The 72,089-nt window shown below is 38.2% G+C and overlaps 1 protein-coding gene across 1 annotated transcript; it reads right to left on the bottom strand.

Annotated features, from left to right (window-relative positions):
* Window positions 1-13,574: 13,574 nt before the first annotated feature.
* Window positions 13,575-65,630, bottom strand: LOC307122946 (adhesion G protein-coupled receptor E3-like). Its single transcript, XM_079811289.1, has 14 exons — window positions 65,503-65,630; window positions 64,430-64,705; window positions 64,315-64,340; window positions 64,126-64,197; window positions 28,937-29,126; window positions 28,542-28,652; window positions 24,997-25,175; window positions 24,747-24,914; window positions 24,447-24,671; window positions 24,137-24,369; window positions 23,853-23,919; window positions 23,682-23,773; window positions 23,439-23,601; window positions 13,575-14,703 (listed from the first exon to the last, which is right to left on the bottom strand). Exons 1-14 carry the CDS (start codon window positions 65,525-65,527, stop codon window positions 14,611-14,613), a joined length of 1,920 nt encoding a protein of 639 aa, XP_079667415.1. The 5' UTR covers window positions 65,528-65,630; the 3' UTR covers window positions 13,575-14,610.
* Between the last annotated feature and the right edge of the window lie 6,459 nt (window positions 65,631-72,089).

The raw sequence follows: 72,089 nt of genomic DNA, 5'->3' as shown, positions 1-72,089 counted from the left end.
ATGCTTTTTGACGGTCACCACTGTTGAGATTCTCAAGCTGATTCTTGATGTCTGTGAAAAAGTTTATTTTATTATATCAGATTGAACGTTAAGAAAATCTTTGGATGAAGTTGAAAATGCTTGATTTTAACCCTTGGAATCATAAGGCTATAATCAATGATTCAGCTCAATTGATGACTCTAGCTCTGTCCCAAAGTGAAGGGTGCGCACTTTAAAGGCTGTGCACTTCGAAGTCCAGACCAGGCCACGCCTTCAAAGTGCATGAAGGGCGAACCGAGGGACAGGGTTGCCAGGTCTGTACAACAAAACCCCTCCAAATGCTAATCAAAAGTAGTGGAATCACGGCCAAAATGGGCCAGCATATGCCAAAATGCGGGGAGCGCCCAGTTCAAATATTGCTAAAGTAAAGACAACTTATACCTGTGGACTATAGGCTACATACAAAACAAACCACATCAACAGTAAATGCCTCCCAATTCCAGACTTGGCAACACTGAACCGAGCGTCGTTGAATGGGCTGTAGCAGGTGTGTGACAACTGACAGCGGACGTTCGTGCGGAGTTTTTAAAAAGAGAAATGGAGCAGAATTTATTTATTTATTTTTTGCTTTTTATGAGTTTTATTGGATTTTGACATGCTTCAAAGCCTGCGATGATGGGAGACCGGACCATAAGCACGTAAATCTGTATATGGTTAAATATTGAAACGTTAAGTTGCGACAATTGTTTATTTATTATGTTAAATGTAACTGTTACAATATATTTTAAACATTTATATATTTACGTCCAAGTCTTTATTTAAGTACTTATTTTTATTCAACTCACATCATCTCAGATGCAATTGTAGCTATACTTTTTATGACATGCCAGCCGTCGACCGATTCAGCCCCGCAAACCTGCGAACAGTGGAAATATGCGCTCATCCCAGAAGAAGATGATGTCCCGCTGGCACAGGCCAGGGTTTCTATTGTGCATTACCATCCCGGTCCAGCTCCACCAGTGTCTCCCGCTCAGCTCAATGAAAGTGTAGAAATGTTCTTCTGTTTCAGTTGTTCGTTTAAATTTCTGTTGTTTCTGATGTTTATTGTAGGCTATGAATAGTTGTAAAAAGTACTTTAAGTAATGTATAGACCAATTTATTTTCATTTCCACATTTTAATTTACATGACAAGAAAATATGTGCATGAACATATGAATTTCTACAAATTATAACTTGCATTACAAAAATAAACAGAATGTACAAAACAACCACTTCTCTTTTATTTAGCCTACACATTTCAAGTTAACGAAAATTAACAATAGACAGCAATTACTTGGTTTAATTTACAAATAACTTGCATAAAATAAAATAATAATAATATAGAGAAATTGTTCTGTACATCCCGGCCACGACTTTACATTCAGCCTTTGGAGGAGACTCTCGGTATAATGGACCGTCGTCAGTGAGCGACATTCATTTATTTATTTATTCATTTATTCATTCATTCATTCATTCATTCATTCATATAAAATACTTTATTTTGCAGTAAAGTCAGCAGTTTTCGTTTATTTGCATTAACTTAGGAGTCCATTTCCTTGGGTACAAAGCACCCCTCTGCTCTTTTCCAGGATGCTGGAATGATACCTTTTGTCCATATCCTTCGCAACAATTTCCATAACCTGCGGAGGAGCGTCGGGCATCTCTTGTATACTTTATAAGGTATACCACTTGGTCCTGGGGCAGATGCTGAACGAGCTTTCTGTACAATGTCCTGTATCGAGCTCTTCCTCTGGAGTTTCAGCAGTTCTGCTGATCTTTGGGTGTGCACCACAGTCTTGATACCTGAGGGCGTCACTGTGGCTCTCCTTAAGGAACTCCTCTACAACTTCCTTAGGGCTGGTCAATCTTCCAGATCTTGATTCCCCCAGCAGGGTTTTGGTAAACCTGTATGGGTCCTTAATGAACTGTGCCCGCTTGGCCTCCTTCTCCTTCCTCAGTTTCAGAGACCTTTCTGCCCTTCTCAGTCTGCAGAGTTGCCCTCGAAGTCCACTGGTTAGATCTTTTATGCCCTTTCTTTCTTCAGCACTTGCTGTTCTGAACTGCTTGTTGAGGGTCTTGATCTCCCTCCTCAATTGCAAGATCTCTCTTGTCCTCCTATTTGGCTGATTTTCCTGAGTTCCGCTGCTACCCTTTCTCTCTTCTGTGCCAAAGCGCTCTCTGGCCATGGTGATGATGATAGTTGGCATACTGTCGATTTTCTTCTCGGCTGATCCTGCTAAAGTGGCCTCAAGCACTCTGTCTAGGTCCCCATCTAGTTGGTTCCAATGTTGTTGTTTGCTTGGGGCCATCTCACTTTCTCTGTCATAGGTTGGGTGCCTGAGGTAGTATTAGGAGAGTCCCTCCTGTGACTTTGGGATGGAGCAGGTGCTGAGAGGTCTCCTGTGCTGTGGGGTGCTTCCTGACTGGAGTCCTCCTGCGTCTCACTTAGTGTCTCCACTATGCGCTGCATCTGCTTCTTCATAAATTAATGTACAGGTTTCCAGCCTGAGATCAAATCGCCGGCAGATCGGGCTGGATTTACCCAGTCTAGGGAGCACCACCCTTTTCATTGGAATTAATGCGCCCAATGAGAGATTTTTTTTTATTATTTTTAAAAAGGTGCTTACAATGGTGAGTGATAAAAACTTATTTTAGACTAGTTTCAATTGTATGTTGGAATACTGTGGTAAAGCTGTATTTTTATCTGATAGCACAAATGTCACAAAAGCCCCAAGCTGCTTCATTTCCTTCTAATCAAATTAACTTAAAACAACAACAATAACTCATTGTTCACTGCCGTAGCCTTCAGGAAACAGCCCGACAGAAACGCTCACCACAACCAGCTTCACATACTTTCAATGTTGTACTTGGGGATACCAATGAGATCAACCTCTGATTAAAAACAAACAGGCGGTCATGTGCTGTATTCATTTATTTACAATATTTATCTTTTTTATTATTAAAGTCCAATTCAATAATTCAATTTGCACAAAAGACAAACAAATGAAATGACTATTCACTATTGCTGGGTTTTGATCTCTTATTCAGTTAGCCTGAAGTGTTCAAACTACATCAATATAATTATAAGCACTAATAAATGTGAGATCACGGAAAGTAGGGACACAAGTTGGTTCTGGGCCATTTTGAGTTATTCACAGATTCTGAAAGTGTAGACTCCAAGCTTTCCAACGATGTGTCACACATGGAAATCTGATAATATTTGGAGAAGTTGTGGCCATTTGAAGGTAGGCACTCAAAGAACCTAAAAGTGGAGAAATCTGCCTCTAAAGATTCTGCAGTTCTAACCTCTCTCAGCTGCTGGGAGTGACAACAGGGCTCATTTACATCTCATTTACATAAGCCAAACCCCCTATAAAGCTCACCCCTAAAGCTGTAAAGGGGGAGCAAAAAGGTGAGGAATGTGCCATCATAGGAAAAAAAAAAAGTTTGCAAACAGGTAATATATAAATAAATGTCTCTTAGCATCAACCGATAAAACTGTATAGGAAACTCTTATGTACACTGAATAAAAATCATTTTATTCACAATGAATCAAAATTATTTTATATGCAGTGAAAGGTTTCACAGACTAGGAATAGGGATGGGCGATATGGCCTATAATTCATATTGCGATATACATTGCAGCCTCTTGCGATAACAATATAAATTATAATAAAACAATTTCAGAACAGGTTAAACAGACCCTGCTAAATGTACTTTTGAACGAAAGAAAGAAACAGTTCATGTAGCTTATGAAACCCCAAATTTAAAATTAGAATATTGTGAAAGGGTTTTCAAAAAGCTGTAAGCCATAATCATCAAAATTATAACAAATAAAGGCTTGAAATATCTCACTTAGCGTCATGCCATAGACAGTAAAAAGTGCAAAACAGTGCAGAAGGCACCAAATGTAGTTTTAGTTAGGCTACATAAAGTACACTAATAAAAATAAAAATGTATTATAAAAATATAAAATATATCAATCAATCAAAACAGAGCTGGCCCTCTTGACCACTTTTACTTGGTAATAGCAGCATAAGACAAAGGTCTTTGTGACACAGTCCAAATGATATCACATTCTCATCCTCTTCTGTGGACTCTTCTGTGTTGTGACCCTTGGCGCTGGGCATGTGATGTCTCTTGCCTCGTCAGCACAGAATGGCCTGATTTTTTCATACAGATAGGTCTGCCTGTCAATGTTCAGTACAGGTGGGGCCAGGACAGGAAGATCGTCAATAGGGGGTCCGTTGCGCAGTAGCTGATATTCGACAGGTTGTGCATCACAGTGAGTTTTTGCAAGCACCACACCTGGTCTCTTGGCGTCAAAGCTGTGACAGAATAAGCACATAAGACATTTTAAACATGGCAAAGTATTTTCTCATAAAAAAACTGTCATGTGTATGTTGTTGCTATGTTATATTGTATGTACACAATGTGAAAGTTTCAATAAGTACCTGAAGTGCTGATAACTCTTGATCTGTGGTAGTCTACGGAAGTGGCGAGTCAGATGCTGCTGCCAGTCAAAAGTCTGGACTAAAACTTTGCCCTCTGCCGTTCCAACAAGCTGTGGGATATTTAGGTGACTCACAGGAGAGCTGTTTTTCACAACCTGATGAACAAAAAAAAAGAAGAGAAAAAAAAAAAAATCTTCAGTTAAATGTTCCATTGAAGCAGAACAGAAAACAGCACTGAAGTCAAAGTACCTCAGTGATGTATGCCAAAGTGTCGACTCTTGTCTTCATGTAGGCTTGCTTGATGAGTCCAAAGCCACAGTCTGGGGAAAACTTGGTGTGGCCAGCAATAAGGAAGTGGATTTCAATTTGATCGTGAAGCTTGTGTCCAACCCGCCAGGCAAGGTACCAGAGCATGAATTTGTTCTTGTTCTGCCCACTGCAGTTGTCACAATGAAGGTCCACCTCTGTTTCTCCAACTCCAATGTTGCCGAAGAAATGATGCACAGTAAATTCCCCGTTGTTGAATTAACACCGCTCGGTGTTCATATGGGAACCACCAGCAGGTGTTAAAGTAACACTGAAGCAGTGTTAGAGTTAATAAGATACTTAAGTGATTGATTGAGTGATGATTGTTTGATTATTGAAGACACCTGATGATAATGAGCAGAATCACTGAAGGAAAGAGAAACACAAGAACTACAACTGACTTCAGCCTTAGATTAAATCAACTGAAGATAAAATAAGACATTCAATCTATCTTATTAAAACCAGATTGACTTTATTTCTGACATCTACAGAAGTTCTTATTGAGAATTAACAGAGGTTTAGAGGTTGGTTTTATTGAAAATCAGTGTTTCATTTAGTTGGGCAGTTTGACTCTTGCTTTCGATGTTAGTTTGTGGTCTTTGTAACAGTGTTTACTCAAACACATAATTTGTTGCAAAAGAAACCATGAACAGAAACAGTCTTGTGATTTATCTTTCAATAGCATAAAATAGAATGATATTTGAAACATAAAAAATAAATCTGGCCAATTGTTATTACTAGATATTTATCAGAAATCCTTTCTTGCCCAATATTGAAAATTCAGAAATTTGTTGTTTAAATACATTGTGAAGAAAACCACTTTATACGCACAGCCACACAAACATTAAGAATCAGTATATTAATCTCAATGACGGTGACATGCTTCATGCTGCAATGCATGCTGGGATATATAATCATCATAGTATAACCAGAGCCCGTCTACGGAGAGCCTGCCCACTCCCTATTAAGCCCTGTTGTACAGAATTTTGGTTGTAGTACCACCAGAGTTCCACTGGGGGCGATCGCCATGAGTGCAAAATGAATGGAAGTCAATGGGGCTTGACGGCTAAATTTGTCTCTTTCACCCGATTGCCGTTGAGAAATCTCAGAAATGATTGTAGATTTTGCAAGTTCAACATGGGTTTTAGGTCGAAAGTTGAATGAACGAGTACTTATGTCCTTTTGATTTCTTACAGGTTGAGTTGTTGTTGTCCATAACACGCTAGCATTCTGCTAATGAACGCTGATTGGTCAGTGAAGGACTGATTACGACCAGAGATCCCGCTTGATGGCATCGTGTCATCTGAAGCGGGACCAGAAACAAACAAAACAAAAACTCTTCTAGCACGTGTATTTACCTGTGTCAGCTGTGTTGTCGATGCCTCGAGAGAAAAGAAAGTGCAGAGCGCGAAAGCACCAGAGCGACTGAAGGATTGCCGTTAAGCAGTATCTCTGGTCGTACATGTGTATGACGTCATTGACACTTTAAAAGACTTTTTAAAGCAAATAAGTGACTCTAAAAAATCTAACACCCAGCAATGTGTAATTTATTTGCATTTCCTTTCGAATACAACATTCAAATTACTAGATAAAAAATTATATCCTGAGAAAAGTGGATTTTTATTGGTATAGCGCCATAGACCTCCATTCATTCTGCACTCGTCCTGTGAGCGCCCTCATATGGAATCAGAGAGGAACTGCAACCAGTTCAGAAGCCGGAAGTTCAGTGAGAGTGAAACTTCTCGCCATATTAGACATTCTCTGGTATAACACTCATGACTCCCAGCATGCATTGCAGCATGTCACCACTGTTGAGATTCATATGATGATTCTTGATGTCTGTGTGCGCAAACATTTTTTGTCCCCTAGATGTATCTAAAAATCTACATTTAAGATGACTGATCTGTGGCAGTAAAGCATTTATGGTGAAAATGTTTAGTAGAATTTTTTTCTACAAAAAAAAAACTTTTATTAACATTTCTTTTATCCACTTTTCTCAAAGATTAGTTTGATCAAAAAAAAAGATGATGATTACTATTTCACCTGATAATTTATGTTTATGGATTGCTTTGCAACAAAGTGTGTGTTACAGTTAGCTTTGTAGTATTTGTTAGTAATCTTCACATAAACCCATTATAAACAATGTCATATGTACATGTGGCTTTCCTACCTGTCAAACAGGTAGGACATATACAGAAAGTGAATAAAGTTATCAAACTGTCTGCACTGCATAAATAATAAATTAAATATAGAATAACTCCATAAATTAAAGCTATAATTTTCTGTTACCTTTGTTCTATGATTATCATTAATGAAAGACATCATTAGTAGCTGCTGTTCCTTTAACCCCTTAATTGTCATCATTTCCCAGCAAGCACTGCACTGTAGGCTCCACATGGGTTAGCCCAGATTAAATGAACACTGTTCAGTGTGCACACTACAGGCTATTAAGGGTAACACTGAATCAGTGTTGGAGTTAATGAGATAATTAAGTGATTAATGAGCATTATTGAAGACACCTGATGATAATAGGGATGTCCTGATCAGGGCCCGTTTTTATCAAGCTTCTCAAAGTGACATTTTAGTCTTATGCCAAGTTCAAACTGCCCGATTTTAGCCCCGATTTTGACTCGCCGACAGGTTTTGGGAAATCGACGACAAATGCCTGAAATCATAGGCAAATCGGTGCTTCTGCACGCGAGTGACAATCACGCAGTGTGAATGATCAAAGACGTGATCAGAGAGAATCGCAGATGAGTCGCCGACGCCCGCGAGATATTTGGCATGCTAAACATCTGGACCTGTCGGCGATTCAAACTCCTGCTGTGTGAACTGTTTTCTGACTGAAAAATACATCGGCGATGACCTACAGCCAATGTGAGAGTGAGATACAGGACAGCGGGAGGTTCGGGGAGGAGTTATAGACCATAATATTTGTATTTTAATAGATATATTGTAGTTATATCAAACAGAAACAAAGCACAAACATTTGCTTGATCAGCCGCAACAGCAGCACATTGCAATATTATTTATTTGGCCCAGATAGTCATGCAGTGTGAAAAGAACTGTGACCCGACGAGTTTGAAAATCGTACAGTCTGAACTAGGCTTTAAGTGCTGAGAATTCTTGAAATTTACTCCTACTTTGAAACTTAAGTATAAAAGCAAGTTATCAAATTTCTTAAAGCTAAGACTCACTCTTACTCTCCCAGTTTTTTAAGACAGCTCGAAAGGTCTCTCAAGTGGTTAGGAGTTGCCAGTAGGGGCTTGTGATGGCACTGAGGAGACAGAGACATGCGCAAATCTTTTTAGAAGAGGAAGAATGTTTTTGAAATGTTTGACAATGAGCAGTTAGTCAAACGGTATCGTTTGGACAGAGCAGGCATCATCGTTGTCAGTGCTGGATAATGTTGGGCTGAACTTGCCTTTTATAAAGTTTCCGCTGTTCGACTAATTCAGCAAGCAGTAACGCTTCTTCCTCCTGCCAGTTCGGTTTTCTTTTAGAATCCATAATGGCTGATTATATCCAAAAATCTAGGCTATTTATAGGCAGGTTAATTAACAGCACACCAGTTTAAAAAATGTAATTAAGACATGGTGGAAAACGTGTTTATCTTTAATTTCAAATGTGTATATTATAATGTATTCTCTTGAAAATTATTTATTGTCAAATGTGTGTTGAATGTATACTCCTCTTAATAATTTCACCATTCAATGTGAATTTATCTGAGAATATTCTTAAATAAGGACATCTATTCAGTGATTGGTTCATGCCTATGACATCATCCAAAATCCCGTTTGTGGCACAGCAAAGTATCGTAAATCAACTTTAAGACTGACACTTAAGATTTAGTCCTACACTTCACTTAAAGTATGATTGAGATGCTTGATAACTAACTTTTAAGCACAGATTTGAGCCAAGAATTTTTTTACTCTAAAGTCAATTCTTAGCAGTATTCTTGTGAGTAATTCTCAGATGCTTGATAAATACGGGCCCAGGTTTTTTTGCCCTCGAGTCCGAGTCCGAGTCATTTGATTTTGAGTATCTACCGATACCGAGTCCCGATCCGATACTTCTATAATATAAGTATATACTTCTATATGTTAGTGGGCAGTAGATTATTTGTCATACCTCCTCTCTCCTTTTTTCATCATTCTCTCATTTCTATAAGCCTCCTCATTTCCATCACTCTTTCTTTTTGTCTCCTTCTCTTGCTCTGTCTTTTCCCCTCCTACAGCTGAGCTCTGGCTGATAGTCTTTTCATTTTTTTAACATTTTATATATTAAAGGTCCCATGGCATGAAATTTCATTTTATGAGGTTTTTCAACATTAATATGAGTTCCCCTAGCCTGAATATTGTCCCCAAGTGGATAGAAATGTTGATCGGTGTAAAACCGAGTTGTGGCTGTCTCTCTCTGCCTTTGAGAAAATGACAGGCCCGACTAGCCAATCCTGAAGTCTCCTGGTTTGACGTCCAAGCAGGAACGGTTTCCTCCCTTTCCTCCGCCCAGAGAATCTGGCACGCCCATGCAAACGCTCGTCGAGAGATCATTGCATCATTGCTTGTGAACGAGTGAACGCTGGCAGTTTCTCAGTGTTTGGATGTACAAATGAAAACAGAAGTCTTTTTTCAGTTCCTTCTGATCTGTGATCAGTGATTTCTGATGTGTAGCTAATTATTTATTATTCGTGCACACAATGCGGCTTCTCTCTCTCCAGACAGAACGGTGTTTTCGTGTTTTATATCTTGTGAGTCAGTGTTTTTGTACGTCCTCGTCGCGTCTATCGGTTCTAAAATGTGCATACAGTCATGAGTTTCTGCTCAATATCAGCAGAGATAAACCTCACACACGCCGAAGCTCGGCCTTCAACATCCCCGACCCCCAGTACTGCATCTGGCCCACAGCGGAGGCACCAAACGCGGCGTGAGATTAAGCAGAAGGGGGGTAAGGGTGAGCATATCCGGGCTAGCCAGCCTAGCCCCACAATAAACTGGATTACATTCGATTACTGCTGTTGTGTCTTTGTTTGCGCTGTCTACTCAACGCGCGTCACTGACGCTTTTATTTTATTTTAAAAATAATGCTATTATCAACACTTACTTTTAACTCGTTCATCTCGACAGCTGTAATGGTACTTTGCATGTGTTACAAAGTTGGTAGAATAATGATGAAGAGACGGACTCGGTGTGACTGTTTATTCAGAACTCTCAGATACAAACACAATAAACTCGCGCTGACTGACAGCGCTCTCATAACTCAGTAGTTACTATAAATAACTTTGTTAGCAATCGCTGAGCTCAGTCTCTGATACATTAGTGATGTCCGGTTCGCGAACGATCTTTCTTTTGAACCAGTTCTTTTTAGTGAACCGAATCAGTTCACCAAATCGGACTGAATCGTTCTAAACGGTTCGCGTCTCCAGTCAGCGCTGATCCATAATTTACTAAAGTTACTAACTTTCTGACATGAGTGACAGTCCCTCCGACTAGAAATAGACTAATAACCTAAAGTATATGCTGTAACTAAAACAGAGTTCAGACATGCTGAGAACTGATGTGAAGTGAACTCAGGTCCATCCGTCTCCCTGGCAGCAGCTCGTGCCTGCTCGTGCCTCGTTAAACCACGCCCCCTCCGCTCATATAAAATGCAAAGATGTCAGCCAATCAAAACAGTGGGTGTTTTTACTGAAGTCTCACAGCAGACACGCCTCTTGAAGCAGGGCATTCAAGCCACAGGGCAAACAGCAGTATAGAAAAAATGCCTTTTATTTCTAAATTATGACATTTTATGATGTAAAAGTCATACTAACAATATAAGTACAGCTCAGGAAACATTATAAAATAATAGAAAAATGCCATGCCATGGGACCTTTAAAACAGCTGTCAAATATGAAATGTTTAGTTTGGCTACTTGCATCTCGCACTGTTTACTCGCGCAGCAGCTTCTGCGAATAAAGCCTGCATACTTTCATTTGATTCGTCATCTCAAATATTTTGATATTTGATATATAGCGTGATGGTGACAGACCGCAGGCAGGGCAGCTCAGACAAGAAGATATCCTTGCAGCATTAAAGTAGTGTTAATACTCTATTAGACAATTATTTCGCAACATTTATAACATTTAACACATATTAACACTTGCATATTGTTGCCCTTGACTGTTCTAGTTGCTTCTATTGCTCTCATTTGTAAGTCACTTTGGATAAAAGTGTCTACTAAATGACTAAATGTATTATGTACACCTCGGAAAAATACAGAGGTCCAGACCTCATAACGTTAGCTGGCTACGGCCATCGTGTAGGCAGCCTGGTTTACCTCAACACTTCAGTTTACATGGTCGGAGCTCTTCAGTCTTGTTCAGCTAGTTTCGCCACAGAGCCTTTACTGTACACATGATGTTGCGCTTGTATCAAATTCAAATGGATAAAGCCATTGCCTGGTGCTCGTAACTCGTTATCACTTCAGTAGAGCGGCAAAATCGCTGTACGAGTTGGTCAGTGCTGTGCGTGAGACGATCCAGCTGCTCTCACGCTTCGAGTCTGTTGGATGCGCTCGCAGTTTAATCAGGTAACGCCGTTTCTTCACCTGGCTTTTGATGCTTGTTCCCAATCCGATGCATTTGCAGCACTCGAGTAAACAACAGCGCTTAATATGTGGGGGCGTGGTGGGGTTTGGCGAGCGGCGCTCCAGGAAAAGTTTAGGTTCTCCCGATCGACTGTCAATCATTTTCTTGGCCAATCACGGGCCCCCTTCGTGCTCGGGCCCTGCTAGCCCTTATGTTAATCCAGCCCTGTACATATATACATCCGAGTCCTGATCAGCAGGTAACGTCCGATTTCGATCGAGTCTGAAACCACGTGATCGGGCCCGATTTCCGATCACCATAGGGATCTGGACATCCCTAGATGATAACAAGCAGAATCACTGAAGGACAGAGAAACACAAGAACTGACTTCAGCCACAGCCTTAGATGAAATCAACTAAAGATAAAAAGTCATTAAGGCCCGTCCACATGAAGACAGAGGTTTCCCTATCCAATCTTTTTTTTTTCTCGTTTCAAGAAATATCTGCGCACACACGAGAGCATGAAACAGCTCAAAACGATGTAGTACACATGCCAGGCCAGTATGTGGCGCTGTAATTCTGCCACAGAAATACATTAAAAACAGAGAAGAAGAGTTGTGTCTAGAAGGGGTACAGCAATGGTAGGAGGTGAGGCAACATCTCAAAATAAAATAACAATAAATAAATGTGTTACTTACCAGATGTGTTTTATTAACGCCTATACCTACCCCAACCCTAAACCTAAACCTACCCTTACAATAATGCAAATACAGTAATTAAAAGATGCAGTATTGATGTGCGCATGCCCAGTGCCCATAGTTTTATCCCTTCTAGTCTTCCCCGGGCAGGACGTGGTGTGATGACATCACCGTTTCACAAAATATACGGATTGGCTGTACACACGAAAACGTAAGAGTGCCGTTTTCAGATTTATTCACTCTGGGACCCGGTTTCAAAAAATATCAGTTTCATGCTCCCAAAACGCAGAACCGTGTGGACGAAACGCTGATACGGTACAAAATTTTAACGTATACAGCTAAACGTTTTTATACAGCCTCTATACTGTATACAGCCTCGTTTTTTCTGTGTGGACGAGGCCTAAATCTCTGAAGATCTCAGCAGAAGAGGATTAAACAACTCCACAAACAGCATTACCAGCTTCACTTATTACTTACTAGATTTACTTTATTTCTGTAAGACGACTACAGAAGCTCTTAACTAAAGCAAACACTGATCACCATTTTACTTTATGTGAAGGAAAACTATACCACCTGGTCATTTTTGTTTATGGCTTTCTTTGCAACAAATTATGTGCTTTGTTAACACTGTTACAAAAATAAACACAAGATTGCATAAAAAGCCAAGAGTCAAACTGCCCAACTAAAGGAAACACTGATCACCATAATGATGACAAGCATTTTTCAATAAAACATCAACACCTAAACCTCTGTTAATTCTCAATAAGAGCTAAGATGTCTGACAGAAATAAAGTCAATCTGGTTTGTAATAAGAGATATTTCATGTCTTTTCAGTTGATTTCATCTAAAGCTGTGGCTGAAGTCAGTTGTAGTTCTTGTGTTTCTCTTTCCTTCAGTGATTCTGCTCATTATCATCAGGTGTCTTCAATAATCAAACAATCATCACTCGATTAATCACTTAAGTATCTTATTAACTCTAACACTGCTTCAGTGTTACTTTAACACCTGCTGGTGGTTCCCATGTGAACACTGCTTTTTTTTGGTCTTTTGTGGAATGAGGAAAAAACATGTTAAAAAAACACTTATTACACTCTAAAAAATGCTGGGTTAAAAACAACCCAGCGATTGGGTTGTTTTAAGCAAACATTTAACCCAACCGCTGGGTTAAAATGACCCATTAACTGGGTTAAAACAACCCAATTTCTTGGGTTAACTTGGGTTGTTTTTAACCCAGCATTTTTTAGAGTGTATATCACAGTTTAGTAAGACATAACTTAGTAAGACATAAAAAGGCACAAGATGTAAGATTTTTGGATTAAATTATCCAAAAAACACTAGAACAATGTTATACATTTTGTTGACTTGGAAACATTTGGGATAATGTAAGTACAAGAATATTTAAATCCAGAGAAATTTAACCAGGACACGGACCATGTCAATGACATCATACCCACATTATCCTCGATTTCCATTTTTCTGATTTCTGATCTGTTTTATTTTGTAGAAACCATGGAAACGCCAAAGACGCTTTAATATATGATTTGTTTTATTAGACAGGTGAGAAACAGTTTGGATTCATTCATCGACAGAAAAATATACATTGTTATACAGCTCAACAAAGTTAGTCTTATTGTTTAAATCTCATTTTCTTGATTTACGGTGAGTACCATGTTTGCTATGCCTAATATGATCTCGCTACTGCAGTGTGAACAAGTGTCTCATAGCAGCCATCGAGTGAACGCAGAGTAGCATTATAACATTCATTTTAACCACACTCAAATGTATCAAATATGATAAACAGCGCTGCGTTCTCCCACATACACGACAGAAGAAGCTGAAGTGGCCGTCTGCGGCATAATAAAAGTGCTGCGAAATCCAGGCGTCATCAAGCTACAACCTTATTTTTTTAATAAGCAACCTCTAGCAGCAAAAAATTGCATATTGAGGGTTTAAAATAAAACCTTAATGAAAGCAAACATCTAGATTTTCAACACAAAAGTACAAGCCACATGACTACAGATTTTGAGATATCAGCTGATCATATACTTATCTTAATAGTTTACTTATAAAGGTTAATCCACTACACCTATAAAACCTGTGACCTTCCCTTCTGAAAACATATTTTGCCATATGAATATTTACATATTAAAATATATTTAAATATACTCTTCACCCTCCACCAAGAAAATTGTGTGGGTTTCAAAAAAGATGAAATACAGTTTATAAGTTCTACATCAATAGTATTTATAGCTTTAATCAAATCAAAAGACCTGTATCTGGGCTGAGACTATATTTAACATAAAAAAAACATTGATTATGTTGTGTATTTTACTATCATAACATCTGTTACAAAGCAGCAGGGAAGAAATGGCAATGATTGGCCATGGTAACAAATTAGCTATGGAAACAAACAAGGGAGTAGCAACAAGGGTAACCAGGACCTAAACACAGGAAGTGAACACAGAAAAAATGGAATAGAAACACTTCAACATAAAAGTCCTTAACCACGAGACTGGCTGGACTCATGACAACATCACCCTATATTAATGGCACATGAGCAGTACTTTTTATTTCATGGTTTGGTAGTCCTCAGTGTTGTTTGAGTCCACAGCAAAGACAGATCTGACAGATCTGAAGAACTTCCTGTACTGCTGTCTGATCTGAAGAAGAATGAGACGAGAGGAGCTGAGTTAGACTGGGTAAACCCAGCCTGATCTGCCGGCGATTTGATTTCGGCCTGCAGCTCAGGCATGAAAACCTGTACATTAATTTAGCCTGCTTCTGTTACACTTTTGCGGGAACCAATCACAGACTGGCTTATCCCCCTGGCGCGCTATTGGCGGGTTTAACATGATGATGGATAGAGAAGCGATGGGTTGTTGCCCTTTGAGCACGCCTCTTGTGGTCTGATTGGTTGAAGGATTATCCAATTACGCAAAGTAATTTGAATTATGCTCGTTGATCATGCCTCTTGTGCAGTAGAAAATGCATAGCAGACTCCCCAGACCAATGTTCAATCTTAAATTGAGCTTGGTCTGGTGATAGCCAGACAAGAGCTGAGTGACTTCATGACATCAATTTATTATTTTTTTACAGTAGTTTCAGAGGGTAAAGTTGAGCTAACTTAAAAAATAAGGCAACTCAACATTCAACATTCTCATTCAACTTTTTAAGTTAACTCAACTAATTTGCTTCAGTTAAATTCAACTTAAAAACTCTTGTTCATGAAATGAGTAGCAGATAATCTTTTGAATTTAAAAATTCTTGTCAAGGCAACTAAACAATGTTTATCAATGCAAGCAGCTACAACCTTGTTTTTCATCTCCATGTTTGATTTGTGTAGACATGAGACGTGTTGAGGTGTTGAGCTATATGTGCTTCTCACTGCAACTTTTGTGTCTGCCTGGGTGAAATGGGTAAACTGTGCCTCTAGTTTTAAGAGGCAAATTATGTTCATGTTGTGTAGTTAACTTTTAAAATCAAACATGGAGATGAAAAAACAAGGATTGCAGCTGCGTAAATTGTTAAATATTGTTTAGTTGCCTTGGCAATAAGTTTTAAGTTAAATAGATTACCTGCTACTGATTTCACGAACAAACGTTTTTAAGTTGACTTTAACTGGAGCAAATTTGTTAAGTTAAAAAGTTGAGTGTGATTCCCATGACCATGACCATAACTAGAACATGACCAATCGCGATGTTGCGGTCATAAAGGAGAGAGAGTCTCCTCTGCCACACCCCGATCTACCGTCCTTGAGAGAGATGTACTTTGGCTGGTGGCCAAGGTGACCTGAGGGTTGCAGTGTGGTATAAAGAACCCCGACAATCATTCCTCGGGCCACACACCCCCCTCTTGCGCAATGCGAGTGCGCGCAGTCGGTGCTGACTTCCCTTCGTCAACTCAAGGGCAAGAATGCGGTTCCACTGAAGTTATTTCAGAGGCTCCTGGGGCATATGGCATCCGTAGCCATGGTAATGCTGCTCGGATTGCTTCATATGACACTGCCTCAGCACTGGCCTCGCGATCGAGTTCTGAGATGGGCATGGCAACTAGGCACGCTCCGGGTCAAAGTGGCTCGGGCCTGCCGTCTTACCTTCAACCCATGCGAACCTCACTTTCCACGGGCCAGAGTTCCCTTAGAACGAGTTTTTCTTCTTTGGCCAATGGGCTCGGTGCCCGCGAACCTCTGACCGTAACTCATTTCAGCTTGTTTTTGATAGCGAGTTTTAGTAAAGTAAAATAACGTTACACCAAAATGGATCGTTTTTTGCTCCCTAAACGTCCACGTTCTGAGTCACATCCTGAAACGAGAAACGAGAAACGAGACTGTGAAGGTGCAGACACAACACTCGTCGTCACTGAGCCTCAGGAACAAGAAAATCCTGGGGATGAACTTGAAGACGGAGAATCGGCGCCGGCGGTTTCCATTGAGGATGCTAACGTTACGGTTTGTGCTGCAGGTCAGACTAGGGTTGCCACCCGTCCCGTAAGATACGGAATCATCCCGTATTTACAAGCAAAATGACGCGTCCTGTATCAAACTAATACGGGATGCAAATTGTCCCATATTTTACATAGGTCCACACATAGTTCAATTAACATACAGATTTTGCAGTGTGGAGAATACTGATAGCAAGTATAAAGAAATCAATTTCACAATAAGTAGTACAGGAGCTCATTTGTGCGTGATTGCATTTTAGCAGCTTTGTTGCCATAACGGTGGAGTCTCGAGAACATGCGCTGTGACGTGTGCCTGTAATCTTGCGGGTTTTTTTAAAAGCATGTCGAGCTTGCGTCGCGTCCACCATTTGAACGCAAGATCTCCAGATATAGAAATGAATATCAAAAAGGTATCAATGGGTCTGTCCAGTAACTTATGATGAACTTCAGGCCAACTGCACACTTTATGAGAAGCATTTCAGTGTCTCAGACTGACTGACTTAAAGCAACAGCAGTGACAGACCGGTCTATGTGACACACACCTCCGTGCTTCTAAAGGTATAGGCCTATAGTTTTTTTTTAATGGATAAAATATAATATAATATTCCATACATTATCAGAGCTTGGCAGACAGAATTATTAATTTTTTAGACAGGGTAATTAATAGATTATAGACTAATAAATGTTATTATTAATTTATAATTTAGCTAGGCTATATTAATCATACATAATAAATAATCCTGTCATATAAAGTTTATGACATTTAAAAAATATTTAGATAAAACTGGGACAAATAATTACATGATAATATAGCCATAATTTAAGTAAATTAATAAAAAAAATTACATTTTTGAAATTCAAAAAAGTGATTACTGGTTCAGAATGACTGCTTAAAGGGACAGTTCACCCAAAAATGAAAATTCTGTCATCATTTACTCACCCTCAAGTTGTTCCAAACATGTATACATTTCTTTGTCATGTTGAACACACAGAACGATTAATATGGAAGTCAATGGTTCCCCCAAAGCAGTCTGGTTACAAACTTTCTTCTAATTATCTTCTTTTGTGTTCAGCAGAACAAATAAACTCATACAGGTTTGGACATCATAAGGGAGTAAATGATGACAGAATTTTCATTTTGGGTGAAATATCCCTTTAAAGTGCACCAAATAGGCTCTAAAGAGTTCTTTAGAAATAAATTAATGGGTGTCCCTTATTTGGCCACACTAAAGGTGCCAACCCTAGGTCAGACTAGTGTGTTGGTAACTGGCTGTGATTTCGTGATCTGAGCATTTTAGGCCGAAGCGTGTCTGTTGCAGCTCCGTTGTATTCAGGGCTCGACTGTGACATAATTGTGTGAAATAATATTTTCAGAGGTTTACATTGGCAGGCTTATGTATGTTGTATCTATAGCCCTTGCATTGAATACTTAGGCCTATTATAATATAATATATATATATATATATATATATATATATATATATATATATATATATATATATATATATATATATATATATATATATATATATATATATATATATATATATATATATATATATATATATATATATATATATATATATATATATATGCCTATAGTTGCAGAACGAATATAGTTAATGCGGGTGTGTACGCATTAATTTATACCAGGGTGGTCCAATGCGACTCCATAATGCCATAATGACGCCGCAAAATTCAAAGCACCTTCTCTTAAGTGTTGAGCATCCCCATAGCACCTGCAACAGAAAATCTCTGGAGCTGCCACTGCTTGTGAATGTCTTACACATCATTCGTAGATCTTTCTTACCCGTTACAAATTTTCTCTATGTGTATACAAAGCATTTGCAACCCTTTCTGCGTCCCCTAATCTAAAGTTTAGACTATTCACCACTTGTGAATGTCTTACACATCATTCGTAGAGCTTTCTTACCCGTTACAAATTATCTGTATGTGTATAAAAGGCATTTACAACCCTTTCTGCATCCCCTGATTGCTACAACAAATGTAAGTTACATGTGAAAATTCAATTCTGCTATTCCTCACCTGTTGCAATAGAAATGTGTAAATAGGTAAATCATATGATTACTGTAAGCATTTAACTCCTGTTCGTCACATATTGACGCTTGGTCAGTTCCCAGCATAATTTTACATTTCTTTTCTTTTTTTATTTACGGTATTCAGACACGTCAGCTTTGACAGCATTGGCTGTCGTATGTCTCGTGGCCAATTGCGTCATTACGTCAGCTTTGATTGTAAAATGCCATTGGCTCTCGTGTGTCTTGTGACCAATTGCGTCATGCTAAAGAGTCATGTATCATTTGAATGGGAAATATGAACTGACCAAGTGTCAATATTAGGGATGCACCGATACCGATACCGGTATCTGGTATCGGCCTCGATACCACATTTTCGAAAGTACTCGTACTCGTTAAAAGTCCCCCGATACCGGGGACGATACCACGGTCTGAGAAATGTCTATGTTTGAACAGTGTGTAAGGGGTTAATCTCAGGCGCCGAGTGCCCGCCCCCAGGCCCCGGCTGCAGCTCAGAGCGGGGAGAAGGCAAGACGAGACGAGACATGTCAGCCGTGTGGAACTATTTCAAAGTGAATGAAGACGACAAAACAAAGGCGGACTGCAAATTGTGCTCCGCGAAATTGTCCAGAGGAGGCTCAAAAGGTAGCGACTGCTGACTGCTGATAATGCAGAAAAGCTACTTTTCTTAAAAAAAAACCTGCCACTCACTTTTTCTAAATAGGCTCCATTAAGTGAGTCATCATAGACTTGATGTTAATACCTACCTCAGTTGCACTGACTGCCACAGTTCTATGTTGGTGGATGTTGTTAGTTTATTCAAATATTGTGCACTAAATAGCAAAGATGTTTATTAATGCCCCTTGTGTTGTCCAAAGCAGCAGAGTTTACAACAAACTGAAAAAAATACTTGAGTTGCACTGTCACTGTTTAAATTTTTTTAAATAATTATTTATTCTGTAATATGTTGCATACAACATGCTTTTCATTTTAAATAAATGTTCTTAATTCCAAACTAGTCCCTTGTTTTTTTGTTAAATTATTTGACTAAAGCTGTTACCTGTAAATTTAAATCATGTTTTTTTTATTAAGTACTCGGTATCGGCGAGTACTGAAATGCAAGTACTCGTACTCGTACTCGTTTTCCAAAAAAGTGGTATCGGTGCATCCCTAGTCAATATGTGTAATCATCATTTACTTATGGTTTGATTATCATTTGTTCATGATTAACAATTGTTTATTGAGATAATGGCACGTTGACATTTCAGTGATTAATAGTCAAGTCAACTTTATTTATATAGCTATACTATAGTACTATAGTAACTTAATAACCATTTACTAAGGATCTGTTTGATTATTTTTTGATACGCTATTTTTGTTAGCATATTACTTAATAATCATTTATGATTGTCTAGTCATGATTTGAAAATGATTCATTTATCATTATCTAATAACTAATCATTTATAACTGAATCTACAAAACATAAAAAATGTAACATAATTTATTAAACATTTCTGAAATGCAGTCATATTTTGTAAATTATTAGTTCATCATTAACTAATCAATTGTAAATGACTTAAATCTAAATCTACAAAACATACGTAAAATAATTCACATTTCACTTATTAATCATTTATGAACGCATAGTCATGTTTCGTAAATTATTAGTTAATCATTTACTAATCACTTGTAAATTACTTGTAACGGAATTTACAAAACATACACTCACAGAAATATTTCACCCAAAATTTAAGATTTATGTAATTTTATTAAATGACAAATTCCCATTTATATTTTTTTCATATTTTTAACACAAATCTACCAAATAAACTTTACACAATTTATTTTCATTAGGATAATAAAACCTATTTATTTAAAATACATAAAGTTTATTGTATAAATTGCATAATAATTAAGAGAACTAAATCAGGATAATTAAAAAAGTTAAATAACATTTATTTGAATCATGTTAAATGTATATTCATGGCAGAGTTAGTTTTTATGCATTTACATCTATTTGATTTTATTTAAAAACTCATATTTTTAAAATCTATACATTAAAAGTAAATAAACTCTAAAAGATTTACTCAATTTTACAATTTATTTAATGCAATTAGTTAATAAATACTAACATTGTTTGAATAATAAGAGTTATAAAACAAACAAGATTCTGTTATTTAAAGTTTATGTGATTGGTTTTCATCAAAGTTATGAAAAAAAATCCATTTGGGAAACAGGAAACGACGTCACTTTCGCTTGACACAAGCCCTCGAGATATTGTGGGAATCCGTCACACACATCCCACTGAGCAAAGGCGTACGTTGAAAAGACGTCCACTGAGGAGCCAGAATGAAAGTTTTTATGACGTCTGTTTTTGACGTGTTCTGCACGTCCGATATAAACGCTCATGGAACCTCAAGGTTAAAAACTAGTTCAAATTATGGACATATTTTCCATTTGTAATTGCAAAGCAACTCACAGACAGTGTGTGTTTGTCCAGAAATCATGAAAATAAAATAAACTTAGCTCACACCTTTAGACACTTTAGACAATTTAGCATCTGTAATTCTCACATCTTTGGATCGTGAGAGAATCGTGGGATTCAATCCAGGATCTTCTTGCTGTGAGGAGACAGTGTTTCCCACTGAGACACTGGTGCTGCCCTTAATCACAGACATAAGACACACTTTGACTATTTCTGTCAGACGTCTACAGAAGCTCTTACTGAGAATTAACAGAGCTTTAGATGTTGATGTTTATGTTTCATTTGAAGTCACCATTGTGGTGGGAAGCGTTTGCTTTAGTTGGGCTCTTGGTCCCTGTACTTGAGTTAGCTTTTCTTTGGCTGCTGTAACTGTGTGTGAGAAACACAATAGTTATGGCTGAGAAAGCAAAGATAAAGTGACTTCAGGTGTTGTCAGCTTCTTGTTGATGACTAAATCATCAGAAGTCTAGAATCTGATGTTGTGCTTTTGAGTTTTGTGTTCTTGTTTGGCAAATAATAATTTGTTTATATACTACAACCTTGTGAATCTGCTGTATTGACACCAATAGCAATAAACAAATCACTCATATTGAAAGATGATAAAACAGCAGGTGCACATTGTTTTGAGAAAATATTTCTCATAGTCACACACAGACATCAAGATTTTGCATATGATTCACAACAACGGTGACAATCATAAAAAAAAAACTTCATGCTGCAATGCATGATGGGTAGCTTCAAAGTACAAAACTCAAAACTCATGCTTGATTGTCACCGTTGTTGTGAATCATATGCAAAATCTTGATGTCTGTGTGTGACTATGAGAAATATTTTCTCAAAACAATGTGCACCTGCTGTTTTATCATCTTTCAATATGAGTGATTTGTTTATTGCTATTGGTGTCAATACAGCAGATTCACAAGGTTGTAGTATATAAACAAATTATTATTTGCCAAACAAGAACACAAAACTCAAAAGCACAACATCAGATTCTAGACTTCTGATGATTTAGTCATCAACAAGAAGCTGACAACACCTGAAGTCACTTTATCTTTGCTTTCTCAGCCATAACTATTGTGTTTCTCACACACAGTTACAGCAGCCAAAGAAAAGCTAACTCAAGTACAGGGACCAAGAGCCCAACTAAAGCAAACGCTTCCCACCACAATGGTGACTTCAAATTAACCATAAACATCAACCTCTAAACCTCTGTTAATTCTCAGTAAGAGCTTCTGTAGACGTCTGACAGAAATAGTCAAAGTGTGTCTTATGTCTGTGATTAAGGGCAGCTCCAGTGTCTCAGTGTGAAACACTGTCTCCTCACAGCAAGAAGATCCTGGATTGAATCCCACGATTCTCTCACGATCCAAAGATGTGTGAATTACAGATGCTAAGTTGTCTAAAGTGTCTAAAGGTGTGAGCTAAGTTTCTTTTATTTTCATGATTTCTGGACAAACACACACTGTCTGTGAGTTGCTTTGCAATTACAAATGGAAAATATGTCCATAATTTGAACTAGTTTTTAACCTTGAGGTTCCATGAGCGTTTATATCGGACGTGCAGAACACGTCAAAAACAGACGTCATAAAAACTTTCATTCTGGCTCCTCAGTGGACGTCTTTTCAACGTACGCCTTTGCTCAGTGGGATGTGTGTGACGGATTCCCACAATATCTCGAGGGCTTGTGTCCAGCGAAAGTGACGTCGTTTCCTGTTTCCCAAATGGATTTTTTTTCATAACTTTGATGAAAACCAATCACATAAACTTTAAATAACAGAATCTTGTTTGTTTTATAACTCTTATTATTCAAACAATGTTAGTATTTATTAACTAATTGCATTAAATAAATTGTAAAATTGATTAAATCTTTTAGAGTTTATTTACTTTTAATGTATAGATTTTAAAAATATGAGTTTTTAAATAAAATCAAATAGATGTAAATGCATAAAAACTAACTCTGCCATGAATATACATTTAACATGATTCAAATAAATGTTATTTAACTGTTTTAATTATCCTGATTTAGTTCTCTTAATTATTATGCAATTTATACAATAAACTTTATGTATTTTAAATAAATAGGTTTTATTATCCTAATGAAAATAAATTGTGTAAAGTTTATTTGGTAGATTTGTGTTAAAATTATGAAAAAAATATAAATGGGAATTTGTCATTTAATAAAATTACATAAATCTTAAATTTTGGGTGAAATATTTCTGTGAGTGTACATAAAATGTTAGCATATCACTTGATAATCATTTATGAATGTTTTTTAAATGATTAGTTCATCATTAACTAACCACTTATAAATGACTTACAACTGAACGTTATTATAAAGTGTTACCTAAATTTCTGACATTTGGAGTTTGAGTTTTTGGCCTGTTTGAACACTGTTTGACATGGAATATGGTGGTAAATTGAGTGATGTCTGACCTGATCATTGAGGACACAATAGATCAGGAAGATGAAGGTTCCCTGCTGGGAGTTCACAATCAGGAAGATGATCTCCAGCGTCTTATTGCCATTAGTGAAGAAACCCAGAATCCAGGAGCAACCAAGAACCACAAACTGAGCCAGTGTTTTAAACGCCATAATCCTACAGAGAAAGAAAGAGAATTTGTATATCTTTATTGATTATATATTTTATGGAGTGTTCAAATCATAATGTTTTGTTACTTGGTTTGTTTCATCTGTGAAACTTCAGCGTTCAGATTTTTGAGAGTTGAGTTCAGATTGATGATGATGCAGATGAAGAGAATCGTGTTTAACTGAAAAATAGAAAAATAGTAATCACCTTGTTTTCCTTGTAATATTAATAAAATCATGAAAAATAATAAATGTGCTTACTGCTAGTATGGCACAAACAGGACCCAGAAAACTCCAGATAAAACCTTTATCCAGTTTAATCCAGCAGCTGTTTAGAGGAAAACACAATACAAGAACTGAATGAATCTGTCAAAAATGCTGTTTGGTGTTGATTTATGTTTTTTTCTTTTAATCTTGTATCCAATGTGTTTATACAGTATATGTTAAGCTGTACTTTTATCAGATGGCAGAAATATCACAATAGCCCAGAGCTGTTTTATTTGCTTCTAATCAAATTTATTTAAACAACTACAACAATAACTCACTGTTCGCTGCCGTAGCCTTCAGGAAACAGCCCGACAGACACGCTCACCACAACCAGAGCAACCGTATATCCAATCACACACAGGAATCCACTGCTAAGCACCTCCCTCTTTTTGGAGCTGATCTGTGATAGGTTCTTCACACAGATGAAGAGCAGCACAGCTTCAATGGACATCCACACAAAGCCGGAGAGAAAGAGGAAGTGCAGCACACCTGATATCACGTCACACAACACCTGGAGAGCATGAGAGACGGTTATGATGATTCTCAGTGAGGCTGTGCTGAGCTGTAGGGCTCCTTCATCATTCTCACCTTCTGATGGCGTTGTATGCGGATCAGGAACCGTTGTGTGAGCAGGAACAGAAGGTGAGCCAACAGCAGACTCACGCAGAGGTTGATTCGAGCCACATTATTCACTCCAGGACTCCACTGACAAAGGGCAAAGGTCAACAGGGCCAAACTGAAGAACACCAGCCCCACGGGCACACACACCAAATTCAACAGCTCCATCAGTGAGTTGCTCTGCTCTGAGTTGCTCTGAGAAAACATGTCAGAGTACATGAGTGCCAAATCTGTGCTGTTCTTCAATGCTCTCTATAAATGTTCTCGTACCTCTGATGGGCGGCTGGTTTGCATGATGAGAGCGAATGTGGACAGATGAACACAGGAACACACAGTGAAGCTGCTGTTGGTCTCTAAAACAGAACAACCATCTACAATCCACTCGCTGATATTCCAGTACACACAGGACAGAGAACCGCTTGGGTCGACCTTCACAGGCTAGATACAACATTGTATATTAGAGAAAAAAAAATTGGGTTCACAGTAAATCATAACAGTGGAGTCAAATAAATTAGCTCACCTTGTGTTTGAGGGTGAAGTTGACTGGTTTGGTGAGTTTAGTGTTGTTGGTTTGTTGAAGAGTAGCTGAGATCACAGTGGACATCATGGTTTTAATCGTGTCATTTGAATTGTTGAAGAAGTCAGGCTTCAGTAGATTCTCCATTGTGTTAAAACTCATGAAAGCCACAGCAGCTGATCCTGTGTGACAGACCAACATAAAACGAGTCACATCAATTTGTAAAAAAAAAAAAAAATTCCCATTTCAAACTTCCCAGCAGGCACAGGATGTAGACTCCAACGTCAGTCAGACACGTATTACCAGCTTCACTTAGCCTCTTACTAACCAGGGGTGCGTTTCCCAAAACCATAGTTGCTAACCTGTTAGCAGCTTAGGTCATTGGCAATGGGAAACTGCATTGCAACCAACAAAGTTGCTAACTTAGTTAGCAACTATGGTTTTGGGATACGCACCCCAGATTGACTTTATTTCTGTCAGACGTCTACAGAAGCTCTTATTGAATTAACAGAGGTTTAGATGTTGATGTTTTGTGTGATGTCACCATTATGGTGATCAGTGTTTGCTTTAGTTGGGCAGTTTGACTCTTGACCTTTTAACTTTAGTTTTTCTCTGGCTGCTGTAACTGTGTTTGTTATTGCAAGAACTGCAAGATAATTGTGTTCAGATGATGTCAGCTATTTGATGATAATAAAGATATGATCATTAAATAGTGTTTGATTTACTGATTATAATCAGAGTCTATTATGTGTTTAGGTATCATGTTATTCATTTCTCATTATTAATTGATATAGTCCTGTGATTGTCCAGCAGTGTTCTTATGCCGTGTTCCAGGCAAACCGTAACCCGTGTTTTTCCAACCTTCTACCCGTGAAAGTGGACTGGAACGGCAGCCAAACCCGTGACTTCCCACCCGTGAACTCGTACTAGATCGATGTACTCTCAGTTACGAGTTTTGATATCACATAGCCTGCGAAGCAACAATGGCAGCCCCTACGGGTGCAGTGTTTATGAAACAAATATACAAATAACGCAAAATAAAAAGTATAACAGCTTTTCTTGCCGTCTGCGCTGTTTTTCTCCTCCGTTTCCCTCAAATAAGCAAGGAGTAAGCACCTTCGGCGATAGAAATGATTGTAAATGAGCATACACCCCGTACGGTCCATGATGCTTTTGTTTACATCTAACTACCACACAATTCCTCTTGTGGTTTGAAGTTGTAATTTACGGGCTCAAAAACCTGCCTGGAACGCAGCATAATCTGAGGGATTGTGCACCAAAAAGTTTTAAAGATACACACAGACATTAAATAATCAGCGTATGAATCTCAATAATGGTGACATGCTTCATTCTGCAATGCATTCTGGGTGCATCATACACAACTAGTCAATAGGCCTATTCGCACGGGATAAGTATTATCTGGGGACCTCGTGTGATTTAGAAATTACTCCCCCACATCTGAATTTTGCGTGGCGCATTCGCATGGGATAAGCAAGCCTCTGATTTTACTCGAATTTACTGACTTATCTCCCGGATATGATGTCAAGACTTGTAAATGTTTTTTCTTTATAGCTGTATGAAATTATAAACAGTCGTATCAATATCATTTTGATTGTTTTATAGTAATAAAAATAATATTGTTCAGTTAGAGAACAGACGCTACAATTAAAAACTGCACTGAGCAATATAATAACAATATACAGCGGAAGATTCAGTTTCAAAGCTAAATGTAAAAGCGCCCATTTAAGCGAGTTGTCATTGTACTGTTCTGTATTTGTGTTTTTCATTAAGAATAATATTAAACACACCATTCAAGCAATTTACTCCCAAATTGGTGCTCATTCTAATGTGAAAGTACAATCCGCGCGGCCGCCCGGGAATTCATAACGGTGCGCATTATATGCAGCCTAGCTCCATTCTTCGTGAAAGATAAAGATAGAAATGCGCACAGGAAACAAAAACCTTGCAAAAATGACATACAATCCGCCTAATCCAGGCCAAATCACAGAGATGCCGATTCGCATGGGACTAATATTATCACAGGACCTCGGTGTGCGGCGAAATATGGTAGGTAATTTGCGGGGGAATTTTACTTTACAAATTGCAGACATGGCCGATTCGCACGGGATTAAGATCACAGACATTCTCTGCAATTGACCTATCGGTAAGCCCCTCCCCTCGAACGCAGATGAGCCAATAGCAGATGAGTATCAGTTGCGCTGGGACCGGAACTCGGACATCTTTAGGTGTCAGCGCCATAGAGATGCATTGGAAAATCCGAAGCTCTCATCGGTTTGATGGTGTTTATGCTACAAAAATGCTAAAACGTCGTGCCTGAGGTACTGTAGCACTGATTCCAGGTATCCTGAGAGGATTTTCTGTTTGTCATACTCTCGTTAAGTTACGATTAAAGTCCCTGTTATCATACAAACCGAAATAACTAACTGTTCTCACGTCATGTAACGTTAACACTGTAGGTAAAAAACACGAAGGTCTACATTTCAGTGCCTCTCCATATTAAACTGGTTATATGTAAATTAATTAAATTTTAGATATGTTTAAGGTCTACATTATCTGTCCTACTAAGGAGGACTCCTATTTTGATGGGTATTATAGTCTCCGGGTAACGAAAGGAAGAGCTTGCACGCAGTTTATCCAAGTTGTTTTGCAGATACAAAGTTTACCAGTTATTAGTACCCTCGAAAAGGCATAAGCTCTGTGTATATGTTTGTTTACTGTTAGTTGTATGAGTGTTTTTGTGTAATTTGCTGTGTATGTTAATGGTAATGCAACGGAGAGATAGTTTGTGAATGAGACGTTAATGCGCACTTCTTATGTTTTGTTTGTTCAGCTCTTACGATGATTTTTTTGGAGTGAATAACAATGCAATAAACTTGATAAACCATCAGTAAAGTTTGGCCATCATTCGGACGGGATATATGTTACAATCTGTGTCCAAAAACATCTTGGGATAAGGTTTTCACACTGACAGCTGTACATTGTAAGATATAGCAACTCTGTTTGTTTGTCCGAGTTAGCAACAGTAACTAAGGGGGGCGGGGCTTACCGATAGGTCAATTATTACAAATCACCAGAGGTCCCCACATAATACTAATCCCGTGCGAATAGGGTTTAAGGCTCCCAGAATGCAGAAATAAAGTCAGTCTGGTTAGTAATGTGTGAAGCTGGTAATGCTGTTTGTGGAGTTCTTTAATCCTCCTCTGCTGAGATCTTCAGAGATTTAATGTGCTGCCATACATTTCACCCTTTTTTTTTTACAGTGCGGTGCTTTTTCCAACCAAAATTAAATGTCGGAGCTTGACGTCAAACAAACGTTGGGTTTAGACGTCAAATCGATTTTCATTTTCAACCAAAATATGACGTCTGACTGACGTTGGATTAGTTGGAGTCCAACGTCTTCCTGACGTCACATTGACGTACTGTGCCTACTGGGTTGTTCAGACAAACAGACTTTAACAGCGGCAGAAACTAATGTTCATGTGTGTATTTTCATATGTGCTCAGAACATGTTCATGCTTCTCACATACTTGAAGTGCTGCTCTTGGCAATCTCAAAAAGGTCAATATCCATATGTGCTTTTTCTGTACTGATCGGAGGGATTTCAGATGCATTTGGTCCAACCGCAAGAATTCTTACTTCTACAAGAACAAGAAAGAAAAAAACACATATAATCTCTTATCTATATGTAGCTGATGTGTTTTAATAATTAAAGCCCTGTAATCTTTAAATATAAAAAAAATTATTGGCATTGATAGTTCCAGGAAAAATCTTTAACATTCATGGAAACTTTCTAATGGACAAAAGGTAAAGAAAGAGCGGGCTTCTCCAGAAGACCATATTTAACTATGACGCACACCATCAGCTTTGTTTCTGAAATGTGTCAAAACATAAGTACAAACAGGGACGTAACAGCGCTCTTTACCTGTATTGTTGAGATGAATAATCTGCAAGTCTTGTGTTTCTGTTGGCTTCACCAGTGCAGACACCAGTTTCTCAAAGGCGTTCAGATAAGTGTTTCCATATGACACTTTTGCATTATTATCTTCATTTATGGCCGAGTCTGAAACCTTTATCTGGGCAGCATCAACAATCTTCAAAAAGTCTTCCGCCATCTAATCAAAAACCAAAGAGATACTCCAGTAGAATGCAGATTATTTCTATGACAAGAGAGCATAATCTATGGGTCATTCTCAAAATATGGAGACAAACCCTTCCCTTGATTTTTGAGTCATGGAAAATGTTTTAAATAGTCAAGAAACTCCACATAATTTTATGACATAAAAGCTTAAAGGTAATATGAAATAGTTTAACTCTATATTTTTTTGTATATTTTTGTTTAATCATTTGAGTTAAGTGCCTAAACAGAGCCTTATCCCCTTCATCTTGTACACCAATCCTTTGGCATTTACAGTTTGTTTTAAAAAAAAGTTTTTCCAGGGTTAAGCATTAGCACAAGGTCCAACAACTGTGCAAAAAACTATAAATAAAAATAATCATATAATTTAAGAAGAATGATTGTCGATTAATTTAGTGTTAGAAGAGGCTGTTCAAATATGCATATGGAGATTTTATTGCATTAATAAAATAAATTATATTTAAATATATATATATTTTCCATCAACGTATTTTTATGTACATTTTGGGCCATTGCATTAAAAAAAGACTGGATGTGCAGTAAATTCCCTGGTGTTGAATTAACACCGCTCTGTGTTCATATGGGAAACACCAGCAGGGTGTTAAAGTAACACTAAAGCAGTGTTAGAGTTAATAAGATACTTAAGTGATTAATTGAGTGATGATTGTTTGATTATTGAAGACACCTGATGATAATGAGCAGAATCAATGAAGGAAAGAGAAAAACAAGGACTACAACTGACAGTTATGTACGGATATCTATTAACAACAAACAACCTGCTTGGGTCAGTGAACAGTTTAATCAACAGTTAACACTGTTACAAAAACCACAAACTAACATCAAAAGTTGTCAACCTGCCCAACTAAAGGTAAATCCTTTGCCCAATCACCAGGTAATCATATCCACCTGATGTCACTTCTCTTTAGCTTCCTTTGCTATTTCAAATGTGTTTTACCAACACACATTCTTAGAAGCCAAAATAGGAAGACACTTAATAAGAGTAAAGAGCACAGCTAATGGAAACACTGATCACTGTCATGATGACTTCAGATGAAACACATTAGAGTTAAACTTCTGTTAATTCTCAATAAGAGCTTCTGTAGACGTCTGACAGAAATAAAGTCAGTCTGCTTAGAAATGTGTGAAGCTGGTAATGCTGCCCACTGAGCAAAGGCGTACGTTGAAAAGCCGCTAACCTTGTTGTGAATCATATGCAAAATCTTGATGTCTGTGTGTGACTATGAGAAATATTTTCTCAAAACAATGTGCACCTGCTGTTTTTTCATCTTTCAGGATGAGTGATTTGTTTATTGCTATTGGTGTCAATACAGCAGATTCACAAGGTTACAGTGGCTATATACAATTTATTATTTGCCGAACAAGAACATAAAACTCAAAAGCACAACATCAGATTCTAGACTTCTGATGATTTAGTCATCAACAAGAAGCTGACAACACCTGAAGTCACTTTATCTTTGTTTTCTCAGCCATAACTATTGTGTTTCACACACACAGTTACAGCAGCCAAAGAAAAGCTAACACAAATACGGGGACCAAGAGCCCAACTAAAGCAAACGCTTCCCACCACAATGGTGACTTCAAATGAAACATAAACATCAACATCAACATCTGAAGAGTTTGGTTGCAAAACGCGATAAACGCCATTTTTTGACATTTGGATTTTATTATTGGAAATCACTGTTTAGATGTACCTTAATCTATGTGTGAATTGCTGCCATTAATAAGATTTGAAAATGTACATTTTAAGCCAACTACAAAATGTATTTTTTCACAAAACGCGATATCCGCCAGCCCAGTTTCTTTACAAAGTGCGATATAGAACGTTCAGGATGCCGCGCAAGCTCAGGATGTCACGCGAGGAGAGAGTCACCGCCGGTGAAGTGCTCCGAGTTTGCTCAGTGATTTAACGATAATATCAAAACAAAAAACATATTTTTAAAAAGAGGATTCAATAGGCTAACTAAAAAACGTTTACCAGTTTATACTGTAGGCGAGCTGTCAGTCACGTAGGCTACGTCACTGATCAACAGCTGTCTGTCAGTCAGAGAATCAAAGCTTCAGAGTCAAGCTAACGTTATGGATTTCGATGACGGATTGGAGCCGGTCATTCCAGCTGCTGTTGGGAGAAAGAGGAAGGCATCTTAAGAAAATCATCAAAGGGAGAAGACAAACGGGCAAGGCATTCAGGGGAGGGAAAACATCCAAAGATTAATTGTTGTCATCGTGCGACTGCGAGTAATGTTGGTCTGTCATGCCGACACACACACACACACACACACACACACACACACACACACACACACACACACACACACACACACACACACAAACAAAACATTGATTCACTAGCTTTTCTTAATGGTATTACAGTAGTAGAATATAGCCTAAGGTGGATATATAGCGTTTTGCAAAAAAAAAACAAAAAAAACTTTATGTTGTGTATGTTCTGACCAAAACTAACTCGGAATCTTATTATTATTAATCAATCTTTGTATATACTATTCCATATATTTATGATGTATTGTTTTTTTAACCAATTTAAGATGTTTGACAATGTTAAGATAAATATGTTGCATTTTGGCATGGTTTTTGACTTATTTATGGACATAAAATTAAATAAAAAATATCCTGGATTTGAAGAATATTGTGTCCCGGCCTTCACTGAGCTCAAGTAATAGTTTAATGTACAAAAAATTGTGAATGAACTTGACTGTTGATGTCTTAAATAATAATGTCAAATAACCAACATTTCTCAAAATGGATATATCTCGTTTTGCAACGAAACTCTTCATCTAAACCTCTGTTAATTCTCAGTAAGAGCTTCTGTAGACGTCTGACAGAAATAGTCAAAGTCCCAGCCAGCACAGTCATGTGGGGCCCATATGGGCGTCACCTGGGCTGTCTAACTGGGGCCCAGCTAGTTTTGTCCTCAGTTTCCATGTAGGCCCCACATGGGCTAGCCCAGATGAACTGAACACTGCTCAGTGTGCACACTACAGGCTGTTAAATGTAACTGAATCAGTGTTGGAGTTAATGAGATAATTAAGTGATTAATAGAGTAAAGACTGAATATTACTGAAGACTCCTGATGATAACAAGCAGAATCACTGAAGGACAGAGAAAAACACAAAAGACTTCAGACACAACTTCACAAAAGCATTATCAGCTTCCCTTTTTACCTATTAGATTGACTTTCTGTTATCTTAGTTTTTATTGATAATTCCCACTGAGCAAAGGCGTACGTTGAAAAGACGTCCACTGAGGAGCCAGAATGAAAGTTTTTATGACGTCTGTTTTTGACGTGTTCTGCACGTCCGATATAGACGCTCATGGAACCTCAGGGTTAAAAACTAGTTCAAATTGTGGACATATTTTCCATTTGTAATTGCAAAGCAACTCACAGAGAGAGTGTGTTTGTCCAGAAATCATGAAAATAAAAGAAACTTAGCTCACACCTTTAGACACTTTAGACAATTTAGCATCTGTAATTCTCACATCTTTGGATCGTGAGAGAATCGTGGGATTCAATCCAGGATCTTCTTGCTGTGAGGAGACAGTGTTTCCCACTGAGACACTGGAGCTGCCCTTAATCACAGACATAAGACACACTTTGACTATTTCTGTCAGACGTCTACAGAAGCTCTTACTGAGAATTAACAGAGCTTTAGATGTTGATGTTTATGTTTCATTTGAAGTCACCATTGTGGTGGGAAGCGTTTGCTTTAGTTGGGCTCTTGGTCCCTGTATTTGTGTTAGCTTTTCTTTGGATGTTATAACTGGATGTGTTATGAGAAAGCAAAGATAAAGTGACTTCAGGTGTTGTCAGCTCCTTGTTGATGACTAAATCATCAGAAGTCTAGAATCTGATGTTATGCTTTTGAGTTTTGTGTTCTTGTTTGGCAAATAATAATGTGTTTATATACTATAACCTTGTGAATCCACTGTATCGGAACTAATAGCAATAAAATAATCACTTATCCTGAAAGATGATAAAACAGCATGTGCACATTGTTTTCAGAAAATATTTCACATAGTCACACGCAGACATCAAGATTTTGCATATGATTCACAACAACGGTGACAATCATAACAAAAAAACTTCATGCTGCAATGCATGATGGGTCGCTTCAAAGTACAAAACTCATGCTTGATTGTCACCGTTATTGTGAATCATATGCAAAATCTTGATATCTGCGTGTGACTATGTGAAATATTTTCTCAAAACAATGTGCACCTGGTGTTTTTTCATCTTTCAGGATGAGTGATTTGTTTATTGCTATTGGTGTCAATACAGCAGATTCACAAGGTTATAGTATATAAACAAATTATTATTTGCTGAACAAGAACTTAAAACTCAAAAGCACAACATCAGATTCTAGACTTCTGATGATTTAGTCATCAACAAGGCGCTGACAACACCTGATGTCACTTTATCTTTGCTTTCTCAGCCATAAGTATTGTGTTTCACACACACAGTTATAACATCCAAAGAAAAGCTAACTCAAGTACAGGGACCAAGAGCCCAACTAAAGCAAACGCTTCCCACCACAATGGTGACTTCAAATTCACCATAAATATCAACATCTAAACCTCTGTTAATTCTCAGTAAGAGCTTCTGTAGACGTCTGACAGGAATAGTCAAAGTGTGTCTTATGTCTGTGATTAAGGGCAGCACCAGTGTCTCAGTGGGAAACACTGTCTCCTCACAGCAAGAAGATCCTGGATTGAATCCCACGATTCTCTCACGATCCAAAGATGTGTGAATTACAGATGCTAAATTGTCTAAAGTGTCCAAAGGTGTGAGCTAAGTTTCTTTTATTTTAATGATTTCTGGACAAACACACACTGTCTGTGAGTTGCTTTGCAATTACAAATGGGAAATATGTTCACAATGAGCACATTCAAACTAGTTTATAACCTTGAGGTTCCATGAACGTCTATATCGCACGTGCAGAACACGTCAAAAACAGACGTCATAAAAACTTTCATTCTGGCTCCTCAGTGGACGTCTTTTCAACGTACACCTTTGCTCAGTGGGAATTATCAATAAAAACTAAGATAACAGAAAGTCAATCTAATAGGTAAAAAGGGAAGCTGATAATGCTTTTGTGAAGTTGTGTCTGAAGTCTGTTGTGTTTCTCTGTCCTTCAGTGATTCTGCTTGTTATCATCAGGAGTCTTCAGTAATATTCACTCATTACTCATTAATCGCTTAATTATCTCATTAACTCCAACACTGATTCAGTTACATTTAACAGCCTGTAGTGTGCACACTGAGCAGTGTTCAGTTCATCTGGGCTAGCCCATGTGGGGCCTACATGGAAACTGAGGACAAAACTGGCTGGGCCCCAGTTAGACAGCCCAGGTGACGCCCATATGGGCCCCACATGACTGTGCTGGCTGGGGTGTGTCTTATGTAGGGTTGGGTACCGAAATCCGGTTCCAATATGGCACCGGTACTTATATAACCGGTATGTACCGGACCGAATCAGAACGCAGATTTCGGTTCCTCATTTCGGTGCCAAAATTCAAACGTGCTTTCGCGCTTTGGCTGAGCCAGAGACAGACGCTCAGCGCTGGTCACATCACAACTCATGACAACTATTCAGTGTTTTCAACGACATCATGTTTATTTCAGGTTTCAGCCATTTAAATGCTCATAAGTAGGCTACTAGCAAAAAACACACCCTGATGTCAATGAAAGCGGCAATGACAATCCTTTCAGACGATTATAATTTGACTAACGTTACATGTTTTATTCACATCAGATACATGCACATTATATAGTAACTATATAGTTTACTCTGTTCTTCTTCCAGTTCACTGGTCACTTACTTTCATGTGTTTCGTGAGACGAGAATGATCTCAAGTGTTGTAAATCCGACAGATCCGATTCTGAGGCGCAAACTAACATGGCGCCGCCCATTGCGCTTTATAGATCAACTAACACACATTCACTCACACATTTGAACATCAGATAGTTCGTGACACAGTTAAGTAGTTTGTGAATATTTTGAATAAAAAGAAAAAACGAAATAAACCCGATACAGCTGAGCTGTCAGCGCTATTGCGGCTGCTGTGTGTCACGTGAGAAACATGACGCGTCGCCATGGAAACATTAAGACGATGCGTTCTAAAATATTTAGCCAGAGAATATGATCATATTTCAAAAAAGAGCTGAAGCTCGAAGCTGGTTAGTAGCAGAGCAAGAATACAGACTACTGCTGTTATTATTGTAATTAAGAGTTATATTAGGCTTGTTGTAGTTGGGTGGCTTAGGTTTTACTGTGAATTTGTAAATAAGTCAATTATAATTTGTAAATAAGTAAATTGTGTTTTGTATTTATTTATATTCATACATTTAAGTATACATTAAACTTTTAATAAATGGTTCAATTTAAATAAAAAATAAATAAATAAAAAGCCATTTAATGTCATCCACCTCGTTTTGTGGCCTTTTTTAAAAAAAAAGTATCGGTTCAGGCACCGTTTAGGCACCGGAACCGTTTTAAAAGTATCGGTTTGGCACCGGAATCGAAAAAAACCCAAACGATACCCAACCCTAGTCTTATGTCTGTGATTAAGGGCAGCACCAGTGTCTCAGTGGGAAACACTGTCTCCTCACAGCAAGAAGATCCTGGATTGAATCCCATGATTCTCTCACGATCCAAAGATGTGTGAATTACAGATGCTAAGTTGTCTAAAGTGTCTAAAAGTGTGAGCTAAGTTTCTTTTATTTTCATGATTTCTGGACAAACACACACTGTCTGTGAGTTGCTTTGCAATTACAAATGGAAAATATGTCCACAATGAGCACATTTGAACTAGTTTTTAACCTTGAGGTTCCATGAACGTCTATATCGGACATGCAGAACACGTCAAAAACAGACGTCATAAAAACTTTCATTCTGGCTCCTCAGTGGACGTCTTTTCAACGTACGGCAAAGACATTGAAAAGACGTCTTTTGGACATAACTTTGCTCAGTGGATGTTTGTGGAGTTGTTTAATCCTCTGCTGAGATCTTCAGAGATTTAATGTCTTCTTTTATCTCCAGTTGATTTCATCTAAAGCTGTGGCTGAAGTCAGTTGTAGTTCTTGTGTTTCTGCTTGTCTATTTTTCTGTTCTTTTCTCTCTTCAGTGATTCTGCTTGTTAACAGGTTTATTAAAGCTGAGATGACTCCATATTTATTACACACAGATTTTGTGGCTCAGATAAGGTCCAGTTCTGGTTTATTTCTTTGCTCTTGGCTGACATGTGGCATTGCTCTGGCCTGCTTGTGGCCCAGATCTGGCAAACAGGAGTGGTCCACTCAAGGGCCGTCATTCCACGCAGCATGTGGGCCAGATCAGTATGCCACAAGTGCCAGATGTGGGCCAGATCTGGGCCGACACAATGTTGCTATATGGGGTGTGTCTCTTCGTCTGCGCAACGTGAGTGAGTGAGTGAGTGAGTGAGTGAGTGAGTGAGTGTGTGTGTGTCCGTGTCCGCGCAAGTGAGTGAGTGAGTGTGAGTGAGTGAGTGAGTGAGTGAGTGAGTGAGTGTTAGTCCGCGCGCGTGTGTGTCCGCTCGCGCGAGTGAGTGAGAGTGTGTGTGTGTGTGTGTGTGTGTGTGTGTGTGTGTGTGTGTGTGTGTGTGTGTGTGTGTGTGTGTGTGAGTGTCCGCGCGAGTGAGTGAGTGTGTGTGTGTTTGTGTCCTCGCGAGTGAGTGAGTGTGTGTGTGAGTGTGTGTATGTCCGCGTGAGTGAGTGGGTGTGTGTGTGAGTGTGTGTGTGTGTGTGTGTGTGTGTGAGTGTGTGAGTGTGTCCGCGTGAGTGAGTGTGTGTGTGTGATTTAATCATTGTGTTTGTTTTATATTTTGCGAGTCCTCTGAGCATTTCCCCAGACGATTCCCATGTGGACTGACGGTAGCTGAAGCTCATTAAATATGCAAATCCTATCCAATCCTAGCTGTGGGCGTTTACTTCCAAGTGTTCAGTGCGGCACGCCCATCAAAGTGTTTTTCAGAGAGTCTCAAAACCAAGGCAGAAAATAGCCTATTACTTATTCATTATGATGTTTCTGAATGTAAAAACCACACAAACGTCATAAGTTGACCTCAGACAGTATAAAAAAAATGAAAAAGCCAGTTCATGACCCCTTTAACACCCGCTGGTGGTTCCCATATGAACACGCTTATGTTAATTCAACACCGGGGAATTTACTGTTGAAACGCCTAGATGTGCATACATTTTTAAAAAGCGCATAAAAAAGTATGCACTCAATTGAGTCTGATAATTATTTTAATTATTTTATTTCATAACTATGATAGAAACACATTTAATGAATAAATTCCTCGATGTGCATCAAAAAAAGTTGTGATTTTTTGATGGGACGACATAACTAGACTATCCAGGAGACAGCGTCTGAAATGTTATTTTAGTTATTCTGAAAGGCCTGAGCAAAGTTTGTCATCAAGTTGTCATCAAGTTCGCAGAAGTTCCCAGAACTGTCTTCCATGATTTTGTTCCCAAACGGGCTACAATAGCAAATCAACTTGACCGCATTTATTGCGTTTCGTCTGCGTGCTCTCAGGAGTAATATATTATAGATATGAACCTTATCATATAAAGTGGCTTCTCCTACTGCAGCTACTTCCATTTTTCTTAGTGATATTAATCGCCAGTTTATCAGGAAGTGATAATTTTGTTCTCTTTGACACTGGATGGAAACACTGCATGCTTTATTCGCAAGTTTTTTATGCTGTATTCCAATTTTGCATTAAATTTGCAACTTTGGATGCAAATATTCTATTGGAGTGTAACGTTTGTGTAAAAGGTTTTCTTTTTTAAAAAATGACATAGGCCAGGTTTTACAGACAGGGCTTAGATTAGTTTAATTGGGACATTTAAATAGCTTTTATAAAATCGCTTAGAAAAAAATACATTACTGGTGTGTATCTTGAGACAAAACAACACAGCAAAATCCCCAGTGTTAAATTAACACTCCTCAGTGTACATATGTGTCCACACTACAGGGTGTTAAAAGTAACACTTAAGAAGTGTTAAAGTTAATGAGATAATTAAGTGATTAATTAAGTTATGATTGACCATTAGTGATGAGAAACACAAGAACTACAACTGACTTCAGTCACAGCTTTAGATGAAATCAACTGAAGATAAAATAAGACATTAAATCTCTGAAGATCTCAGCAGAGGAGGATTAAACAACTCCACAAACAGCATTACCAGCTTCACACATTATTAACCAGACTGACTTTATTTCTGTCAGACGTCTACAGAAGCTCTTACTGAGGTTTAGATGTTGATGATTTATTGAAAATAATAGTTTTGTTTGACGCCACCATTATGGTGATCAGTGTTACTTTAGTTGGGCTCTTCACCCTTGACTTGTCAGTATTTTTTTTCTCTCTGCCTGCTGTAGCTGTTTGTTACGGTGAGAACAGCAAGAGAAAATTGATGATGACAAGTTGATGACAGATGATGTTGGCTTGTTGTTGGTGATATAGTTGTTATCATCATATGGTGCCTTATTTGCTGAGAGTCATTGATTATAGTAGCCTTATGACTCTACAGCAGGAGATCCAGCAGCATTTTCATCAGATAAACTGATCAATGTTTAAAATGTGTACAGTCTTGTTTTCCGGTTTAATCACACAATAAGCACTCAAACTCCTGCGAGTTATTCTCACACACAGACATCAAGAATCAGCCTATGAATCTCAACAATGGTGACATGCTTCATGCCGCAATGCATTCTGGGTGCATCATGCAAAACTCATCAATGGCTCCTAGAATGCATTGCGGCATGAAGCATGTCACCATTGTTGAGATTCATAGGCTGATTCTTGATGTCTGTGTGTGAGTTAATCTCGCAGGAGTTAGAAGTGATTAGTGTAGAATCTGCTTTAAAACCTATTCAGCTCTACTGATTAAAACCAATCTGGTTCTTTCCTGGAATCACAGTAAAAAACAAAGTTAATAGTATATTGCTCAGACTCAGCCATAAGATCAGTGATTAAAATCACTATACAATGATCATATTCTTATCACTGAGCAGTCAACAGCATCTGATTGTGTTTACTCTTGCTTTTCTTGCCATTGCAAACTCAGTTACAGCAGCCAGAGAAACACTAACTAAAAAGTCATCAAACTGCCCAACTAAAGAAAACACTGGTCACCATGATGGGTGACATTAAAAAAGTTTCAACACAAAATCAAAAAAAAATTAATTCTCAATAAGAGCTTCTGTAGACGTCTGACAGAAATAAAGTCAGTCTGGTTAGTATTGTGTGAAGCTGGTAATGCTGTTTGTGGAGTTGTTTAATCCTCCTCTGCTGAGATCTTCAGAGATTTAATGTCTTCTTTTATCTTCAGTGGATTGCATCTAAAGCTGTGGCTGAAGTCAGTTGTAGTTCTTGTGTTTCTCATCTCTAATGGTCAATCATCACTTAATTAATCACTTAATTATCTAATTAACTTTAACACTTCTTAAGTGTTACTTTTAACACCCTGTAGTGTGGACACATATGTACACTGAGGAGTGTTAATTTAACACTGGGGATTTTGCTGTGAAAGGCACTGATAACAGTTAAAACAGCTCAAATATTAATTTTAGTCTGGGACTAGGCTTAAGCTTTGTCTGTGAGTTAATGTTATAACTACACTCTCAGAAAAAAGATACAGTGGAGGTACAATTTTGTTACTTGGGGAACAAAACGCATAACTGTACCTTTAAAGGTACTCAATTAGTCCTTAGGGTACAGTTATACCATTGTTTTCCTCTATTTAGAGCAGGGGTAGGCAAGTTCAATCCTACACTCTAAAAAGAGATGTGTTAAAAATGACACATGTTGTGTTAGTTTTAACACATGTAGTGAGTGTGCTCAGGGACAACACATGTTGTGTCAAATTTAACACGATAAATGTGTAAGTCATTTTAACACACTAATTGTGTCAGGTAATCACATACTCAGATGTAATTTTAAAAATAAAGTGAAACTAAATTATTAAGCATTTAATCAATAGTCGAGTACAGAACGCATGTGCACACAAAGTACAATGTTTCAAACTCTATGACTCTATAAACTCAATTATTCACACTTCAACACCACATCAATGCTGCTTTTGAGAAAAGATCATGAAGAGATAACAGTTGACAAAGTTTGCACTTTGAATTAAATTAAAATGTAGCAACTGATAAAACATTCTATATAAATAACTTTTATTTACTCAGGCCTGTTTGTTTGAGAACATAAACACTGCATACAATGCACAATGATGGTGTGTGTCGCGCTTTATAACATGATGTGTTGAGAACAACACAACCAGATATGTTAAAAATTGACACATGTTGTGTCAGTTTTAACACATGTAGTGTGTGTGCTCAGGGACAACACAAGTTGTGTAGATTTTAACACATATTGTGTGTGTGTGTTCTCAGGGACAACACATGTTGTGTAGATTTTAACACATGTAGTGTGTGTGCTCAGGGACAACACATGTTGTGTAGATTTTAACACATGTAATGTGTGTGCTCAGGGACAACACATGTTGTGTAGATTTTAACACATGTTGTGTAGATGTTAACACATGTTGCGTAAAATTTAACACACAACCTGTGTCGTTTTCTTTAACACATCTCCGTGTTACCTGTAACTCAACTAATGTGTTATTCCTCTTACACAGAAGTGTGTTGAAACCTTTTACACAATAATGTGTTATAGTTACACAACGTGTGTCAGATGTGTGTTACATGTTACTTCGTGTTTGGATGAACACTGACACGTATTGTTAACTTGTGTTTAGTCCATTGACGTTTAATAAAGTGTGTTTGACTGTTTATTGTATTACCTGGATGTTTTAGACATCATGAATCTACACACACCAGCTCTTATTGAGATGAACAGAGGTTTAGATGTTGATGGTTCATTGAATGTTTCATCTGAAGTCACCAGAATCGTGATCAGTGGCTCCTTTATTTGAGCTCTTGACCCTTTACTTGTCTTATAATTCTCCTCTTTCTGCTGTAACTGCCTTTTAATCAAATATGTTTGTTATGGCATGATCAAGAAACTTCTGATCGTGTTTTCTTTCAAGTCATAATCTCAAGATCTGATCCAGTTTATGATTAAATGGATGGTATACATTTACTTTATTTATGTGCTGTTAGCTATAAAAGTTTTGTGAAGTTAGTCAATGATGTCCAGCAGTGCAGAATGAATTCTTAAAAAAATACAAATTCAATGTTTTCAGAAAGTTTAGAGCTGCAGCAGATATTCGTCAAACACACACATCAAGAATCAGCTCATGAATCGCAACAATGGTAACAAACGCTTCATCCTGCAGTGCATGCTGGGAGTCATGGATGAGTTTTGTACTATGGTGACTCCCAGAATGCATTGCGGGATGAAGCTTTTGGTTTGTTACCATTATTGAGATTCATGAGCTGATTCTTGATATGTGTGTGTGCCTGTGTGACACCATAGACTAGAACATCCTATGTGCACTGTGTATCTAAAGACAAATGTGCAGATGATGACAACCATATTATAAAATAATTATTAACAGCGCAAAATATTCTTTACAGTAAAGTTTCAGATATCAAACACTTGCCTGTGTTCAGCAAATGTATGCGATGATATCATTATCATCTGATTATCATTTTCTCATGGTTAGTTCTGCTGCTTCAAGTGTGGATAATAAACACACAGTCACAGCAAACAGTAAAAAAAACTGATGTGAAAGAGTCAAGGGTCAAGAGCTCAAATAAAGGAGCCACTAATCACGATTCTGGTGACTTCAGATGAAACATTCACTGAATCATCAACACAAATCCTGTTCATCTCAATAAGAGCTTCTGTCTGACAGAAATAAAGTCAGTCTGGTCAGTGATAACAAGTGAAAAGCGGAGAAAACATTTGAAAAAGACATTGAAAAAGAGGCATGATGTGATTGGCTGCCAAAACACCCACTGCTGTTCATCCAGAGAAACATTTAACACACATTGTGTGTTATATCTACACAACATGTGTCAAAATACCATCAACACACTCAGTGTGTTGTTTTTTAACACATCTCTTTTTAGAGTGTACAAATGTTTTCTCCGCTTTTCACTTGTTATCACTGACCAGACTGACTTTATTTCTGTCAGACAGAAGCTCTTATTGAGACGAACAGGATTTGTGTTGATGATTCAGTGACTGTTTCATCTGAAGTCACCAGAATCCTGATCAGTGGCTCCTTTATTTGAGCTCTTGACCCTTGACTCTTTCACATCAGTTTTCTCTGTTTGCTGTGACTGTGTGTTCATTATACACATTTGAAGCAGCAGAAATTACCATGATCAGAAAACGATGATCAGAAGATAATGTTATCATCGCATACATTTGCTGAGCTCAGGCAAGTGTTTGATATCTGAAACTTTACTGTAAAAAATATTTTGCGCTGTTAATAATTATTTTATAATATTGTTGTCATTATCTGCACATTTATTTTTAGATACATTGTGCACATTGGATGTTCTAGTCTATTGTGTCGCACAGGCACACACACACATATCAAGAATCAGCTCATGAATCTCAATAATGGTGACAAACCAAAAGCTTCATCCCGCAATGCATTCTGGGAGTCACCATAGTACAAAACTCATCCATGACTCCCAGCATGCACTGCAGGATGAAGCGTTTGTCACCATTGTTGCGATTCATGAGCTGATTCTTTATGTGTGTGTTTGACGAGTATCTGCTGCAGCTCTAAACTTTCTGAAAACATTGAATTTGTATTTTTTTATGAATTCATTCTGCACTGCTGGACATCATGGACTAACTTCACAAAACTTTTATAGCTAACAGCACATAAATAAAGAAAATGTATACCATTCATTTACACATAAACTGGATCAGATCTTGAGATTATGACTTGATCAAGAAACTTCTGATCGTGTTTTCTTTCATGCCACAACAAACATATTTGATTAAAAGGCAGTTACAGCAGAAAGAGGAGAATTAAAAGACAAGTAAAGGGTCAAGAGCTCAAATAAAGGAGCCACTGATCACGATTCTGGTGACTTCAGATGAAACATTCAATGAACCATCAACATCTAAACCTCTGTTCATCTCAATAAGAGCTGGTGTGTGTAGATTCATGATGTCTAAAACATCCAGGTAATACAATAAACAGTCAAACACACTTTATTAAACGTCAATGGACTAAACACAAGTTAACAATACGTGTCAGTGTTCATCCAAACACGAAGTAACATGTAACACACATCTGACACACGTTGTGTAACTATAACACATTATTGTGTAAAAGGTTTCAACACACTTCTGTGTAAGAGGAATAACACATTAGTTGAGTTACAGGTAACACGGAGATGTGTTAAAGAAAACGACACAGGTTGTGTGTTAAATTTTACGCAACATGTGTTGTCCCTGAGCACACACACTACATGTGTTAACATCTACACAACATGTGTTGTCCCTGAGCACACACACTACATGTGTTAAAATCTACACAACATGTGTTGTCCCTGAGAACACACACACACAATATGTGTTAAAATCTACACAACTTGTGTTGTCCCTGAGCACACACACTACATGTGTTAAAACTGACACAACATGTGTCAATTTTTAACACATCTGGTTGTGTTGTTCTCAACACATCATATTATAAAGCGCGACACACACCATCATTGTGCATTGTATGCAGTGTTTATGTTCTCAAACAAACAGGCCTGAGTAAATAAAAGTTATTTATATAGAATGTTTTATCAGTTGCTACATTTTAATTTAATTCAAAGCGCAAACTCTGTCAACTGTTATCTCTTCATGATCTTTTCTCAAAAGCAGCATCGATGTGTTGTTGAAGTGTGAATAATTGAGTTTATAGAGTCATAGAGTTTGAAACATTGTACTTTGTGTGCACATGCGTTCTGTACTCGACTATTGATTAAATGCTTAATAATTTAGTTTCACTTTATTTTTAAAATTACATCTGAGTATGTGATTACCTGACACAATTAGTGTGTTAAAATGACTTACACATTTATCGTGTTAAATTTGACACAACATGTGTTGTCCCTGAGCACACTCACTACATGTGTTAAAACTAACACAACATGTGTCATTTTTAACACATCTCTTTTTAGAGTGTACACTCTAAAAAGAGATGTGTTAAAAAACAACACACTGAGTGTGTTGATGGTATTTTGACACATGTTGTGTAGATATAACACACAATGTGTGTTAAATGTTACTCTGGATGAACAGCAGTGGGTGTTTTGGCAGCCAATCACATCATGCCTCTTTTTCAATGTATTTTTCAATGTCTTTTTCAAATGTTTTCTCCGCTTTTCACTTGTTATCACTGACCAGACTGACTTTATTTCTGTCAGACAGAAGCTCTTATTGAGATGAACAGGATTTGTGTTGTTGATTCAGTGACTGTTTCATCTGAAGTCTCCAGAATCGTGATTAGTGGCTCCTTTATTTGAGCTCTTGACCCTTGACTCTTTCACATCAGTTTTTCTCTGTTTGCTGTGACTGTGTGTTTATTATGCACACTTGAAGCAGCAGAACTAACCATGAGAAAACTATGATCAGATGATAATGTTATCATTGAATACATTTGCTGAGCTCAGGCAAGTGTTTGATATCTGAAACTTTACTGTAAAAAATATTTTGCGCTGTTAATAATTATTTTATAATATTGTTGTCATTATCTGCACATTTGTTTTTAGATACACAGTGCACATAGGATGTTCTAGTCTATGGTGTCACACAGGCACACACACATATCAAGAATCAGCTCATGAATCTCAATAATGGTAACAAACCAAAAGCTTCATCCTGCAATGCATTCTGGGAGTCACCATAGTACAAAACTCATCCATGACTCCCAGCATGCACTGCAGGATGAAGCGTTTGTCACCATTGTTGTGATTCATGAGCTGATTCTTGATGTGTGTGTTTGACGAGTATCTGCTGCAGCTCTAAACTTTCTGAAAACATTGAATTTGTATTTTTTTAAGAATTCATTCTGCACTGCTGGACATCATGGACTAACTTCGCAAAACTTTTATAGCTAACAGCACATAAATAAAGTAAATGTATACCATCCATTTAATCATAAACTGGATCAGATCTTGAGATTATGACTTGATCAAGAAACTTCTGATCGTGTTTTCTTTCATGCCATAACAAACATATTTGATTAAAAGGCAGTTACAGCAGAAAGGGGAGAATTAAAAGACAAATAAAGGGTCAAGAGCTCAAATAAAGGAGCCACTGATCACGATTCTGGTGACTTCAGATGAAACATTCAATGAACATCAACATCTAAACCTCTGTTCATCTCAATAAGAGCTGGTGTGTGTAGATTCATGATGTCTAAAACATCCAGGTAATACAATAAACAGTCAAACACTCTTTATTAAACGTCAATGGACTAAACACAAGTTAACAATACGTGTCAGTGTTCATCCAAACACGAAGTAACATGTAACACACATCTGACACAAGGTTTCAACACACTTCTGTGTAAGAGGAATAACACATTAGTTGAGTTACAGGTAACACGGAGATGTGTTAAAGAAAACGACACAGGTTATGTGTTAAATTTTACGCAACATGTGTTGTCCCTGAGCACACACACTACATGTGTTAACATCTACACAACATGTGTTGTCCCTGAGCACACACACTACATGTGTTAAAATCTACACAACATGTGTTAAAATCTACACAACATGTGTTGTCCCTGAGCACACACAATACATGTGTTAAAATCTACACAACATGTGTTGTCCCTGAGCACACACACTACATGTGTTAAAACTGACACAACATGTGTTGTCCCTGAGAACACACACACACAATGTGTTAAAATCTACACAACTTGTGTTGTCCCTGAGCACACACACTACATGTGTTAAAACTGACACAACATGAGTCAATTTTTAACACATCTGGTTGTGTTGTTCTCAACACATCATGTTATAAAGCACCGACACACACCATCATTGTGCATTGTATGCAGTGTTTATGTTCTCAAACAAACAGGCCTGAGTAAATAAAAGTTATTTATATAGAATATTTTATCAGTTGCTACATTTTAATTTAATTCAAAGCGCAAACTCTGTCAACTGTTATCTCTTCATGATCTTTTCTCAAAAGCAGCATCGATGTGGTGTTGAAGTGTGAATAATTGAGTTTATAGAGTCATAGAGTTTGAAACATTGTACTTTGTGTGCACATGCGTTCTGTACTCGACTATTGATTAAATGCTTAATAATTTAGTTTCACTTTATTTTTAAAATTACATCTGAGTATGTGATTACCTGACACAATTAGTGTGTTAAAATGACTTACACATTTATCGTGTTAAATTTGACACAACATGTGTTGTCCCTGAGCACACTCACTACATGTGTTAAAACTAACACAACATGTGTCATTTTTAACACATCTCTTTTTAGAGTGTAGAGAGTCACTGTCCTGCAGAGTTTGGCTCCAACCCTGAAAGACATCTATAGAAGCTCTTATTGAGAATTAACAGAGGTTTAGATTAGGGATGCACCGAATCCAAGATTCGGGTTCAGATTCGGACGAATATTGGGCTTTTTGATGTGGTTCGGTTTCTGCCGAACCTCAGAATTTTTTTTCACCAAACCTTACCCAAGGCTTGCACTACGTGCGCTCTGCTGGTCGAACGTAATGACGCCGCCGTTGAAAGTGAAAATGACACTCATGAACAGAAAACGTGGCAGCAGGGGCGCCGCTAGCAATTTTGGGCCCTGTGAAAGAATATGATGCTGCGCCCCTTACCGCATCAACCTAGCCATCCAAAATCTTTGTCTGCAATTTAATAATACTGACCAATTAAAGGGATAGTTCACCCAAAAACAATTTTTTTATGTTTATCTGCTCACCCCCAGGGCATCAGAGATGTAGGTGTCTTTGTTTCTTCAGTAGAACACAAATTAAAATGTTTAACTCCAGCCGCTGCAGTGTGATAGTCGTATAACGCATGTCAATGGGGATATTTTAGAGTATGAGAGCAATGAGAGTAAAAACATGCGCAGGCACTAATGAGGAATCTATGTATATATCTATGATCGCGCCGGTATTTTGAAATAATTTTGAAAAATGAAATACAATTTTAAATATGGATATTTTTCTTACACAAACGCATCAATTCGCTTCAGAAGGCCTTTATTAAAGGTCCCATGGCATGGCATTTTTCTATTATTTTATAATGTTTCCTGAGGTGTACTTATATTGTTAGTATGATTTTTACATCATAAAATGTCATAATTTAGAAATAAAAGGTATTTTTTTCAATACTGATGTTTGCCCTGTTGCTGAATGCCCTGTTTCAAGAGGCGTGTCTGCTGTGAGACTTCAGTAAAAATGCCCACTGTTGTGATTGGCTGACATCTTTGCATTTGAAATGAGCGGAGGGGGCGTGGTTTAACAAGGTCTACAAGGCACGAGCAGGCACGAGCTGCTGCCAGAGAGACGGATGGACCTGAGTTCACTTCTCATCAGTTCTGTCAGTCTCAGTTAAGTGAACTGTTGTAGTTACAGCATATACTTCAGGTTATTAGTTTATTTCTAGTCGGAGGGGCTGTCACTCATGTCAGAAAGTTAGTAACTTTAGTAAATTATGGATCAGCGCTGACTGGAGATGCGAACCGTTTAGAACGATTCAGTCCGATTTGGTGAACTGATTCGGTTCACTAAAAAGAACCGGTTCAAAAGAAAGATCGTTCGCGAACCGGACATCACTAATGTACCACACAGCAAAATCCCCAGTGTTAAATTAACACTCCTCAGTGTACATATGTGTCCACACTACAGGGTGTTAAAAGTAACACTTAAGAAGTGTTAAAATTAATGAGATAATTAAGTGATTAATTAAGTGATGATTGACCATTAGTGATGAGAAACACAAGAACTACAACTGACTTCAGTCACAGCTTTAGATGAAATCAACTGAAGATAAAAGAAGACATTAAATCTCTGAAGATCTCAGCAGAGGAGGATTAAACAACTCCACAAACAGCATTACCAGCTTCACACATTACTAACCAGACTGACTTTATTTCTGTCAGACGACTACAGAAGCTCTTACTGAGGTTTAGATGTTGATGATTTATTGAAAATAATAGTTTTGTTTGACACCACCATTATGGTGATCAGTGTTGCTTTAGTTGGGCTCTTCACCCTTGACTTGTCAGAATTTTTTTTTTTCTGTCTGCTGTAACTGTTTGTTACGGTGAGAACAGCAAGAGAAACTTGATGATGACAAGTTGATGACAGATGATGTTGGCTTGTTGTTGGTGATACAGTTGTTTTCATCATATAATGGCCTTATTTGCTGTTCTCCTGAGAGTCATGGATTATAGTAGCCTTGTGACTCTACAGCAGGAGATCTAGCAGTGTTTTCATCAGATAAACTGATCAATGTTTAAAACATTTACATAAGTCTTGTTTTCCGGTTTAATAACACATCACACAATAAGCACTTCGAACTCCTGCAAAATTTACTCACACACAGACATCAAGAATCAGCCTATGAATCTCAACAATGGTGACATGCTTCATGCCGCAATGCATTCTGGGTGCATCATGCAAAACTCATCCATGGCTCCCAGAATGCATTGAGGCATGAAGCATGTCACCATTGTTGAGATTCATAGGCTGATTCTTTATGTCTGTGTGTGAGTTAGTCTCGCAGGAGTTAGAAGTGATTAGTGTAGAATCTGCTTTAAAACCTATTCAGCTCTACTCATTAAAACCAATCTGGATCTATCCTGGAATCACAGTAAAAACAAAGTTAATCAGTGATTTAAATCACTATACAATGATCATACTCTTATCACTGAGCAGCCGACAGCATCTGATTGTGTTTACTCTTGCTTTTCTTGCCATAGCAAACTCAGTTACAGAAGCCAGAGAAACACTAACCTTAAAATGTCATCAAACTGCCCAACTAAAGAAAACACTGATCACCATGATGGTTTCAATCATGAAAAAATTTTCAACACAAAATAAACAAAAATGTAATTCTCAATAAGAGCTTCTGTAGACGTCTGACAGAAATAAAGTCAGTCTGGTTAGTAATGTGTGAAGCTGGTAATGCTGTTTATGGAGTTGTTTAATCCTCCTCTGCTGAGATCTTCAGAGATTTAATGTCTTCTTTTATCTTCAGTGGATTTCATCTAAAGCTGTGGCTGAAGTCAATTGTAGTTCTTGTGTTTCTCATCACTAATGGTCAATCATCACTTAATTAATCACTTAATTATCTCATTAACTTTAACACTTCTTAAGTGTTACTTTTAACACCCTGTAGTGTGGACACATATGTACACTGAGGGGTGTTAATTTAACACTGGGGATTTTGCTGTGCAGAGACGGAGCTCAGCGATTGCTAACAAAGTTATTTATAGTAACTACTGAGTTATGAGAGCTGTGCTGTCAGCGCGAGTTTGTGTTTGTATCTGAGAGTTCTGACTAAACACGAGTCCCAGTCACACTGAGTCCGTCTTCATCATTATTACCAACTTTGTAACACATGCAAAGTACACAGCAAAATCCCCAGTGTTAAATTAACACTCCTCAGTGTACATATGTGTCCACACTACAGGGTGTTAAAAGTAACACTTAAGAAGTGTTAAAGTTAATGAGATAATTAAGTGATTAATTAAGTGATGATTGACCATTAGTGATGAGAAACACAAGAACTACAACTGACTTCAGCCACAGCTTTATGCTGCGTTCACACCAAACGCGAATTGAGCGTCAAAATCGCGCCTACCGCGTCTAGTTTCACGCGCGAACATTTTGAATGCATTCGCGCGTCCGCAGAGAATTGGACGCGCGTAGAAATCGAGCGTTTGAAGCGAAATTGACGCGCGTTCAAGGCACTCCAGGAGAAATATGTCATAAAACACCACTCTGCCTCTTTTCATTTTCATTAAAAATATATATTAAGCATTAATAGCCACACAAATGTGGTCCAGGCAACTCCTACATCATCTTCACTGCATGTATGTTTAAATATCCTTAAAATATACAGTTATGAAACTTATCTTTGCCCTCAGTCAAAACGATTTGGCAGACAACAAATTATAGATTCATGAGAGCAAAGATCGGCCGTTAGATCTACACAAAACGAACCACTACAGGACATCAGAGCCAGCGGCAGACGGCAGAAGGACTGGCCGAGGAAAGGCTGCCTTCGCCGGGGTTATGAGCAGTGATTGCCCGGTGATCGCCTGGATCTCACAACTCCAAAAACACAAGAATTTTTTTTTCAATAGGCGCTCTCTTTATAAATAAACCACAGATTGAGCTTTAAACAACTACATTCCCACCTGAAAAAGTCTTAAAACTACATTTTGTGACACAATAGTACTATTTTTAATTTATGCAGGGTTTCTCATACACGTCACTTTACCACGTGACAGCAGCAAGCAGGCTCCTGATTGGTTAACGCGGCGCGAATTGACGCCAAAGTTCAAATTTTTCAACTCGGGCGTCAGACGCGAATACGCTTCAAACGCGTGAATGCACAAAAGCACCATTCGCGTGTAACGCGCGTACCGCGCAAGACGCTCAATTCGCGCCATTCGCGCGAACTGGACGCGCGAATGAGGCGGATTCGCGTCCTTCGCGCCGCGCGTAACGCGCCTTCCGCGCCGCGGGACCTCCAGACGCGCGTCAACGCGCCTTTCCATTGACTTAACATTGAAATCACTCGCGCCAGACGCTCAATTCGCGTTTGGTGTGAACGCAGCATTAGATGAAATCCACTGAAGATAAAAGAACACATTAAATCTCTGAAGATCTCAGCAGAGGAGGATTAAACAACTCCACAAACAGCATTACCAGCTTCACACATTACTAACCAGACTGACTTTATTTCTGTCAGACGACTACAGAAGCTCTTACTGAGGTTTAGATGTTGATGATTTATTGAAAATAATAGTTTTGTTTGACGCCACCATTATGGTGATCAGTGTTGCTTTAGTTGGGCTCTTGACCCTTGACTTGTCAGTATTTTTTTTCTCTGGCTTCTGTAACTGTTTGTTACAGTGAGAACAGCAAGAGAAAATTGATGATGACAAGTTGATGACAGATGATGTTGGCTTGTTGTTGGTGATACAGTTATTATCATCATATAGTGCCTTATTTGCTGATCTCCTGAGAGTCATGGATTATAGTAGCGTTGTGACTCTACAGCAGGAGATCCAGCAGCGTTTTCATCAGATAAACTGATCGATGTTTAAAACATGTACATAAATCTTGTTTTACGGTTTAATAACACATCACACAATAAGCACTTCAAACTCCTGCGAGAATTTCTCACACACAGACATCAAGAATCAGCGTATGAATCTCAACAATGGTGACATGCTTCATGTCGCAATGCATTCTGGGTGCATCATGCAAAACTCATCCATGGCTCCCAGAATGCATTGAGGCATGAAGCATGTCACCATTGTTGAGATTCATAGGCTGATTCTTGATGTCTGTGTGTGAGTTACTCTCGCAGGAGTTAGAAGTGATTAGTGTACAATCTGCTTTAAAACATATTCAGCTTTACTGATTAAAACCGATTTGGATCTTTCCTGGAATCACAGTAAAAACAAAGTTAATCAGTGATTTAAATCACTACACAATGATCATTTTCTTATCACTGAGCAGCCGAGAGCATCTGATTGTGTTTTCTCTTGCTTTTCTTGCCATTGCAAACTCAGTTACAGCAGCCAGAGAAACACTAACATTAAAATGTCATCAAACTGCCCAACTAAAGAAAACACTGATCACCATGATGGTGACATTAAAAAAGTTTCAACACAAAATAAACAAAAAAGTTATTCTCAATAAGAGCTTCTGTAGTCGTCTGACAGAAATAAAGTCAGTCTGGTTAGTAATGTGTGAGGCTGGTAATGCTGTTTGTGGAGTTGTTTAATCCTCCTCTGCTGAGATCTTCAGAGATTTATTGTGTTCTTTTAACTTCAGTGGATTTCATCTAAAGCTGTGGCTGAAGTCAGTTGTAGTTCTTGTGTTTCTCATCACTAATGGTCAATCATCACTTAATTAATCACTTAATTATCTCATTAACTTTAACACTTCTTAAGTGTTACTTTTAACACCCTGTAGTGTGGACACATATGTACACTGAGGAGTGTTAATTTAACACTGGGGATTTTGCTGTGTACCATTACAGCTGTCGAGATGAACGAGTTACGAGTAAGTGTTGATAATAGCATTATTTTAGATATGTTCCAATCATATGAAAAGCGTCAGTGACGCGCATTGAGTACACAGCGCAAACAAAGACACAACAGCAGTAATCGAATGTAATCCAGTTTATTGTGGGGATGGCTGGCTAGCCTAGCCGGATACCCTCACGCTTACCCCCCTTCTGCTTAATCTCACGCCGCGTTTGGTGCCTCTGCTGTGGGCCAGATGCAGTACTGGGGGTCGGGGATGTTGAAGGCCGACCAGCCAGTGCAGCCCGAGCCTCGGCGTGTGTAAGGTTTATCTCTAAAGATGTTACTCTGCTGATGTTGAGCAGAAACAACTGTATGCACATTGTGGAACAGATAGACGCGACGAGGACGTACAAAAACACTGACTCACAAGATAGAAAACACAAAAACACCGTTCTGTCGGGAGAGAGAGAAGCCGCAGTGTGTGCACGAATAATAAATAATTAGCTACACATCAGAAATCACTGATCGCAGATCAGAAGGAACTGAAAAAAGACTTCTGTTTTCATTTGTACATCCAAACACTGAGAAACTGCCAGCGTTCACTCGTTCACAAGCAATGATCTCTCGAGCGTTTGCATGGGCGTGCCAGATTCTCTGGGCGGAGGAAATGGAGGTAACCGTTCCTGCTTGGACATCAAACCAGGAGACTTCAGGATTGGCTCGTCTGGCCTGTCATTTTCTCAAAGGCAGAGAAAGACAGCCAGAACACGGGTTTACACCGATCAACATTTTTATCAACTTGGGGACAATATTCAGGCTAGGGGAACTCCTATTAATGTTGAAAAACCTCATAAAATGAAAATTTCATGCCATGGGACCTTTAACACCCCGGAGCCGCGTGGAGCAGTTATTTGATGGACAGATGCATTTTTTTATGGACTTCAAAAACAGAGCAACTATTACTGCTAATAAAATGCTTGGATTAGCCAGAAAATGTTTAATATAACTCAGATTTTATTTGTCTGAAAGAAGAATGTCATGTACACCTCGGATGACTTGAGGTTGAGTAAATCATGGGCTAATTTTCATTTTTGGGTGAACTATCCCTTTAAGCTCTGTTCGCTCAACCCAGAATTCCCCAATTGGCTGATGAAACATCCCACTGAGCAAAGTTATGTCCAAAAGACGTCTTTTCAATGTCTTTGCCCCTAGAGCAGGGGTGGGCAACTCCAGTCCTCGAGGGCCACTGTCCTGCAGAGTTTAGCTCCAACCCTGATAAAACTCACCTGCCTGTAGCCTTCTACACAGTAAAATCCCCAGCGTTAAATTAACACTGCTCAGAGCACATATGGTCCCACTCCACAGAGTGTTAAAGTAACACTGAATCAGTGTTAAAGTTAATGAGATAATTGAGAGATTAATTAAGTGATGATTGGCTATTAGTGATGAACACCTGATGATAATGAGCAAAATCACTGAAGAAAATAGAAAAAAAGAAAAACACAAGAACTACGACTGACTATAAAAAAGACATTAAATCTCTGAAGATCTCAGCAGAGGAGGATTAAACAACTCCACAATCAGCATTACCAGCTTCACACATTACAAACCAGACTGACTTTATTTCTGTCAGATGTCTACAGAAGCTCTTATTGAGGTTTAGATGTTGATGTTTTATTGAAAATAAAAGTTGTTTGAAGTTACCATTATGGTGATTAGTGTTGCTTTAGTTGGGGTCTTGACCCTTGACTTGTCAGCATTTTTTTTCTCTGGCTGCTGTAACTGTTTATTACGGTGAGAACAGCAAGAGAAAATTCATGATGACAAGTTGATGACAGATGATGTTGGCTTGTTGTTGATGATACAGTTGTTATCATCATATAGTGCCTTATTTGCTGTTCTCCTGAGAGTCATTGATTATAGTAGCCTTGTGACTCTACAGCAGAAGATCCAGCAGTGTTTACTTCATATAAACTAAATGGTTATCAAAAACTGTGTACATAAGTTTTGTACTCCAGTTTAATAACACATCACATAATAAGCACTTCTAACTCCTGCAAGATATACTCACACATAGACATCAAGAATCAGCCTATGAATCTCAACAATGGTGACATGCTTCATGCCGCAATTAATTCTGGGTACGTCACGCAAAACTCATCTATGGCTCCCAGAATGCATTGTGGCATGAAGCATGTCACCATTGTTGAGATTCATAGGCTTATTCTTGATGTGTGTGTGTGAGTTACTCTCGGAGGAGTTAGAAGTGATTAGTGTACAATCTATTTCAAAACGAATTCAGCTCTTCTGATTACAACCCTGCTGGATTTTTTCTAGAATCACAATAAAAAAAAGTTAATGGAATATTGCTCATACTAAAATAAATTAATATAAACTCATATAAAATCGATCAATTGAATTACTACACAATGATCATATTTTCATCATCGGGCAGCCGACAGCATCTGATTGTGTTTACTCTTGCTTTTCTTGCCATAACAAACTCAGTTACAGCAGCCAGAGAAACACGAATATTAAAAAGTCACCAAACTGCCCAGCTAAAGAAAACACTATTCACCATGATGGTCACATTAAGAACTAACAATTTTCTAAACAAAATCAAACAAAAAATCGGTTAATTCTCAATAAGAGCTTCTGTAGACGTCTGACAGAAATAAAGTCAGTCTGGTTTGTAATGTGTGAAGCTGGTAATGCTGTTGTTTAATTCTCCTCTGCTGAGATCCTCAGAGATTTAATGTCTTTTTTTATAGTCAGTCGTAGTTTTTGTGTTTTTCTTTTTTCTCTTTTCTTCAGTGATTCTGCTCATTATCATCAGGTGTTCACCACTAATGGTCAATCATCACTGAATTAATCTCTTAATTATCTCATTAACTTTAACACTGATTCAGTGTTACTTTAACACTCTGTAGAGTGGGACCATATGTGCTCTGAGCAGTGTTAATTTAACACTGGGGATTTTATTGTGTAGTAATCCAGGAGACACTGATTAGCTGGTTCAGGTGTGTTTGATTAGGGTTGGAGCTAAACTCTGCAGGACAGTGGCCCTCGAGGACTGGAGTTGCCCATGCCTGCCCTAGAGGCATACATTGAAAAGACGTCCACTGAGGAGCCAGACTGAAAGTTTTTATGACGTCTGTTTTTGACGTGTTCTGCACGTCCGATATAGACGTTCATGGAACCTCAAGGTTAAAAACTATCAAATGTGCTCATTGTGGACATATTTTCCATTTGTAATTGCAAAGCAACTCACAGACAGTGTGTGTTTCTCCAGAAATCATGAAAATAAAAGAAACTTCGCTCACACCTTTAGACACTTTAGACAACTTAGCATCTGTAATTCACACATCTTTGGATTGTGAGAGAATCATGGGATTCAATCCAGGATCTTCTTGCTGTGAGGAGACAGTGTTTCCCACTGAGACACTGGTGCTGCCCTTAATCACAGACATAAGACACACTTTGACTATTTCTGTCAGACGTCTACAGAAGCTCTTACTGAGAATTAACAGAGCTTTAGATGTTGATGTTTATGTTTCATTTGAAGTCACCATTGTGGTGGGAAGCGTTTGCTTTAGTTGGGCTCTTGGTCCCCGTATTTGTGTTGGCTTTTCTTTGGATGTTATAACTGTGAGTGAGTGAGTGAGTGAGTGAGTGAGTGAGTGAGTGAGTGAGAGAGACACACACACACACACACACACACAATAGTTATGGCTGAGAAAGCACAGATAAAGTGACTTCAGGTGTTGTCTTCTCCTTGTTAATGACTAAATTATCAGAAGTCTAGAATCTGATATTGTGCTTTTGAGTTTTGTGATCTTGTTTGGCAAATAATAATGTGTTTATAGCCGCAATAATCTTGTAAATCCACTGTATCGGGACCAGTAGCAATAAAATAATCACTTTTGCTGAAAGATGATAAAACAGAATGTGCACATTTTGCACGATTTTGCATATGATTCCCAACAACGGTGACAATCAAAACAAAAAAAGTTTCATGCTGCAATGCATGATGGGTAGCTTCATAGTACTAAACTCAAACTTGATTGTCACCGTTGTTGTGAAGCATAGGCATAATCTAGATGTATGTGTGTGACTATGTGAAAAATTTGCTCAAAACATTGTTTGCACTTACTGTTTAATCATCCTTCAGGATAAATTATCATTTTAAAGGTTCTGTTCTTCGTGATCCCATTTTTCAAACTTTAGTTAGTGTGTAATGTTGCTGGAAGAGCATAAATAATACCTGTAAAATTATAAAGCTCAAAGTTCAATGCCAAGCGAGATATTTTATTAAACAGAAGTTCCCTTTCAAAGCCTACAGCGAACGGCCGGGTTGGACTACATCCTGGTACTTCCTGCTTTAATTACGTCAGTAGAGCAGTTTGTTGACTAACCTCCGCCCACAATTATAGGCGAAAAAGGGGGCGTGGTCTTGTTGCTCCCTCGTGGAGAAAAGGAAGTGTTGCGTTCGGCTCGGTTCGGTTCGGTTCGGTTGCCTTTGTCGCCATGTCGTCCAGACGCTGTTATTTTCATCCCGGAGTCAAATCACCTTTGTTTGGCTTTCAGGGGCTGTAGTTTGAGCGCGTTCATCTCCCCGTTATGGTAAGAGGCGTGACCTTCCCGGGCAATGTGCGCTAAACTGCTGTCGAATCACAACACGGGAACCGCTGGCACAATCAGAATTCGTTACGTATTTCTGAAGGAGGGACTTCATAGAACGAGGAAATTCTCAGCCCGTTTTGAGGACAGTGAAAACAGCGGTATACAGATAAGTAAATTGTGTGAAAAATACTGTGTTTTTTTACACATGAAACATGAACACATGTTATATTGCACACTATAAACACAATCAAAGCTTCAAAAAAACACGAAAAACGGGACCTTTAATGCTATTGGTGCCAATACAGTAGATTCACAAGTTTATAGTGGCTTTAAACAAATGACTATTGTTCCAAACAAGCACACAACAATGTCTGCTTGCTTTCTGATGATTTAGTCATCAACAAGGAGCTGACAACACCTGACGTAATTTTATCTTTGCTTTCTCAGCCACAACTATTGTGTTTAACACACACAGTTACAGCAGCCAAAAAAAGACTAACATAACAACGGGGACCAAGAGCCCAACTAAAGCAAACGCTTCCCACCACAATGGTGACTTCAAATTAAACATCAACATCTAAAGCTCTGTTAATTCTCAGTAAGAGCTTCTGTAGACGTCTGACAGAAATAGTCAAAGTGTGTCTTATGTCTGTGATTAAGGGCAGCACCAGTGTCTCAGTGGGAAACACTGTCTCCTCACAGCAAGAAGATCCTGGATTGAATCCCACGATTCTCTCACGATCCAAAGATGTGTGAATTACAGATGCTAAGTTTTCTAAAGTGTCTAAAGGTGTGAGCTAAGTTTCTATTCTTTTCATGATTTCTGGACAAACACACACTGTCTGTGAGTTGCTTAGCAATTACAAATGGAAAATATGTCCACAATGAGCACATTACTAGTTTTTAACCTTGAGGTTCCATGAACGTCTATATCGGACGTGCAGAACACGTCAAAAACAGACGTCATAAAAACTTTCAATCTGGCTCCTCAGTGGACGTCTTTTCAACGTACGCCTCTAGGGGCAAAGACATTGAAAAGACGTCTTTTGGACATAACTTTGCTCAGTGGGATTGATTAAAATTAAGATACAATTTGTACAAAACAAAACTTAATGAAGTGGCCACAATCATGTCTGACCCACTCCATGTCTCCTGGCATTGCGCATCTTATGATGTGTCCTTTCTCACTCATGCTGTTCACGTTTCATAATCAACATAGACATAAAAAAATAACATTATAATATTTAAACAGAAATATAAAACTAAATACCTTTTCATGATGGCTACAACAATTAAAGTAGCCTACAGTATGGAGAAATTTAATGTCGGAGTGGGATTTTTTACCGATGAGCGTGAGCGTTTTGCTGGATTTTGCCGGAAATGCTGAAATAAGCCATAATTTTGTTATATTTGTAACTCTTTGGTAGATTATACATTTATAATTTATATTACTACTAGTACTGTTACTACTAATAAAACCAATCTCTGGGGGCCCCAAAAGTGTGTGGGCCCTTAGAATCGTCCTAACTTTCCCCCCCTTAGCGGCGCCCCTGCTTGGCAGTTCCTTAAGTCAAAATAAGGCAATTCAAGTCAAGTCACATGTTCAATTTGCAATGCCGATTTGTCTCATGGTGGCAAGGACCCTAAACAACAGCCACTGTTAAAACATTTGCGTATGAAACATCCGAAAGAAAACTTCATTGTGCATGAAGGAATCTACAGACAGAAGCCAAAATGTATTTTATTTTACAAAAATAATAAAAATAATAATAAATAAAAATAATAAAATAAATAGGCCTACACTAAATATTTTTCACTTAAATAATTACCAAATAAGAAGACAAAACGAAAATACACTGAATCCGGTTTAACCTTTGAAGAACCGGAATATTTTTTTTTTTTGTCAAATAAAAATAGCAGGCCTACCTCAATCCACAGCTTGTATGTTTTTTTTTTTTGGGGGGGGGGGGGGGGGGGTGTTAAGTAACATGTCGAAGTGATGTGGGTTAGTCTGGAGCGCAGCCTGTTGACAGTTAAAACCACGGCAGAAAACACCCTCTCAATCCTTCTGTCTCCACTGAGCGCGAAACTCCAATGACAGCGCGCGCTCCTTCTGTGCTCTCCGTTGCGCTGTTCTTTGAAACGACAGAGGGGGGCGACTCAGGTAATTTTTCTATAAACCATAAGGAAACTGCGGCGAGAAGAACATACGCCACAATGTTTACTTTAGTAAACTTGACCAAAACCACACTACAAAAAGCCATAAACAAGGCTTCAGATGGCAATGATGTCCCGGGAATACAGAGATCACGCCTCGCTAGAGCGGCCAGCCTCGGGAAGCGCCTTTCATTTGCTTTCCACCAATCAGGAGCTTGTGTAGGCTACTACTGCTGTATTTTTTATCGAAATGGTCCCACACAGTAAGCTTTATATTGCTTAATTTTGCGAAATATATCTGGTTTGTGGTTGCACATGTCGACGCGCTCCGTGAGTGAACAAATAATACTATACAGCATATTTTTCTTAACCATGGATCAAAAAAACTAAAACTTAAAAACATTTAAACCATTTAACTGATAGTATTAATCGGTCAAAGTTCTTACTTTCGGTTAGCGGTTAAATGGTCAATAGCATCCCTACACTGCTGTGGACGTTGTTTACTTCATTAATGTTTTTACGGTGATAATGGCCTGAGGATGGGAGTAGGATTCAGTATTCGGTTTTGGATTCGGCCGAATCTTAACCAGTGGATTCAGAATTCAGCCAAACCCCAAAAATCTGGATTCGGTGCATCCCTAGTTTAGATGTTGATGATTTCATTTTGGTGGACATCATTATGGTGATCAGTGTTTCATTTAGTTGGGCAGTTTGACTCTTGCCACTTTATGTGAGTTTGTGGTTTTTGTTACAATGTTAACAAAACACATAATCTGTTCAAATCAAAATTAACCATAAATAAAAAATGTTTGACTAAACTCATCACTGACTAAAAATATGAATAAATAATATTCACCAAAATACTTTCTTGCCACAGATCAGACATTCTGAATTCTATTTTTTTTTTTTTTTTTTTTTTTAAATGCACAAAGATATCAAGAATCAGCATATGAATCTCAACAATGGTGACATACTTAATGCTGCAATGCATGCTGGGAGCCATGAGTTTTATCCTGTGGTGGCTTAGTAGAGTTGGAGCTAAACTCTGCAAGACATCAGCTCTCTAGGACCGAACTTGCCTACCCCTGACTTAGAGGTACCAAAATGTACCCTTTATGCTGCGTTCACACCAAACGCGAATTGAGCGTCAAAATCGCGTCTACCGCGTCTAGTTTCACGCGCGTACATTTTGAATGCATTCGCGCGTCAGCAGAGAATTGGACGCGCGTAGAAATCGAGCGCTGGAAGCGAAATTGACGCGCGTTCAAGGCACTCCAGGAGAAATATGTCATAAAACACCACTCTGCCTCTTTTCATTTTCATTAAACATATATACCGGTATTAAGCATTAATAGCCACACAAATGTGGTCCAGGCTACTCCTACATTATCTTCACTGCATGTATGTTTAAATATCCTTAAAATATAAAGTTATGAAACTTCTCTTTGCCCTCAGTCAAAACGATTTGGCAGACAACAAATTATATATTCATGAGAGCAAAGATCGCCCGTTAGATCTACACAAGATGAACCACTACAGGCCATCAGAGCCAGCGGCAGACGGCAGAAGGACTGGCCGAGGAAAGGCTGCCTTCGCTGGGGTTATGAGCAGTGATTGCCCGGTGATAGCCTGGATCTCACAACTCCAAAAACACAAGATTATTTTTTTTAGATAGGCGCTCTCTTTATAAATAAACCACAGATTTGAGCTTTAAACAACTAAATTCCCACCTGAAAACGTCTTAAAACTACATTTTGTGACACATTACTACTGTTTTTAATTTATGCAGGGTTTCTCATACACGTCACTTTCCACGTGACAGCAGCGAGCAGGCTCCTGATTGGTTAACGCGGCACGAATTGACGCCAAAGTTCAAATTTTTCAACTCGGGCGTCAGACGCGAATTCGCTTCAAACGCGTGAATGCACAAAAGCACCATTCGCGTGTAACGCGCGAATCGCGCAAGACGCTCAATTCGCGTCCAATTCGCGGCATTCGCGCGAACTGGACGCGCGAATGAGGCGGATTCGCGTCCTTCGCGCCGCGCGTAACGCGCCTCCCGCGCCGCGGGACCTCCAGACGCGCGTCAACGCGCCTTTCCATTGACTTAACATTGAAATCACTCGCGCCAGACACTCAATTCGCGTTTGGTGTGAACGCAGCATAATGGTACCACCACAGTGACGGCCACTTGTAAACCACCTTAACATTTACCTTTTAAGGCCACCATAAAAGGTACAAATTTGTACTCTTTTTTTTTTTTTTTTTTTTGAGAGTGTAATCTATTTTCAGACTTTAATCAGTACGTTTTTTTGAGCAGATATTATCACAAATCTTAAAAAGAAATCCTACACTCTAAAAAGAGATGTGTTAAAAAACAACACACTGAGTGTGTTGATGGTATTTTGACACATGTTGTGTAGATATAACACACAATGTGTGTTAAATGTTACTCTGGATAGAACGTCAGTGGGTGTTTTGGCAGCCAATCACATCATGCCTCTTTTTCAATGTCTTTTTCAAATGCTTTCACCGCTTTTCACTTGTTATCACTGACCAGACTGACTTTATTTCTGTCAGACAGAAGCTCTTATTGAGATTAACAGTATTTGTGTTGATGGTTCATTGAATGTTTCATCTGAAGTCACCAGAATCGTGATTAGTGGCTCCTTTATTTGAGCTCTTGACCTTTGACTCTTTCACATCAGTTTTACTCTGTTTGCTGTGACTGTGTGTTTATTATGCACACTTGAAGCAGCAGAAATTACCATGAGAAAACTATGATCAGATGATGATGTTATCATCACATACATTTGCTGAGCTCAGCAAGTGTTTGATATCTAAAACTTTACTGTAAATGATATTTTCAGTTATTAATAATTTTTTTATGTTATTGTTGTCATTATCTGCACATTTGATTTTAGATACACAGAGCACATAGGATGTTCTAGTCTATGGTGTCACACAGGCACACACACATATCAAGAATCAGCTCATGAATCTCAATAATGGTAACAAACCAAAAGCTTCATCCCGCAATGCATTCTGGGAGTCACCATAGTACAAAACTCATCCATGACTCCCAGCATGCACTGCAGGATGAAGCGTTTGTCACCATTGTTGCGATTCATGAGCTGATTCTTGATGTTTGTGTTTGACGGGTATCTGCTGCAGCTCTAAACTTTCTGAAAACATTGAATTTGTATTTTTTTAAGAATTCATTCTGCACTGCTGGACATCATGGACTAACTTCACAAAACTTTTATAGCTAACAGCACATAAATAAAGTAAATGTATACCATCCATTTAATCATAAACTGGATCAGATCTTGAGATTATGACTTGATCAAGAAACTTCTGATCGTGTTTTCTTTCATGCCATAACAAACATATTTGATTAAAAGGCAGTTACAGCAGAAAGAGGAGAATTAAAAGACAAGGAAAGGGTCAAGAGCTCAAATAAAGGAGCCACTGATCACGATTCTGGTGACTTCAGATGAAACATTCAATGAACCATCAACATCTAAACCTCTGTTTATCTCAATAAGAGCTGGTGTGTGTAGATTCATGATGTCTAAAACATCCAGGTAATACAATAAACAGTCAAACACTCTTTATTAAACGTCAATGGACTAAACACAAGTTAACAATACGTGTCAGTGTTCATCCAAACACGAAGTAACATGTAACACACATCTGACACACGTTGTGTAACTATAACACATTATTGTGTAAAAGGTTTCAACACACTTCTGTGTAAGAGGAATAACACATTAGTTGAGTTACAGGTAACACTGAGATGTGTTAAAGAAAACGACACAGGTTGTGTGTTAAATTTTACGCAACATGTGTTGTCCCTGAGCACACACACTACATGTGTTAACATCTACACAACATGTGTTATCCCTGAGCACACACACTACATGTGTTAAAATCTACACAACATGTGTTAAAATCTACACAACATGTGTTGTCCCTGAGCAAACACACTACATGTGTTAAAATCTACACAACATGTGTTGTCCCTGAGCACACACACTACATGTGTTAAAATCTACACAACATGTGTTGTCCCTGAGAACACACACACACAATATGTGTTAAAATCTACACAACTTGTGTTGTCCTTGAGCATACACACTACATGTGTTAAAATCTACACGAAATGTGTTGTCCCTGAGCACACACACTACATGTGTTAAAACTGACACAACGTGTCAATTTTTAACACATCTGGTTGTGTTGTTCTCAACACATCATATTATAAAGCGCGACACACACCATCATTGTGCATTGTATGCAGTGTTTATGTTCTCAAACAAACAGGCCTGAGTAAATAAAAGTTATTTATATAGAATGTTTTATCAGTTGCTACATTTTAATTTAATTCAAAGCGCAAAATCTGTCAACTGTTATCTCTTCATGATCTTTTCTCAAAAGCGGCATCGATGTGGTGTTGAAGTGTGAATAATTGAGTTTATAGAGTCATAGAGTTTGAAACATTGTACTTTGTGTGCACATGCGTTCTGTACTCGACTATTGATTAAATGCTTAATAATTTAGTTTCACTTTATTTTTAAAATTACATCTGATTATGTGATTACCTGACACAATTAGTGTGTTAAAATGACTTACACATTTATCGTGTTAAATTTGACACAACATGTGTTGTCCCTGAGCACACTCACTACATGTGTTAAAACTAACACAACATGTGTCATTTTTAACACATCTCTTTTTAGAGTGTAATCTTAATTCATGAAATATAAATAAATGGATAATTATAAAATTAACAAAAGGGTTTCCATTATGTAATAGTATCAACTTTTAAGGGAGAAAAATGAACGGCTGAATTCAAGACATTTTGTAAACCAAAAAAAAAAAAAATCTAGATTTTTTTGAGAATCTCCCTTGGTTCAGGTAATGTCCCGGAAACGTTACTCACCTCGGGAGACATCTGATCCGTCATATTGGCGATCTGATCAACAAAATTCACTATATCTTTTGTTGTAAAATTCTGAAAAAGAAAACAAAACAGATGAAAAAAAAGAAATTCCTATAACAGTAAATGTGAATTATAGAGTGTATAACACGTAATTTATAGACCATCTTTTAGAAACTCATTCTCACATACCCCTTGCATCTTTGAAGTTATCATATCTGGAAGGAAAGAAATGGGATGAATTTGAATAAAAACAGTATATGACACACAAAGAAGCTGTACACATGAAGGACAGTGCTATCCACACCTCTCAGACTCAAGCAGGAGTGGGTATCCGCTTTGCAGTCAACGAAATTTGGAGTAACTTCATAGTTGCAGTCGCTGCTGCAGTTGTAGGATCCGACCATGCAGGAGCAGCCAGCACTCTTAGGGTTGCAGGAATAGGCCTCGCAAGAGTAATTTTGTCGAGCACAGGTCACATAACTGGAATCATTTGTGCAGGTTGCATTCGGCAGAGGGCAGTACCACTTTCCTTGAGATTTTACAATCGCTACGTTACTGGCGATTATCATCAGCTGCAACGCTAGATAGATAAATCCATAAATTACTATAAATCTACATAACAGCAGTGTGTCTTTGATTAATAGGAAGAGAAGTACAATAATATAAATTAAGTTCCAAGTACCCAACGGAACACTGATCACCATAATGGTGAGCAAACATTTTCATTAAAACACCAACATCTAAACCTCTGTTAATTTTCAATAAGAGCTTCTATAGATGTCTTTCAGGTTTGGAACCAAACTCTGCAGGACAGTGACTCACTAGGAGCGAACTGATCACCAAACATAACCATTTTAGGAAAATCAACATCTATTTGGGAAGTCAGCTTATGTGATGTTCTCTGAATTTTTCAGTTTTATTGACAATTCAACTGAACAACATGAGTTTGGGAAATGAGTGAATGCAACTAGAGAAAGATAACTGCAGAAGTGGAGGAAATAATTGCTCCACCTCAAAAACTCGACAAATGGTACTCAAACCAATCAATTCATCTTAACTTCGGTTTTCTGAGTAAACAAGGCACATAATGTGAATAGTGCCGATTACTAGATTTTTACAATTAAGTTAAGACCTTAAGTAAAGTTAACTAAAAAGTGTTAGTTAGAACAACTGTTGTATTTTACAGTGGACAATAAACATTATTATCCATTTTTGCAAGCCATGCAGGATTCAAATGTGGGTATAAAGTGCAACTGCTTTACGGCACGATCGGCTCCAACAATTTGCGTTACCTCTTTTGAAAACTGGTTTTGCTCATTCACTTTTAAATTAATATTTGTAGTTTGAGTAACATGAGCTAAGAATGCAGATACTCACCTGTCAAATGAAGGATGATGTTCATTGTGATCTTGAAAGAGCTTCACATTGATAATCCTCTAAAGAGAAATTAATGTCCACTGTCAAACTGTCAACCTCTGAACAGTTAACTGATCACTACGGCCTTCAAGGAAGTCGCATTTGCATTCAGTGTAGAACACACAGCCATCACATATTCAAAACAGTGCTTTATTTACACTGTGTTTTGTCAAACATCATTTACATAATTTCTGGAAAATATTAAGCATCTTCTGAGTATCATTTGCAATAAAGGGTTGTGTTGTTTCAAAAGATCACAGTATTCAAATGCTCCATGTTGTCTCACGGCTCTCGTTTGCCTTCTTGTCACAATCATGATATAGTTATTTTTGCTTTAAATAAGGTTTGTATGATATCAACATTTTTCATACCACTGAAATTTCATAATTCTTATTACCATTTTCAATATCATTTAAAAAAAATAATACTAGCCTAAAAAAAAAACTCTCAAGCTTACTGAAGACAAATAAACAGTAACAAAAAAGAGCAAAGAAAGCAAACTACAATAGAAAAAAGACAAATAAAATAGACCTACCTGAAAAACTTCAAGCACTAGAAATACTACATAAAATATAATCAAATTTATAAAAAACAAAGCATAGTTTTTACTGTGGAAAATTAAATGTACGTTTGTTCTTATTAACGTTACAAAAGTGATGCAGTCAAGAGCAGTGAGAGACTTTCTGTCTTTTTTGTTGTTGTTTGATTTGCATTAATAATGACAGCAGGTAAATTTGGACGCTGTCACTTTAAGACAGACTGTGCGGATCCAATATACTGATGTGTTTTCTTCAGAGGTGTAAAATCCAGGTGTCAGAAAGTAAAAGTCCTGCCATATTTTTTTTTTTTTTTTTTTTTTTTATGGGTTTGACCTGAGCTCTAACAGACAGTTTTGTCCTCAGTTTCCATGGAGGTCCCACATGGATTTGCCCAGATGAAAGGAACATTGCTCAGTGTGCACACTACAGGCTGTTAAATGTAACACTGAATCAGTTTATGTTAATGAAGTTAATGAGATCATTAAAGGATTAGTTCACTTTCAAATAAACTTTTGCTTATAATTTACTCACCCCCTTGTCATCTAAGATATCCATGTCTTTCTGTCTTCAGTCGAAAAGAAATGAAGATTTTTGATTAAAAACATTTTAGGATCTTTGTCCATATAATGGAAGTCAATGGGCTCCAAACGGTTCAAGGTCCAAATGAGAGGTTCAGTACAGCTTCAAAAGGGCTTTAAACCACATCAAACGGTACCAGACGATCAATAAGGGTCTTATCTAGCGAAACGTCTTTTTTTTTTTTTATAAATAAACTTTAAGTTTTACAAGCACAAATGCTTGACTTGCTCTGTTCAGTGATGCACGCTCATGACGTCACGTAAAACGCAATTACGTTGAAAAGGTCACGCTTTCACGTTTTCCGCCTCAAGGTTGTGCGTGTTGTGGCTTCACAAATGCTTTGCTGCATACCTCGGTTGTAACGAGTGGTCGGAGCTAAACTCTGCAGGACATCAGCTCTCTAGGACCCAACTTGCCTACCCCTGACTTAGAGGTACAAAAATGTACCCTTAAGGGTACAGCCCCAGTGACGGCCACTTATACCTTAAAGGTCCCATGGCATGACATTTTCATTTTATGAGGTTTTTAAACATTAATATGAGTTCCCCTAGCCTGAATATTGTCCCCAAGTGGCTAGAAATGTTGATCGGTGTAAACCGAGTTCTGGCTATCTTCCTCTGCCTTTGAGAAAAGGACAGCTCAGACGAGCTGATCTTGAAATTTCCTGTTATGATGTCATAACAGGAACGGTTACCTCCCTTCCCTCTGCCCAGAGAATTTGGCAATCCCATGCAAGCGCCATATTTGTTTGTCCTCGAGAGATCATTGCTTGTGAACGAGCGAATGCTGGCAGTTTCTCAGTGTTTGGATGTACAAATGAAAACAGAAGTCTTTTTTCAGTTCCTTCTGATCTGTGATCAGTGATTTCTGATGATTTCTTTATTCACACAGAACTGTATTATTCGTGCTGCGGCTTCTCTCTCCCGACAGAACGGTGTTTTCGTGTTTTCTATCTTGTGAGTCAAAGTTTTTGTACGTCCTCGTCGCGTCTATCTGTTGTAAAATGTGCATACAGTCGTTTCTGCTCAACATCAGCAGACTCACATCTCTTTAGAGATAAACCTCACGCACGCCGAAGCTCGGGCTGCACTGACCGGTCGGCCTTCAACATCCCCGACCCCCAGTACTGCATCTGGCCCACAGCAGAGGCACCAAACGCGGCTCGAGATTAAGCAGAAGGGGGGTAAGCGTGAGCATATCCGGGCTAGCCAGCCATCCCCACAATAAACTGGATTACATTCGATTACTGCTGTTGTCTTTCTTTGCGCTGTGTACTCAATGCTACAATGACGCTTTTCATATGATAGGAAAATATCTAAATATAATGCTATAATCAACACTTACTTGTAACTCGTTCATCTCAACAGCTGTAATGGTACATTACATGTTTTACAAAGTTGGTAATAAGGAGGAAGGCGGACTCGGCGTGACTGGGACTCGTGTTTATTCAGAACTCTCTGATACAAACACAATAAACTCGCGCTGACAGTGCTCTCACAACTCTGTACAATATCACTATAGTTAGCAATCTCTCCGTCTCTGGTCCATTGATGTCCGGTTCGCGAACAAATCGTTCTTTTTAGTGAACCGGTCGAACCAGTTCACCAAATCAGACTGAATCGTTCTAAACAGTTCGCGTCTCGAGTCATCGCTAATCCATCATTTACTAAAGTTACTAACTTTCTGACATGAGTGACAGTCCCTCTGACTAGAAATAAATTAATAACCTGAAATATATGCTAGTAACTACAACAGTTTACTGAACTGAGACGTGCTGAGAGAACTGATGAGAAGTGACATCCGTCTCTCTGACGTGCCTCGTAGACCTCGTTAAACCACGCCCCCTCCGCTCATGTGTTGGAGATTTTCAAAGGTCAATATATGTCTTTTTTGTCCTTTTAGTAAAGAGCACAGTTAATATAAAAATTAGGTCTAATATGTGTTGGGGAATTTCACCTGAGAATATGATGATACTAAGAGCATGTGAGTGGAACACAAAGAGTATGAGAATGTGTGAAAAAGCAGGTCTGTCAGATAAGAAGCCTTAAGATGGTACTATTAAGTGTGGGATTTTCCACAATTAAAATAATTGCAGAAATAAATTGGCTTATACGTGTTTGGAGGCCTCATGGCCTTCATGACTGAGAAAAGTCTCATGGGAAAGGATAGGATTTTATCTGAAGATGCTTGCATTTGCCATCTGCACTGATAGTGAGTTGCTCTTTTGGTTCACGTGGCCTTGGATGTGTTTTTCTCTTGATAAAAATAATGAGGCAAAAATCACTGTTTGAGACAATCCAAAAATGTTGGCCACCATTACAAAGAGATAGCTTATGAATGGTTTGACCTTGATGACGATGTTGGAGTGCTTGGTAGATTCTGGGAAATGAGAGGGAGAACAGCACCTGCAGATGAGATCCCTTGTCAAAACTGTATAAAAGTGTGAGCTACAAGTGGGGAGATTCAGATGTTCAGCTGGCATCTCACTTTGTTGTTCTGACAATAAAGTTAACCTTCTGAAACCTGGAACTTCGCCTCTGAGAGATTTTCTTCTTCACTGACTGATCTGAGGGGACACTTGGTACTTTGAGATTTGCCACGACAATTTCAAATGCAAAGATGTCAGCCAATCACAACAGTGGGCATTTTTACTGAAGTCTCACCGCAGACACGCCTCTTGAAACAGGGCATTCAGCCACAGGGCAAACATCAGTATAGAAAAAATGCCTTTTATTTCTAAATAATGACATTTTATGATGTAAAAATCATACTAACAATATAAGTACACCTCAGAATACATTATAAAATAAAATAAAAAATCCATGCCATGGGACCTTTAAAAGGTACAATTCTGTATTCTTTTTTTGTTTTTTGTTTTTGAGAGTGGACTGATGCCTGCACAAGAAGAGAGACTGAATGCCATTTTAGTGATCCAATCACAATCCATCTTGGGTTTTAAATGTGATAAAGGGCTTTTTGATTCAGACCCAATCACTATAAAACATGTTAGGGGCCAATGAGTTTCACCAATGTTCTGGCAGCCCATGGTTTGCAGTAAATTATTTAAGAAGGTGCTGCATGTGCTCGACAGGCTCACTAACGCTCACGTGAAAGCCACAGTTTCTTTCAAACTGATCTAAGATCAAACTACCCAGCTCAAACGTGAAACACAACAACTGACAACCACCACAAACTGAGTTAATAATGCCAAAATGCTCTTACGGGAACATAAGAGAGGATGTGGTCATTATGTTTATCAGTCTGAACATGAAAATGCTCAAGGATTTAAACCACACGAACACACACACACACACACACACACACACATACACATTTGAGTTTCTCAGAATGATACAAACCTCAAGTCATCAGGCATGCATGTAACCTGAATGCAACATGACTAGCTGCATGAAAATGCAAACAGCAACTGGCTGTTGGCTTTTCAACAACACAAACATTTCTCACCTTTATGAGCCTCCAAATCATATAATAAAATGAAATATTTGCAAAACATTTTTTCCAAAATGCAGATATTCTTGAAGGGCTGTCAATAGATGCTTTGTAATAACTAAATCCTTCAACAGAGAAAAAAGGGACCAAGCTAACATTATTTTTACTCTTGCATGCAAGCACTCATCTGTGGTCCACAGATGTGCTGACGTCAATGCACGGCCTGCTGTTTCACACTGATCTTGGGTCAGATTGCCCAGGTCAAATCTCATTCACAAGCAACAATGACAGGAAGCACAACACCGAGCTCAGAACTGTGAAACGGCTTTTTTTCACACACATCAACTGTTCAAAAAGGAGGAAGTAAATACTGTGCAAGTAAGTACATGGTGTGTTCTGCTGGTTAATATATATATATATGTAAATTTAGATACGTTTTTAAAATCCTCAACAATGATAAAGGCTTTGTACACCAGTAAAAGTCCTCAAGGCTGCTAAGAGTGACTTGAACAAGGAAACACTGTCTTGCTGAACTATAACAGGATTAAATATAGAAAAATGAAGTCTTATGTTCTTGGGATCTGGATCTGTCTGTCAGGTGAGTTTGCGCTGTATCTACATTGTTGTTTTGTCAGATTAAATAACGTTGTCTTTAGGACATATTGGTTTCTAAAAATCAGTTGATGGATTGATACCCTTGTTATGCTTCATGAGTGTTCATAGTCAATAGAGACAATCAATTTGCTTTCTATAACATGTACATTTTTCAAAAAACCTGAACTAACATGAAGAGCAGTTGTATTTTTGTCAGCTAATGTTAACAAATATTAATAAATACAGCCATGGTTAAAGGCATTGCAGTGATACTGCTTCAGTATTTGTAGATTATAATTTTTTTTCACGTTTCTGTGGTGTACTGGACAACAATGATAAGCATGTAATGTGTTTTAAAGGCTTTCATGGGCAAAAACATACAATACATTCAGTAGTGATGCACGGATCACGGATATAAACGCGGACACTGCTGATAATCCACAGGTCAGGCAGGGCAAGTAAAAAAAAAATTCGGAATAATTGCGGGTTGGTCGCCGATGGATGAGCTAAATCATTAATTATGAAAATATTGACATGTTTAAAACATAATTTTTGGTCAGGCACTATTTTACAGACTCTCATTAAGCTATGCAGTTGTGGGTCCATTGGTTAATTGGCAATGCAAAACAAAAGGAAGGAAAGAAAGAACGCTGAACCCATTTAATTTCTTGTGTGACGTCCAATTTTGAGGCTATTAAGGAAAAGTAATTTTTCCAAAAATGAACTTTTATTTGAAATAAATGTTCATTTAAAATCAGCCTTATTAAGTGTCATATGTTAGCATATCACTGACGATGCGGTTATCTAAATCAGAGAAAATCACAGGTTCAGGTGGGTGGGTGGTGCAGGAATCATTCATTTTTAACAGTGGATTCAGGTGACGTTAGAGCTGATCTGCGCATCTCTAATATGCAAAAAGTTGAATTCTTCTTCATAACCTCCGCTCTTCACTCAGGCATGCTGACCATCAGCTTCAATCCTGACCCAGATAGCAAGCAACCATTGAAACAACGTTAAATCAATGTTAATGTGCCAACTACATTGAATCAACATTACATTTGCACCAGCAATTAATGTTGATAAAATGTTGAAATTTCATCCAAAAATCAGTGGTAATGCATTGAATCAATGTTACAATGTGATGATGGTTCAACATCAGGCTTGCACTCTCAGAAAATGAAACACAACTACAAATGAAGCCACACAGCCTGAACTCAACTGAATATAAAAAAGGACAATAAATCTCCCAAAAACTCAGCAGAAGCTCTTACACAGTAAAATCCCCAGAGTTAAATTAACACTGCTCAGAGAACATTTGGTCCCACTCTACAGAGTGTTAAAGTAACACTGAATCAGTGTTAAAGTTAATGAGATAATTGAGAGATT

The sequence above is a fragment of the Gobio gobio genome (genome assembly GCF_949357685.1).
Source record: "Gobio gobio genome assembly, chromosome: 3".
Taxonomy (NCBI): domain Eukaryota; kingdom Metazoa; phylum Chordata; class Actinopteri; order Cypriniformes; family Gobionidae; genus Gobio; species Gobio gobio.
This window is presented reverse-complemented; position numbering and strand designations above follow the sequence as displayed.

Excerpts from the sequence above, each read along its gene's own strand:
- LOC307122946 (XM_079811289.1), bottom strand. The coding sequence starts at position 65,527 with ATGAACATCATCCTTCATTTGACAG. Across the intron at positions 24,370-24,446 it reads GCATACAACGCCATCAGAAG|GTGTTGTGTGACGTGATATC; the intron begins GTGAGAATGATG and ends CATGCTCTCCAG. Across the intron at positions 14,704-23,438 it reads ATTGTGTCCTCAATGATCAG|ATCAGACAGCAGTACAGGAA; the intron begins GTCAGACATCAC and ends ATTCTTCTTCAG.